Here is a 54,547-nt window from a genome sequence, read left to right as displayed (position 1 = left end):
ACACATATTCTCTTCCTCTCACACATTCTTATCATGTCTCTTCTCTATCTTCATCATGTGACCTATTTTTGCACATTCCGGGACATACTGTACAGTTTGGACTTCAACAACTCATGCACATACCCCTTAAATATGTCCACTTTCAAATTTGTACAGTGGATATGAAAAGTGTACACACCCCATTAAAATGATAGATTATTCTGATGTAAAAAAAAAAAATTAGACCACAATAAATAATTTCAAAACTTTTCCCACCTTTAATGTGACCTATTACCTGTACAATTCAATTGAAAAACAAACAAATCTGTTAGGGGGAAAAACATAAAAAATAAAAAAAACGTACAATAACCTGGTTGCATAAGTGTTCACACCCTTAAACTAATACTTTGTTGAAGCACCTTTTGATTTAATTACAGCATTCAGTCTTTTTGGGTTCACACCTGCCATCAATTAAAATGACTCTGATTAACCCCAAATAAAGTTCAGACATTTACTCAGTTGCATCCTCCAGCAAAAGCCATGGCTTGCAGAGAGCTTACAAAGCATTGAAGGGATCTCATTGTTGAAAGGTATCAGTCAGGAGAAGGGTATAAAAAAAATTCCATGGCATTAGATATACCATGGAGCACAGTGAAGAGAGTTATCAAGAAGTGGAGAAAATATGGGACAACAGTGACATTACTGAGAACTGGACGTTCCTCCAAAATTGACAACAAGATGAAAACTGGTCAGGGAGGCTGCCAAGAGGCCTACAGAAACACTGAAGGAGCTGCAGGAATTTCTGGCAAGTACTGGTTGTGTACTACATGTGAGAACAATCTCCCGTATTCTCCATATGTCTGGACTATGAGATAGGGTCAAAGAAAAACATCCAGGCCCGGCTAAATTTTGCAAAAAAAAATACATCAAGTCTCCCAAAAGCATGTGGGAAAATGTGTTATAGTCTGATAAAACCAAGGTTGAACTTTTTGGCCACAATTCCAAAAGGTATGTTTGGTGCAAAAACAGCACTGCACATCACCAAAAGAACACCATACCCACGGTGAAGCTTGGTGGTGGCAGCATCATGTTTAGGGGTTATTTTTCTTCAGCTGGAACAGGGGCTTTAGTCAAGGTGGTAGGAATTATGAACAGTTCTAAATACCAGTCAATTTTGGCCCAAAACCTTCAGGTGTCTGCTAGAAAGCTGAAGATAAAGAGGAATTTCATCTTTCAGCATGACAATGACCCCAAAAAAGTTTTGGAATGGCCCAGCCAGAGCCCAGATCTAAATCCAATTGAAAATCTGTGGGGTGACCTGAAGAGGGCTGTGTACAAGAGATGCCCTCGCAATCTGACAGATTTGGAGCGCTTTTGCAAGGAAAAGTGGGCAAATATTGCCAAGTCTAGATGTGGCAGGCTGATAGACTCCGACACAAAAAGACTGAATGCTGTAATTAAATCAAAAGGTGCTTCAACAAAGTATTACTAGTTTAAGGGTGTGCACACTTATGCAACCAGCTTATTGTACATTTTTTATTTTTTTTGTTTTTCCCCCCTAACAGATTTGTTTGTTTTTCAATTGAATTGTACAGGTTATAGGTCATGGCGACTTGTCTAGGGTGTACCCTGCCTCTCGCCCATAGTTAGCTGGGATAGGCTCCAGCTTGCCTGTGACCCTGTACAGGATAAGCGGCTACAGATAATGGATGTACAGTATGGATGGAGGTTATAGGTCACATTAAAGATGGCAAAAGTTTTGAAATTATTTGTCGTGGTCTCTTTTTTTTACATCAGAAAAATCTATCATTTTAATGGGGGGTGTGCACTTTTTATATCCACTGTATATTTCAGATTCTTATAATTTTTATTATATGTAGCTGCTTTTTGTCTTTGCTAAATTCTTCTATTTTAACTGTTCAAGCACCAACACCAAAGCAAATTCCTTGTAATACAAGAATCAGAATACAGAAACAAGTTGTATGTGAGAATGTACTTGGCAATAAACTTGATTCTGATTCTTTGTGACTTACTTAATTCTAGCAGCTGACTCTCACAATCCTACATAAGTTATATATTTATAGTATTTCAACAACATGACAGTTGTTAATCTTATTATAAATCTGTTGGATAGCCTATAAAGTAGCTCCTCCTTAGAGTTTGAGGAAGATGGTGCCTCCCTATTGTGATTTTTGGGCTTGGGTATATAATTGTGAGCCAACGGCTTTGTGCTTTCTTTCTCCCACTTTCCCTCTTTTTGTCGAAGTAACAGTAATAAGACATGGCTACTGCAGGAAAGGTATGTATTTTTCCCTGTTTCTGTTGTATCAATAGCTGCTCTTCCTTTGTATTTGAAAGCTTGGTATGAATTCACCACATTAAGCTCATTAGTTAAACTCTGCCATGTACAATTTGTTGAGTTTCTTATCAGTTTAGGAAACTGACAGTAATCAACATTCAGATTGATTCGACAAAAAATGCACTTTTATATAAAATGTATTTTATAGACTGCAACTATCAATCATGCACATTCTGTATTTAGATTAAATGTGATAGTGTTACTTAAAAGTATGAACCTACTTTTACTTACATATTTTACTTATATACAAGTGTGACATAAAAGCAAATATTCGAAAATATAAAGCGTGAGATGATGTAAAAACAGAGGCCCACAGAAGGATAACTGCAGAAGAACTTTTAACTCTTTGAGACTCTGATACAAATGTAACAGAGAAACAGTGTAAGAGCTGCTGTTCTACCATCAGTGCCTACAGTCACCTACCAAATACTAAAGCTGGAACTTCAGTAATCTATTTAACATTTGATAAGGTTGTGAAATTTCACTTACTGTGTAGACTCCACCAAAAACAAACATTGCTCAAGAGGCAAAAACAGATGGTTGGAAAGCTTCCAGTGTGTAGTCAGGGATCAGTGTATCTGCAGAGCACATAACCATATTGCACTATGCACATGAGGAACAAAATCTCTATTCACTACACCAGAGATCATGCATATGTGTGTTTCAGGTGATTAAATGTCTGGCTGCTGTAGCCTGGGAGCCCAATGCTCCCCTGGTGATAGAGGAGATTGAAGTAGCTCCACCCCAAAAGAATGAAATACGGATCAAGGTGGGACATTTCTTCTTCATGCTGTTGCTTTCATAAATAAATCCTATAAAATATATTCTTTTTTTTATGACAAAGTATGCTTTAAAAAACAAACAAACACACACACACACACACACACACACACACACACACACAAAAAAAAAAAAAAAAAAACCCCTAGGGCATGAGATATATATATATAATGACTCTGTTCTGTGCTGTAGGTGATTGCTACAGGTGTTTGTCACACCGATTTGTATCATCTGTTTGAGGGAAAGCATAAGGAGGGCTTTCCTGCTGTTCTTGGCCATGAGGGAGCTGGTATAGTGGAGAGTATTGGACCTGGAGTCACCGAGTTCAAACCAGGTCAGAACATTTACAACATTTACTATTCTTTATGGGTAGTGAACTGCTTGCTTGCCTGTAGTGTACTGACCTCTTCTGTGTGTGGCAATGCTTTTGCAGGTGATAAGGTCATTCCCCTCTTCATCTCTCAGTGTCGAGAGTGCAGGTTCTGTAAGAGTCCAAAGACTAACCTGTGTGAGCACAGCTGGTGAGAAATCTACACAAGTACATAATGCATACAAAACTAGAAGGGCACTCGATAGAGTGCATACCTCTGCCAAGCCACATATTATCAATATCAAAATCAAATCACTTCAACCTAAGATTCACAAAATTTTATCAAAATCCGTTCACTACTTTTTGAGTTACATTGGGAAAAGTCAGAAAAATCCTGGATTTACATACATATCTGGATTTGCATCAAAATCTAAATTGCTCCTTGACCCATGGGCCCACCTTTCTTCAAAATTTTATCAAAATCTGTTCACTACTTTTTGAATTACATTAGGAAAAGGCAAACAAATGGAGGCGAAAACATAACCTCCTCGAACAAAGCTGGTGGAGATAACGCCAACAAAGCAGAATGCTCATAGAGACAAGAAACATGTTCAACCATGCATGTAATATGTGCTTTAAACAGCAACCTGTAATAAATGGGTTTGTAAAGTTGATAAAAGCAGGACCCTTCACCAAAATGTGTCCTAATTTAAAGTTACTTTTAATAAAATCATGTGTTAAATAAATAAAGGTAAATATAAACAGGAGAGTGAATTTATTTTTTCTCAGGTCTAGTGATCGATATGCTCAGATGTCAGATACCATCACACGCTTCTCCTGTCGTGGTAAGCCTGTCCTACAGTTCATGGGCACCAGCACCTTCTCTGAATACACGGTCATGAACCAGATTGCTGTGACGAAGATCCATGATGATGCCTCTTTGGACCGTGTTTGCCTGCTTGGCTGTGGCATTTCCACTGGCTATGGAGCAGCCATCAACACCGCCAAAGTATGTGTAGCGCTGTGCTTTATGGTAAAATGTAGCGGCACTGGAGGCTTGTGTGTGTGTTATATACATACATACACACACACCAGTCAAACGTTTGGACACACCTTCTATTTCAATGTCTTAAAGTAATGATGGATGTTGTTTCTCTTTACCCAGTTGAGCGGTTCTTGACATAATATGGATTATTACAGTTGTGGAATAGGGCTATTTACTGTATTTTTATTATTTACTATTTATTGTTTGATCTCAAACTCATTAAGAAGGCAAGAAATTGCACTAATTAACTGTTGATGAGACACAGCTGTTAATTGAAAAGCATTCCAGGTGATGACCTCATGAAGCTGGTTAAGATAATGCCAATAGTGTGTAAAGCATCATCAAGGTAAATGGTGGCTACTTTGAAGAATCTAAAATATTAAACATTTTTAAACACTTTTTTGTTTCCCACATAACTCCATAGAAAATATTCAAAAAACAGAAAACCTATGAATGAGTAGGTGACTACTCAGTAACTTTTGTATTGTGTTTTCTGTGTGTGTGTGTATATATACGTGTATATATATATATATATATATATATATATATATATATATATATATATGGGTGGTGTAGTGGTTAGCGCTGTCGCCTCACAGCGAGAAGGTCCTTGGTTCGAGCCCAGCGGCCAACAAGAGCCTTTCTGTATGGAGTTTGCTTGTTCTCCCCATGTCTGCGTGGGTTTCCTCTGGGTTCCCCCAGAGTCCAAAGACATGCAGGTTAGGTTAATTGGTGGCTCTAAATTGACCATAGGTGTGAGTGTGAATGGTTGTTTGTGTCTATGTGTCAGTCCTGTGATGACCTGGCGACTTGTCCAGGGTGTACCCCGCCTCTCACCCATAGTCAGCTGGGATAGGCTCCAGCTTGCCTGCGAACCTGCACAGGATAAGCGGTTACAGATAATGGATGGATAGATGTACTGCATTATGGTCTTGCTGCAGTTCGATTGTATGTGGTTACAGGTAGAGCCAGGCTCAGTGTGTGCAGTGTTTGGACTTGGTGCCGTAGGCCTTGCTGCAGTCATGGGCTGTAAGAATGCTGGAGCATCCAGGATCATTGCTGTGGACATCAATGAGCAGAAGTTTGAAAAGGCGAAGGTATTTGGTGCCACTGAATTCGTGAACCCCAAAGCACACAAAAAGCCTGTCAGTGAGGTTCTGGCAGAAATGACCGATGGGGGTGTGGATTTCTCCCTGGAGTGTGTGGGCAACGTGGCTGTCATGGTAAGCTTTGGTAATACTTTTGTGTATTGGCCTTTTTCCCTGTGACTAAATTCTACACAAGTAAATTGTTCTTGGTTCTGTGAAGAGGAGTGCACTGGAGTCGTGTGCTAAAGGTTGGGGTGTGAGTGTGCTTGTTGGCTGGACAGACGTTAGTGATTTCTCTGCTCGACCAATTCAGCTAATTGCTGGAAAGACCTGGAAGGGATCACTGTTTGGAGGTAACCTGATATTTACTTACATAAAGCAAGGCCTAACGAATGGAAATAGGTTTAAATTTAGCCATTAAGTGGTTTTTCATTAACAACAAATGCGCTTCAGTTGATTTTTGCATATCTGTATATCTCAGGTTTTAAGAGTAAGGATTCGGTTCCAAAGCTCGTCCTAGACTACATGGCTGGCCGTATAAAGTTGGATGAATTTGTAACCCATACTATGAGTCTTGAGCAGGTCAATGATGCCATTGAGCTCATGAAGAAGGGAGAATGGTAAATAGTTTGTTATTATTCTACTGGTTTCAAATATTTTGATTTTTAAACAATTTATTTATGTAACAATGATTTCCTGTCTTATAGCATTCGAACCATCCTGAAGGTGTCCAAGTGAGAAGGGCACAAAGACCACAGTTGCTTGAGACCAAAGTCATTACTGCGTCTACCATGTCTTCAGCTAATCATTATTTCTTTTAATAAGCTTGCAGATTCTAAGGCATTTTATCTTGAAAAAGGGTTAATGTTTTAACACCCTGCAGTATTCAGACAAAGTGTTCATACTGAAGTATTCACATTACTCAGTTAATGTATACCATTATAAGCCTATAACCCAGATACTGGAATTAGATTTTCTAGTCCAGATATTATGCAATTTTATATATGTTAGTGTGTATATATCATACATAAAAATAATCAAACATACACTTGTGTTCAAAATAATAGCAGTCCAACACGACTAACCAGATCAATCACTGTTTTTGGTGGAAATTATATTACTACATGGCAAATAATTTACCAGTAGGTGTAGTAGAGTCATAGAAAACCAACAGACCCAACATTCATGATATGCATGCTCCTGAGTCTGTGTAATCGAATAATTAAGTGAAAGGGACGTGTTCAAAATAATAGCAGTGTGGAGTTTAATTAGTGAGATCATTCATTCTGTGAAAAAACAGATGTCAGTCAGGTGGCCCTAATTTAAGGATGAAGCCAGCACATGTTGTACATCCATTTCTCTCTGAAAACCTGAGAAACATGGGTCGTTCCAGACATTGTTCAGAAGAACAGCGTGCTTTGATTAAAACGTTGATTGGAGAGGTAAAACGTATACTGTAAAGAAGTGCAGAAAATGATGGGCTGCTCAGCTAAAATGATCTCCAGTGCTTTAAAATGGACAGCAAAGCCAGAGAGACATGAAAGAAAACAGAAGACTACCATTCGAATGGATCGAAGAATAGCCAGAATGGCAAAGACTCAGCCAATGATCAGCTCCAGGGTGATCAAAGACGGTCTGAAGTTACCTGTGAGTACTGTGACAATTAGAAGATGCCTGTGTGAAGCTAATCTATCGGCAAGAAGCCCCCGCAAAGTTCCACTGTTAAAAAAAAAAATGTGCTGAAGAGGATACAATTTGCCAAAGAACACATCGACTGGCCTAAAGAGAAATGGAAAAACATTTTGTGGACTGATGAAAGTAAAATTGTTCTTTTTGGGTCCAAGAGCCGCAGACAGTTTTTCAGACGACCCCCAAACACTGAATTCAAGCCACAGTACACTCTGAAGACAGTGAAGCATGGTGGTGCAAGCATCATGATATGGGAATGTTTCTCTTACTATGGTGTTGGGCCCATTTATCGCATACCAGGGATCATGGATCAGTTTGCATATATCAAAATACTTGAGGTCATGTTGCCTTATGCTGAAGATGAAATGCCCTTGAAATTGGTGTTTCAACAAGACAACAACCCCAAACACACCAGTAAGCGAGCAGCATCAGGGTTCAAGACCAACAAAATGAAAGTTATGGAGTGGCCAGCCCAATCCCCGGACCTTAATCCGATAGAAAACTTGTGGGGTGACATCAAAAATGCTGTTTCTGACGCAAAACCAAGAAATGCAGAGGAATTGTGGAATGTTGTCAAATCATCCTGGGCTGGAATACCTGTTCACAGGTGCCAGAAGTTCTCAGAAACCGTGGTTATACAACTAAATATTAGTTTAGTGATTCACAGGAATACTAAATCCTTAAGATTTTTTCAGTTTATACAGTAAATATTTGGAGTTTGTAATGAAAAATGCAGACACTGCTATTTTTTTGAACAGCCCAATGTTCATTTTTCTTCATTTTCTGTAAAGTAATTAAAATATTCATACATTTTTCTTCATGTTTTGATGTAGAATATAATGTGCAGTGTTCCCAATGCATGGAAATAAAAACTATTATAAGGATTTTGAGCTTTACTCACGTTTTTAAACACACTGCTATTATTTTGAACACAACTGTACATACAGTTAGTGGATGCCGTAAAATTCAAGATTCAAATGTATATAAATCTTGAATCATATATATATTTTAGATAAATAGTTGCATGTGCTAATAAAAATGCAAATACAACGATGCTTCTGTCTTACATCTTTATGAGCTCATGCTATTTACAGTACACTAAGACCTTTATAAGAATGGGAATCCTAGTTAAGTGATTAATAAAATGACCTTAGAGAATCTGCAAAATGCTAAACTGCAAAGAACCATCTGTTCCTTTTTAGGCCACATGATGTCCTTACACAACTTGAGGAAATTTTGAAATATAGACAATCATGCACATCTGTGAAAGACTGGAGCCAACTGACAAGCTACAAGCCAAACAATATTTTACATATACAAGCTGCAGACTAAACCACATTTCTGAGCATACTGAATTCTAATTGTTTTGATCTTTGCCAAGACAACTCCAAGACATGAACTGTACATTAACTATTTTTAATAATTCAACAAAGGAATAAGTACCTCTTCAGATACATCAATGGACTTGTTTGAACTCTAACCATCCACTGCATAATAAAATGGGCTCCAGCTGCCAAAAATCTCCCTGGATAAACATCTCAATTTGAACTACTGATTTAGCAAACAAACCATTTTGAGGAGGGTTTATAGTAAATAGTAAATGTTCTGAAAATGACCAGAGAGAGAAGGGGTCAGAGAAAAGGACGGTTGCCAAATAAATTACATTAAACTTTTTATTTATGTAGAATTTACTATGCTCTTGGAAGTTTGTATAAACAAATATCTCAACCTCCCCATACCAAAATCCAAAACTAGACCTTTGCAAATAGACACACAGTTTACTCACATTTGGGTAAGAAACAAAACCTAGAGACCATCCACAGGGAAAATCTGCTTTAATACAGTTTGAATGCAGATCACTGAAATGGGTTTGACTGGGTTTCAGACATACACAAAGCACCAATGACCAAAAACCTAGCAAGAGGTTAGACCTTAGATCAACCTGCAGAACAGTTCTGTACTGCATCAGCCAACAACAAATGAACTACATCTTTTTATTTATTTATTTATTTTTAATAAGTCACAACCGAAGGGTCTGATGCACTCTGGTAGAACTTCATCAAACATGGTTTGTCATGAGGCACTCTCTTTTGTAAACAGGAGGCTGTGGCCAGGGAGTACGTTTGGGATAAACCAGAAAAGAAAGGAAAAAAAAAATCCAGTAAGATTTTATTAATTAGTCTGTTTGGTATCATTTGGAAACACATGACATGCTTACCATTCATACTTGGACACATACACACAATCCTGAACTCAAACATTCAATAAAGTGTGTGTGCATATGTACACACACACACACACACAAGCAAAAGGTGGTGGCATTGCAAGGTCAAAGGTCAGTGCCTTCCAGTCTGATCAGATCCAAGCTGAATCCTCTGACTGTTCTGATGACAAATTCATAAATAAACAAATCTCCACTTCTTGCCCAATCAGACACTCCATTACCATGGTCACTTGGCCAATAATCTTCTGCCCAACAGAGAACCACAGTGTGACTGGCTGATCAGTGGTGGGGCGGCGCGGATGTGTCCTCCACTGGGGGAAGGGCCTGTGTTCTCACCCGAGCACTCTACATCTGTGACAAGAAGTGAGCACGGCCATTTTCATCGAGTCGACGAGTGAGAATCTCACAACCTGTTTCGGTCACCAGAAGCGTGTGCTCAAACTGGGCAGAACGTTTCCCATCTCGAGTAACAGCTGTCCAACCATCTGGCCACGTCTCATCCTGCCAACCACCTGCACAAAAGAGAGGGGCAAGTTTACAAATGTTCAAGCATTTTTGAAAGAAAAGACTATCTGATGTGTTCAGACATACTAGTGCATCTCAAAAAATTAGAATACCATGAAAAAAAGTTCCTTTTTTCATAATTGAATTCAAAAAGGTAAACTTTCATATATTCTATATTCATTACATGTAAAGTGAAATATTTAAAGCCTTTTTTGTTTTAATTTTGATGATTATGGCTTATAGCTCATGAAAATCAGAAATCCAGTATCTCAAATTATTAGAATATTCCCTAAGATCAATCAAAAAAAAGGATTTACAATACAGAAATGTCCAACTTCTGAAAAGTATATTCATTTATACACTCAATACTTGGTTGGGGCTCCTTTACCATGAATTACTGTATCAATGCGGTGTGGCATGATGGTGATCAGTCTGTGGCACTGCTGAGGTGTTATTGAAGCCCAGGTTGCTTTGATAGTGGCCTTCAGCGTATCTGTATTTTTGGGTCAGGTGTTTCTCATCTTCCTCTTGACAATACCCCATAGATTCTCTATGGGGTTCAGGTCAGGCGAGTTGGCTGGCCAATCAAACACAGTAATATCATGGTCAGCAAACCATTTGGTAGTAGTTTTGGCACTGTGGGTAGGTGCCAAGTCCTGCTGGAAAAGGAAATCAGCATCTCCAAAAAGCTCGTCAGCAGATGGAAGCATGAAGTGCTCTAAAATCTCCTGGTAGATGACTGTGTTGACTTTGGACTTGATAAAATACAGTGGACCAACACCAGCAGATGACATGGCACCCCAAATCATCACAGACTGTGGAAACTTCACACTGGGCTTCAAACACCTTGGATTCTGTGCCTCTCCACTCTTCCTCCAGACTCTAGAACCGTGATTTCCAAATTAAATGCAAAATGTACTTTCATCTGAAAAGAGGACTTTGGACCACTGAGCAACAGGCCATTTCTTTCTCTCCTTAGCCCAGATAAGACACTTCTGACATTGGCTCAGGAGTAGCTTGATATTAGGAATGCGAAAGTTGTATCCCCTTTCTTGAAGATGTCTGTTCGTGATGGGTCTTGATACACTGACACCAGCCTCAGTCCACTCCTTGTGAAGCTCTCCCAAGTTCTTGAATCAACTTTTCTTGACAATCCTCTCAAGACTGCGGCCATCCCTGTTGCTTGTGCACCTTTTCCAGCCACCCTTTTCAGCAATGACCTTTTGTGGCTTACCCTCCTTGTGGAGGGCATCAGTGATCATCTTCTGGACAACAGTCAAGTCAGCAGTCTTCCCCATGATTGTGGTTGTGTGTACTGAACTAGACCGAAAGATACACTGTGTTCAAACTGTTTTACTCAAACTCGAAATGAAATATTCTAATATTTTGAGATTTTTTTTTGTTTTTGTACTGTATGCCATACTGATGAAAATTAAAATAGAAAAATACTTGAAACATTTTAGTTTATGTGTAAGGAGTCTATAATATATAACTTTCACTTTCTTAAATAACTGATGGAAAATATTGAACTTTTTCACAATATTCTAATTTTTTGAGATGCACTAGTATGTTTACTTCAGTGTACAAAGCAAGCTGACTTCTCATAAACTGACATCAGCAGTGCATAGTCTGCTTTTAGCTATTTCCATTAATTATTGTTAAAAGGAACAATTACACTCATGCATTTCAACATCTCTATTACAGTGCCTTGAAAAAGAATTCATACCCCTTGAACTTTTTCACATTTTTCCACCTTACAACCACGAACTTAAAAGTTTTTTTTTATTGAGATTTTATGTGATAGACCAACACAAAGTAGCACATAATTGTGAAGTGAAACGAAAATGATAAATGGTCTTCAAAATTTTAAACAAATAAAAATCTGAAAAATGTGGTGTGCATTAGTATTCAGCCCCCTATACTCTGATACCTCTAAATACAATCCAGTGCAGTCAATTGCCTTCAGAAGTCATCTAATTAGTTAATAGAGTCCTACTGTGTGTAATTTACTCTCAGCATAAATACACTTGTTCTGTGAAGGCCTCAGTGGTTTGTTAGAGAACACTGAAGAACAAACAGCATCATGAAGACCAAAGAACTCACCAGACAGGTTAGGGATAAAGTTCTGGAGAAGTTTAAAGCAGGGTTAGGTTATAAAAAAATATCCCAAGCGCTGAACATCTCAAGAAGCACTGTTCAATCCATCATTCAAAAATGGAAAAAGCATGGCACAACTGTAAACCTACCAAGACATGGCCGTCCACCTAAACTGACAGAGCGAGCAAGGAGAGCACTGGTCAGAGAAGCAGCTAAGAGACCCATGATCACTCTGGAGGAGCTGCAGAAATCCACAGGTCAGGTGGGAGAATCTGTGCACAGGACAACTATAAGTCTTACACTCCACAAATCTGGCCTTTTTGGAAGAGTGGCAAGAAGAAAGCCATTGTTGAAAGACAGGCATAAGAAGTCCCGTTTGCAGTTTGCCAGAAGCCATGTAGGGGACACGGCAAACATGTGGAAGAAGGTGCTTTGGTCAGATGAGACCAAAGTTGAACTTTTTAGCCTAAATGCAAAGCGCTGTGTGTGGCGGAAAACTAACACTGCTCATCACCCTGCACACACCATCCTCACTGTGAAACATGGTAGTGGCAGCATCATGCTATGGGGATGTTTTTCTTCAGCAGGGACAGGGAAGCTGGTGAGAGTTGACGGGAAGATGGATGGAGCTAAATACAGGGCAATCCTGGAAGAAAACCTGTTGGAGGCTGCAAAAGACTTGAGACTGGGAAGGAGATTCACCTTCCAGCAAGACAATGACCCTAAACATACAGCCTGAGCTACAATGGAATGGTTTACATCAAAGAATATTTATGTGTTAGAATGGCCCAGTCAAAGTCCAGACCTAAATCCCATTGAGCATCTGTGGCAAGACTTGAAAATTGCTGTTCACAGACGCTCTCCATCCAATCTGGCTGAGCTTGAGCTATTTTGCCAAGAAGAATGGGCAAAAAATTTCAGTGTCTAGATGTGCAAAGCTGGTAGAGACATACCACAAAAGACTTGCAGCTGTAATTGCAGCAAAAGGTGGCTCTACAAAGTACTGATGCAGGGGGGCTGAATACTAATGCACACCACATTTTTCAGATTTTTATTTGTTTAAAATTTTGAAGACCATTTATCATTTTCGTTTCACTTCACAATTATGTGCTACTTTGTGTTGGTCTATCACATAAAATCTCAATAAAAAAACTTTTAAGTTCGTGGTTGTAAGGTGGAAAAATGTGAAAAAGTTCAAGGGGTATGAATAGCACTGTAGGTGATATTGTGGTTGTCGACATACAGTCAGGGCTACAGTGACAAAGTTATTGTTATTTTAACTGTCTAAATACAGAGGGTTTACCCCAAGATGTAAATCACTGGCAAGCCTCAAAAAGGAAGACCAGATTAGAGTTTATTTAAAACAAAAATAAATAAATTAAAAAACACTTCACCCTGGAAAAATATCCTATATACAGAGGAGACAAAAATTAACGGATACCAAAACGATGGTAAGAGTAGGAGTATGGAGAATGGACAAACTGCTCATGATTCAAAGCATACCACTTCACCGTATGGTGTGGACATGTATGGCTGTCAGTGGACCTGGTTCTTTTATATTTATTGATGTGATTGCTGACAAAAGCAGCAGGATGGATTCTGAAGTGGACGGGGTTATTACTACCTGCTCCTGTCAGCTGAACGCCTCAAAACCCACTAGACAGCATTTCACATTGGACATAGACAATTATCGGGAGCATACTTCAAAATCATCCCCTTAAAAAATAAATAAATAAATAAATAAAAAACAAGGGCGTGGGGGCACATATAAAAAGTACTGTAATTCCTATACCATTCACCTGGTTTGGATGTACAGTAAACAAATACCCTCAAATTAAAACTGAAAGTCTGCAGTTGAAGTAATTTCATTATTCATTGGTTTCATTATTGAATTTCAACTTCAATATACTGCAGTAGACAGAATAATAATGTCAATGTCCATATATTTATGGTCTTGACTGTATATGATAAACTTGTTTGCGAATGCCTCCCCTAATTTTGGGTGCGATTATACTGATGCCATGAGCATGATGTCTTAGGGTATGTGCATCATGAAAGCAAATTTAGCATACAAAATTCTGGAGTGAAAGCCTGACTTGCAGTGCGGCACACACAAAGCCAGACTACTTTCACATTTATCAAAATTTCAAGTGACATCCATGCTGCCCTGACCAAGTTACAACAAACGAGCGTTGCACAGAAAGTTCACCCTCTCGAAAATTCATTCCCCCGTGAGAAACATGGACAAATAAGGTAGAGTAATATCTTGGTTTTCTATACTACATGACCCTAAATGGGATGATTACAAAATATTTGTTTTAAAGGTTCATTTGCAAGCACCACATGCAAGTCAAGTGAAGCAGAGTTAAGGAGAGCAGCCGTGGGAATGGATCATAACACGGGCCCCTTTCTCACTAATGTACTCTTGATTGGTCAACCACAGCACTCATTCAATTCTTAGCGTGTACTCACACTAGCTGAGCTGTACTGTACCTGAGCATATTTGACCCCCCCAGTCTTGTTCGTTGCATGTGTACAGCATGTGAGAGGGCCATGTGTCACCATGCCCAGAATGACTCCAAAGAAGCTATAATGTAAAAACAGTCTCCATCGTGCAATGCGAGTGCGCTTGTCTTCAACACAAGTTGCATCATAATAATGTAAGTGCACACGGGCCTAGAAATACGGGCCAGCCAGGGAGTGTGAAAGGGGTACAATCATACTTGGGCATGGTACATGCCTAGTTCGATTAGTTCGCCCGTAGGGTTAGCATGAATGATTTATGGCAAATTTGGAATTCTGATCTAAATCTTCAAATTTTACTAGTCTCTTACCTTCACAGATCATGGGTTCAATCGTGAAGACATGACCAGGTTTCATCACTCCAACAGCTTTATTCTCTACACACAAATATAAAACCCAATATTCAGTCAGAAAAGGCTATGGATGTAATGTGTCCAGTACCAGTCAAAAGTTTGGACACACCTAATTCAATGGCTTTTCTTTATTTTTTATTAATAATAATAATAAAAAAAAAAGTCACTTCACGTATTAAAAAGTCATGATTGATGTCATTTCTATTTACCCAGTTGAGTTGTTCTTGACATAATATGGATTACTACAGTTGTGGAATAGGGCTGTTTATGGTGTTTTTATTTACTGTTTGATCTCAAATGCATTAAGGAAGCAAAAAATTGCACTAATTAACTTTTGACAAGACAAACCTGTTAATTGAAAAGCATTCCAGGTGACGACCTTATGAAGCTGGTTAAAATAGTGCCAATAGTGTATAAAGTGTAAAGCGTCATCAAGGTAAACGGTGGCTACTTTGAAGAATCTAAAATATGAAACTTTAAATACTTTTTTGTTTCACACATAATTCCATACATGTTCAATGTTATTTCAAAGTGTTGATGTCTTCAGTATTGTTCTACAATGTAGAAAATGGTCAAAATACAGAAGAACCTATAAATGAGTAGGGGTGTCCAAACTTTTTACAGGTACTGTGTGTGTATAAATGTCTAGAGCATTAACGACTGCATGCTTAAAGCTCAGTGGAACACAGCATGTGTTAACTCACTCTGTAAGCATGTTGGTATGTACATATAAATGCTTACTTGCATAATGTGGCACGTTGGGTGCTGTATGAAAGAGTTTGTGGATGCCATGACCACAATAACTTCGCACCACAGAAAATCCATTAGCCTGTGCATGTTTCTGAATGATGTTCCCCAGCTCCCGATAACGTACACCAGGCTTCACTATATGGACACGGCACAACACATCCCATCAGTGAGCTGCACAGAGCTGTAGTGCAGCCCTGACCTCTAGAGGCCACTAGGCATATACAATACAAAGCAGAATATTACACCCAATAGTACAAGATCCAAAAATATACGTAGTTGCTTATTCTAAAACCATCATAGAAGGCTAAAACAAAATGTATTTTTCTTACCAGCATCAATAGCTTGCATAAGGCATTCATATGTAGTCTGCACCAGCCTTTTTGCCCCTTCATCCACCTCACCCACAAAAAACGTCTCATTCAGATCTCCATGGTAACCGTTGTGGAAAACAGTAATATCCACTGAAATATGAGAACGCAGGTTATTAAAGAACAGTGGCTCTTTATCCAACAACACAACAATGCACAGTCCTCATTTTTTTTCCTGCTTTATGTACAAATAGAAAAGTAATTGCCATGAATTGAAGCGTGTGTGCGGACTCAGATCTAGCAAGAATTCAACAACGGTTCCATGAACTTATTAATAATCTTTTTCGATTTGAACCTTTTTGTGACGAGACAAACCTGGTAGATGACAACTATGACCACCTCAAAATATTCAGAGCAGCACCTTAAAGACAATATTTAAAAAAAAAAAAAAAAAAAGGCTTTTTTGTGCGTCTGCACCATTAAGTATGTCCCCCTCTTGTAGGGTGCGGCGGTCTGGTATTCCATGGCAGATGACCTCATTAACTGAAGTACAGCATGACTTTGGAAAGTTGTAGTAGTTGAGAGGTGATGGATAGCAGTTCCGTGCTGTGCATGCCTTTAATGAACAGAAGAAGAAAAAAAATCACTAACATTTTCATAGTTTATTAGTTATAATTTACATACCTCAAGAAAGAAAACAGATACCAGAGTACTGGAACAGACTAGTCAAAAATTAGCATAACCATCTGTATGAAATGAAATGTGTTTGCTCTAAAATAAATTAGCTTGCACAACAAATCTGGAGCCTTTTTTTTTTGCACAATACACAAATTCAGACCTGACCTAGCTATAATGTACATCTTAAGACCACTAAAATGTACATTTACCATTAAAAAAAGCGACATATATACTTTTACATAAGAAATAAGCTTAATTTGTCACATGTTTAAGGAGAAGGATAGCAGCTGAAGTTAGGTTTAGTGCATATAACACACAAACCATCTGTCCAGCTCAAAGGTAACAAAATTTCTGTTGCCTCTGTGCAATTAAGCATTTTTTTTTTAACTGGTGAAATCAGTGTTTTAATAAAGGAAACAAGACAGCTCAAACATCCTTCCCTACGTGTGTGTGTGTAAGTTAAACATAAATAAATATCATATGTCTTAGTGTGTATATGTGTTGTTTCATTTTCAGTGACAGGAATGCAGTAATTAATATTTAAGAGAACATGAAGCAATGGTCAAAGACAAGAGAATTACCAGATGCACAGCATGATCAATCTCCTCTGTTGTCACTCCAGGTTTCACCATCATGGCAGCAATGTCGAGAACCTCTCGTGCCAGCTGCAAAATAATCACTCAGATGAGTTAAAATAAGGAATGTGAGCATGCTACACAGCCTAAGGGCATTACAGATCAACATCTTGGCATGAACGTTTGTGTCCATAATCAGGAATGATTTTCTGCTTGTTTAAGGGAATGCATCATTAATATCAAAGGCTTGTTTTACACAAACTCCTTCTGAACCACAAATTGATGGCGCAATTTTATGTTACTTCTGCTACACAATTTACACAAACAAAGAATTAACAGGTAATCACATTATTTGATGGAGCCAGGAGTAGTTCACTTACATTGTAAGTTAACAGACCACCATTTTCAAACCAGATTAGTTCCCTGGACTGCCCCAACCAAGGGTATGAAATTGTATTCCTTCTCTTACCTTCTCATGGCAACATCTTAGGCTAATCATCAAAATTAAAAACAAAGTAATTCTGGATAATGATCATCTGATCAAACTTCAACTTAGAAAATTCACTTCCATGTAACACGGGATGAAGTACAACCAGTGACGTGCGGTGAGGTTTGTGGCTAGTGAGGCACTGACTTTTTCAAAATCAGATTTTCAAATATGCACCAAAATATTTGCCAAATACCGATTAGTTTCATATCTCATAGCAGCATTCTTTACATAAGGTACATTTGAAGGTACATATTTGGCCAAGGAAGAATGCAAAATGAATGGCGGTTCAGTAGCCTACCTCCAAAAAACACCACGGCGGACCACACAGGCCACACAGCGGGTACCATACACAGAACAAACCACACAGCACCACGGCGGCTGCCACAGACAGAACAGGCCACACAGCACCACGGCGGCTGCCACAGACAGAACAGGCCACACAGCACCACGGCGGCTGCCACAGACAGAACAGGCCACACAGCACCACGGCGGCTGCCACAGACAGAACAGGCCACACAGCACCACGGCGGCTGCCACAGACAGAACAGGCCACACAGCACCACGGCGGCTGCCACAGACAGAACAGGCCACACAGCACCACGGCGGCTGCCACAGACAGAACAGGCCACACAGCACCACGGCGGCTGCCACAGACAGAACAGGCCACACAGCACCACGGCGGATGCCACAGACAAAAAACACACGAACCACGGTGCTACAGACAGAACAGGCCACACAGCACCACGGCCGGTGCCACATACATCCATCGCAAGGCACAGCATCACGGCGGATGCTCTCTGACACACACACACACACACACAGGATTTGAACACTGGTCTTACCTTTACTTCCAAATGAAGTCTTCCGTTTTCCTTGAAAGTCCAACTTTGAGAAACCTTTCAGTTGAGCTATTACATCCTCCATTAATTTGTTGAAGTCAATCGGAACAAGCCAACAACAGTCCAAATTAAACTTTACGTGACGACGTAGAGAAGAAGCAACCACCAAACAAGAATAACTGAGCTCACGTATGCCCTCTGCACTGCGGCAGAGCTACTGCCTGCCTCACCTCATGTCTTTTCAGTGCGGCTTTATGTCAAATTGTTAACACTAAGTGATACACACGTAGAAAACATTACATATTATAAGGAAAGTGAGGACATATTATACACGTCTACAATGTATAAAAAACATTTTAATACAGCATTACGTTGGTAGCATACACAGAGTAAGCAAAAGGCACGCGCTCAACCCAGTTAACAAGGGATTGCGCAATCTGACGTGAGGCACAGCTTGGTGCTGCCTCACGTCGCTGCAATTGAATAGGAAATAGGCAAATACAGCGATTTTGATCGCAAAAATGATTGAAATTATTTGAATCATACAGAAATGGCATATATAGCACAGATGATTGGACAAATCTTTATTGTTATCATTATTTACATTCATTACATCTCATGATGGCTGGATGATGACCGGTGAGGCCCTGCCTCACCTGCCGCCCCTGACCGCACGTCACTGAGTACAACGCACTTTGCACCTTAAGCACGGCAAAGGAGCAATTACACAGAAGACTAAAATGCCTTCATTTCCATGTGGCAACACCAGTGGGTTAATAATTTTTACTCAGTTACACCAACAGGCATGATTTATTAAAATAATAAACAAACAAGATATAAAAGACACAGCTGGATTTACCTTACAGACGATTCTCATGCCCTCGGTCTCTTCAGGAGTAAGGATCTTAATTTGAGAAGTCCCTTTAAGCGTCTGCTCCGTCTCAGACATCCCTATCAACCAACAAAATCACCAGTCACTATGTGCCCAGTTGACAATATTCATATTCATTCTACAGACCAACCACACTTATTGTTCATTTGATCTGATATATGGAGGTCTCATATAAAACAGCTGCACAGAGGTATAATCATGGACAGTTTCAGCAGGGTTACAATACCAGCCAGGCAAAACACACACACACACAAACAACAATGTTTCAAAAACTCTTGTTTTGAGAGACACATATAGAACCTAAACACAAGGGCCTTATAGCTACTTTTATATCCCCTGTCAAAAAAATTGGCATGCAGGGATTGGCCAAGGATGGCTCATGTGACATAAAATAGTTCCACCATTGATTAATCAATGCATCTCATGATGTGAAAAAAAAAAGGAAGGATATGGTGTGTGTCAGTCATGGTATATCCTGAATGTACCATGACGTGACATCACAATTTGAAGCTATACAACATTTCTGTGTGTGTAGATCTATGCATCATAATCGTGCCTAGCGAGGCAGGAGATAGCATGGTACACTGCACATGTGCAGGTCGAAGGTCACTGTGACGTAAACAACAAACATGGCTGCCTCCAGTGAGTTTATGCCAAGATTTAATCTTAACACTTTTAGTTTGGAATTTTTTTTAATGAGGGATATAAATCAAATATACCATGCACTGAGAGGCACCAGCTGAAATTATGGATTCTCTGAGGTGATTGGCATAGTGATATTCTCCAGGGCTGCGCCTCTCAGAAAACAGTACTGTACCACTCACCTCAGAGAATCCATCATTTCAACCGACGCCTCTCAGTGCATGGTATATTAGATTACTATTGCTGAAGTGAGTGACACAAATGCAAAAAGAGAAAAGACAAACACACGCTACAGTAGCACTCACACAGGTACAAACTCAGAAATATCAGGACCATCTCAAATATACTCCTAACACAGAGGAGAGCAGGTTAGCACACATACACGCGCGTGCGCACACAATTAACAAACGTAAAAACTGGATACATAGGAAAGCAGGAACTGCCTACTCTGAATTTACTACTGCATATTAGAAAGCTCTTGCTGGTACTAAAATATACTCAATGATGAGCCAGATGCTAATTGTCCACTTCTGCATTACTTACAGGAAGATCCTGCAGCTTTGGTTTAAAGAGAAAATAAAATATAGTTCCATGCATTTATATATAGCACATAGATCTCTTATTACATGCTACTGATATATAGATCAAGATCTGGTTGGGAAATTACAGACTCCAAACTCTCTAAAACAGAACAGGGTATTTTGTGCATGAAGTTAAATACACTATTACTGTATAACTGGATTAATTGTATGAGCTGCCCAAGTAGGATCCTCGTTGCTAATCAACATGAATTAGGAATATAGAAAGCAGTGGAAAATGTTGATGGCTGCCAAGGCAACGTCCATGTTACAAGAGTATTTTAATTCAGCGAACAGGAGAAAGGGTTAAAATAAGAGATTTAAGGAAACACAAAACTAAAAGGAATCTGGTCGATGGGTCGCATTTCATTACACATGTTTGGCATTTGTACGATTCATTCAGTCTTACCCAGTGGATGATCAGCATAGTCTGGCCTCTGAATGTGCCCTGGAACAGGCCGCATGGGTGTCTGAAAAGGCAATCAAAGGACTTTTTTTTGTTTGTTTGTTTTTTTGGGAAAATTATATATTTTTTCTCAATCATTTTTAGTGGATGGTGTTTTATTTGTGCTCATACCAGAGGATAGTGAGGTCTCAGCTTGCCAGAGTACTTGTATCCAGGCCAGGGATCTGTGTTGACCTCCTTCTCCACACAGTTCTTCTCTTCATCCTTTTTGTCTTCCTCTGTTCCAACACCCAATAACGAGGTCTGTTATACACATCACCAACAAAACATCCAGGAGGTATAATGGAAGCGTGATACATACTTGCTTTCTTGTGGAGTAGTTTATGGGTACCCCAGCTGCCTTTGAAACATTCCTAAAAATACAAGAAAAATTTATAGCATGTATAATAAACATCTTATGCCTAAGAGTAACCATGAGATACAATGACACCACAGCACTACTGAATTCTCAAATATGACTGGCCAGAAGGTGGTGATTACTTTTCTAACTGCACAACTCTGAAAGTAAACAAGGCTGTAATTTAAGGTCTCGATTTATATTAATGCACTTGTTCTAAGACATTTATTTACAGTACTGTGAAAGTCTCAGGCACATGTAAAGAAATGCTGTAGACCAAAAATGGCTTAAAAATAATGAAGTGAAATGTTTCAACATCATTTTTTTTTTTTTTTTACTATAAACAGCTGTTAGCCATAATAAATGAAAGTCAGTATTTGGTGTGAGATGACCCTTTGCTTTAAATAAATAAAAAAAAATAAAAAGTCTCAGGTTTTACTGAGCATCTTACAGAAGCAGCCACAGTTCTTCTGGACACTTTGTCACACTTCTTAATTTTGCAGTAAAACCCAGTAGCCTTCATTATGTTTTCTTTTTTAATCTGAAAAGTGGTCTCTTATGAAATATGCTGCCCATATATAAACTTTTTTTTCTGTGTCACATTTAATTTTGTGCCGGAAAACAAATGTTTGGACTCTAAAATGTTTTTGTACTGACTCGATAACATAGAAGTCATAAAATAGAAATCTATAACAAAAGTTTGTATGGAAAAAAATAGGGTGCCTAAGACTATTGCACAGTACTGTGGATATGGAAGGAGTCCACTCCACAATGTGAGGGTTTTCAAGACAGGTAAGAGGAAGTAAGAGGCTGGTGAAGGAATGACTTTATAGCTGGAGATGAGAACAGAAACTAACTTGTTTCATGGATATTCCACAACATTACATTTTCATTAATTAATAAAATAATCCTGTTGTGGATTTTTTTTTCTCTAACATCCCGTTGTTTTATTCCTTACATGAAAAACCCAACAGTGGCACACTGTTGTGGATAATGGTGAAAAAAGCTCAGCAATATGACCATATCACATGACATTTTCTGAGATATCACTTTTAAAAAAAATTGTATCAATCACTGTCAGTACTTCTTTAATTTGTACGTGTCCATTACTCTCAGTATCAAACAACTGAGTAGACAATAAGACACTCTGTCCCGCCTGTTTCTTTGCTTTGTAAACAGTTTTGCAGATGTTTAAAAAAAAGCAGTTTTTAAGCAGTACTATTGTTTTTGCCAGCAATTTATGACCAAATATAAAATGATAGTGTTTTGAGAAAATAAGCTATAATTGTGAGATTTCTGCTAGACTGTACACCCTCAATGATGAGACCTCTCTAAATGCACATGACTAGTTACTTAGTTATTAAGGCAAAGGCTGTGCGTTAGAAATATATTAACCCAACACCAATATTTAATTTGGGATAGATCTTGCAGGAATAGGGTCCAGCACCTCTCAGAATTTAAACGCCTTTGTTTCAGAACCTAAACATGACCCAGGCACCTTTTTTTCCCCTATTTTTATTTTTTATTTTTTTAAAAAAAAGTGTCTCCTCCCTTCCATAAATAAATAAAATTGTCAACCAATTGGTGTTCTCACAGCTGACTTTTATGTTTTAAAGAAATAAGCAAAAGTGATGTGGCCAAATAAAAAAGATAAAACACAAGGGTGTTGTTTTGCACTCTGAAACTTGTTTGCCCATTGCTCATGGAACTCAACTCGTGCATTTTTGGACTTCTAAATGGCGCCAGACTGCCATAGATGGGCAGTGCAAATTAGTACACTGGGACGACACTGTAACTTTAATAATCAGCCAATCTAATAACTTTCTTTCAGTGTTATCTGTACTTGTTGTTATATTCATAATATGTGGTTTAAATGGCATAATGTATTTTTTCCAAGACCCAGTGTTCGATGCAAGACATTTGTTCAGAGGTTATAATAATAATAATAATAATAATAATAATACATTTTATTTGGGCTTGAAGATGGGGAAAGAGTCAGAGTTGCGGATATGAGGAGGCAGAGTTCCAGAGGTTGAGCACATATTATTCATAAGCTCAAAATATAACCGTGCAGTTGAAAACAGGGTAGGCAATGCTGGAGAAACCAGCAAGAGTAAGCGAGATTTTGAAAACACGCAAATGAAAAATCCCATCCCTTCCCTTCAGAACACATGCTGCCTGATTACTGGTGGAGGACGGGTCTACGAGAGCGTGCAGCACATCCGTTTCATATTCAACTACATCATGTCTCATTTGCGTGAAAGAAAACATCTAAGATTACCATACTGAAGGTAAACAATGAATATGGCTATTTGTTAGTAGTCACAGCTGTCAAGCCAGTATGTTAGTATTGGGAAATTCAAGCAATATGTCTGCCTCGACTTGTGGAAAACTCTGGTAACAGGCAAAGTGCACACAGGCAGACAAGTAGGTAAGCCATCCAATCATTTCATTCGAATGGGCTTTTTATAGCCCTGTGATTGTCACAGTTGATGGATTTTATTTCTTTTCATTACCAGATTTATTCATTGCTATCAGGATGTAAAGAGAATCTCAGGAAATATAACCAAAATACTTCGAAAAGAAAGAAACAGCCTACTTTAGGTTTAGCTTGCCTGGCCCTCCCTCAGCATCACTGAACTGTTGTGACTGCAATCTCTTCTTGTACAATAGTTATACAGCCCTAGGTCTATATAAACAACAACATTCAACATAAAGAAAATTACATCTTTATTGTTTTGTCTCTATATCCCGGGACCTTCCAGGGAGGAAAAAGGTCCTGGGACATAGAGACAAAACAGTTTAGTTTAGAACACATGAGTTAGACTAGAGGTGCACTGAGTTTTGGAGAGGTGATGGAGCCATCACCTCTCCAAAACTCAGTGCACCTCTAACTCATGTGTTATAAACTAAGCACTGGCCATCACTGTGACTAAACACAGTGTGAGTATTTTTGGATTAGTATTGCCATAGTATAGTTAAGTTCACACCCCATTTACAGACTTGCAACAGGTGGTTGACATGAGCACACACAGGCTACCGACACTACAGCCTACGTGTGACAGACTTGCCCTTAACTCGCAAAACTGTCTATTTTTTTCTAATTTCATTTAATTTGTGCTTTATGATTAAATTAAACCGATCATCTAAGTGAAACAAAGTGACCCTCAATACACCGGACTGTACCAGGGGTTGAATCGAGTCTATTATTGGTCTGTAACCCTGTATGACTGCAACACAGACAGTTTCTGAAAGTAAAGCAGTTTATCGTGGTTGCTTGACATGCTGAAGCAGACCCAGTTTCATACTCTGCCGCTGTGCTAACAGTGATAAACTATCAAGCTCCTGGTCCCAAACTAAGCCACAAACCCCTATACATCTAGTATGATGTGTTTATTATATTTATTGTGTGAGAAATGTCCGTCAAAATGTGTAAATATGCGGCAGTAAAGTAGGAAATCACGCCGGTTGTTCTGGCCCGCAGGGCTTGTTGTGTTAGCTACATGCTAAAACCGGGTGAGCCTAGTTTTAGCAACGTGCTAGCTAGCTAGTTTGTTGACTGGCTAAGTACCACGTACAGTAAATGGCAAAACTCAAGTGGAACCCGGGCACTACCTGAGAGCAGAAATAGGATCCTTGTATCCCGAGTTTAATACAGGTGGGACACTGCAGTTTGGCTTCTTTACTGCAGCCCTCGGTTTCACACGCCCGTGTCGCCACCACAGCCGCCATGCTTTGAGAGAGAGAGAGAGAGAGAGACAAGCCCTCGAAAGGGAGGACCCTCAGTAGTGCACTACATGACAGTAGATTCTGTGCTCAATGTCGTCGCCTATACTGTAGGGAGTAGTGAAGTATTCAGCGTCTACAAAAAAATCATTATAACTTCCTAGTATTTATTCTTACCTACCTCTATGTTCATGTTTGCCATGTTGTCACTGTTTACTGTATTACTAGTGCATCTCAGAAAATTTGAATATTGTGAAAAAGTTCATTCAGTTATGTACAACCCCGATTACAAAAAAGTTGGGACAAAGTACAAATTGTAAATAAAAACGGAATGCAATAATTTCCAAATCTAAAAAACTGATATTGTATTCACAATAGAACATAAACGAAAGTGAGACATTTTGAAATTTCATGACAGCAACACATCTCAAAAAAGTTGGGACAGGGGCAATAAGAGGCTGGAAAAGTTAAAGGTACAAAAAAGGAACAGCTGGAGGACCAAATTAGGTCAATTGGCAATAGGTCATTAACATGACTGGGTATAAAAAGAGCATCTTGGAGTGGCAGCAGCTCTCAGAAGTAAAGATGGGAAGAGGATCACCAATCCCCCTAATTCTGCGCCGACAAATAGTGGAGCAATATCAGAAAGGAGTTTGACAGTGTAAAATTGCAAAGAGTTTGAACATAATCATCTGCAGTGCATAATATCATCAAAAGATTCAGAGAATCTGGAAGAATCTCTGTGCGTAAGGGTCAAGGCCGGAAAACCATACTGGGTGCCCGTGATTTTCGGGCCCTTAGACGGCACTGTATCACATACAGGCGTGCTTCTGTATTGGAAATCACAAAATGGGCTCAGGAATATTTCCAGAGAACATTATCTGTGAACACAATTCACCGTGCCATCCGCCGTTGCCAGCTAAAACTCTATAGTTCAAAGAAGAAGCCGTATCTAAGCATGATCCAGAAGTGCAGACGTCTTCTCTGGGCCAAGGCTCATTTAAAATGGACTGTGGCAAAGTGGAAAACTGTTCTGTGGTCAGACGAATCAAAATTTGAAGTTCTTTATGGAAACCAGGGACGCCGTGTCATTCGGACTAAAGAGGAGAAGGACGATCCAAGTTGTTATCAGCGCTCAGTTCAGAAGCCTGCATCTCTGATGGTATGGGGTTGCATTAGTGCATGTGGCATGGGCAGCTTACACATCTGGAAAGACACCATCAATGCTGAAAGGTATATCCAGGTTCTAGAGCAACATATGCTCCCATCCAGACGACGTCTCTTTCAGGGAAGCCCTTGCATTTTCCAACATGACAATGCCAAACCACATACTGCATCAATTACAGCATCATGGCTGCGTAGAAGAAGGGTCCGGGTACTGAACTGGCCAGCCTGCAGTCCAGATCTTTCACCCATAGAAAACATCTGGCGCATCATAAAACAGAAGATACGACAAAAAAGACCTAAGACAGTTGAGCAACTAGAATCCTACATTAGACAAGAATGGGTTAACATTCCTATCCCTAAACTTGAGCAACTTGTCTCCTCAGTCCCCAGACGTTTACAGACTGTTATAAAGAGAAAAGGGGATGTCTCACAGTGGTAAACATGGCCTTGTCCCAACTTTTTTGAAATGTGTTGTTGTCATGAAATTTAAAATCACCTAATTTTTCTCTTTAAATGATACATTTTCTCAGTTTAGACATTTGATATGTCATCTATGTTCTATTCTGAATAAAATATGGAATTTTGAAACTTCCACATCATTGCATTCTGTTTTTATTTACAATTTGTACTTTGTCCCAACTTTTTTGGAATTGGGGTTGTAAAGTGAAATTTTAATATATTCTAGACTCATTACACGTGACCTAAAATGTTTCAAGCATTTTTCTATTTTAGTTTGGATAATTATGGCCTAAAAACATCCCAAAATATTTCACTTCGAGTTTGAGTAAAACAGTATAAATACCGTCTATCTCTCCGTCTAGTTCAGTGCACGCAACCACAATCATGGAGAAGACTGCTGACTTGACCTTTGTCCAGAAGACAATCATCGACACCCTCCACAAGGAGGATAAGCCACAGAAGATCATTGCTAATAAGGCTGGCTGGAAAAGGTGCACAAGCAACAGGGATGACAGTAGTGTTGAGAGGATTGTCAAGAAAAGTCAATTCAAAAACTTGGAAGAGCTTCACAAGGAGTGGACTGGGGTTGGTGTCAGTGCATAAGAGCCACCACACATGGACGTTTTCAGGAAAGAGGCTACAAGTGTCGCATTCCTAATATCAAGCCACTCCTGAATCAGAGACAACGTCAGAAGCAACTTACCTGGACTAAGGAGAGAAAGGACTGGACTGTTGCTCAGTGGTCCAAAGTCCTCTTTTCAGGTGAAAGTAAATTTTGCATTTCATTTGGAAATCAAGGTCCTAGAGTCTGGAGGAAGAGTGGAGAGGCACAGAATCCAAGGTGTTTGAAGTCTGCTGTGAAGTTTTCGCAGTCTGTGATGATCTGGGGTGCTATGTCATCTGCTGGTGTTGGTCCACTGTGTTTTATCAAGTCCAAAGTCAACGTGGTCATCTACCAGGAGAGTTTAGAGCACTTCATGCTTCCATCTGCTGGTGAGCTTTATGGAGATGCCGATTTCCTTTTCCAGCAGGACTTAGCACCTGCCCACAGTGCCAAAACTATGACTAAATGGTTTGCTGACCATGATATGATTGTGCTTGATTGGCCCCATAGGCCAATCAATGGTTTTGTTTTTGTTTTTTTGTGAGTTCAGGATAGGTCTGCTCAAAAAATTATAATTATAACATTTTCATAGCAAAACAATTTCAGTAGTAAACACTAAAGTGTGTCTCCACAGGGGTTAGCAAGAAACAGATAAATTACAAATCCATGCGACAGGTCATATAATTTTTCTTAATTATTGACACTAACAACTGGACCATCATTTACATGTGAATTCATAGTGAAGACAACATAAAAGTCAAGGCAAAACCTTTTGTAAAATAGTCTTAGACTACAATTATGAATTACTAAAATTACTACAGCAATCCACTCCTGTAGCTTACAGTACATTAGATGTGTACATTATACAGTGGTGCTTAAAAGTTTGTGAACCCTTTAGAATTTTCTATATTTCTGCATAAATATGCCCTTAAACATCATCAGATTTTCACACAAGTCCTAAAAGTAGATAAAGAGAACCCAGTTAAACAAATAAGACAAAAATATTATACTTGGTCATTTATTTATTGAGGAAAATTGTATCTCTGCAAAACAAACAAACAAACAAACAAACAAACAAACAACAACAACAAAAGGAAAAATACCATGCAGTCTTTAGGGTGGTGAATATAAGGTAATATTTGAACTATATTACTACCTCTGCTCCTTCAGAGTATGCAAGAACATTGAGCTACTCTTGCCAGCATATTCCTAGCTAATTCCTGTAGCCATTCTTGTGTGTGTTTATGATATCCTTTCATTAAGGTGAGTGGGACTGCTTTCCAACAACCCTTGATGACATGTATGAACAATGCAGATGAACCTCTGTATTACCTCTTGTGTGTTTTGTCTATGCACACACTGTCTCTATCTGCCTGCACCATCCATGGACACCACAATGAGAAATGGCAGAGGTATAGACTTGATGCATTTTTCAAATTGTAGCTTCTTATGTATTCTTTTTCTTAGCCACCTCTCTTTCTCTCAGTAATCTCATCATTTCTTTTCTTTCTTTTCTTTTACTGTCTTCTCTCCTTTTGAGAGGCTCCTTTATTCTTAATACATTTGTGGAAAAAAGAATATATCCTCGTTTAAGATTCTTAGAGAGAACATTTTGTGTGACATGTTTTGCCACCTGTGGACATAAGCTGTCAAAGATTTCTTTCTTTTTACAGAGGTGGTACTAACAGGTAATTGGTGACTATACATACATTTATTTTTGTGTCCCATGCTTATGGGAAACTGGTTTGGGGGCTTGATGAGATTGAAAAAATGGCACCAAAGAACATACTGAAATAACATTACAAATGTAACTGCACTAGAATATTAATTAAAAGGCTTTAATATGTAATGTAATGTCATGTAAGACAGCAATAGTACAAATTAAAATGACATTCACTGTGAATATATTCCATAATTTTTCACCCAGATTTCAAACAGTCAGGATTTTCTTTATACACTCACCGTCCACTTTAATAGGAATACCTACTCATTTATGCAGTTATCTAAGGAGTCAATCATGTGGCAGCAACTCAACACAAAAAAACTCATGCAGATACAGGTCAAGATTGAGTTAATGTTCACATCAAGCATCATGGGGAGAATCTGATATCTTTGACTTTAACCATGGAATGGCTGTTTGTGCCAAATGGACTGGTTTGAGTATTTCAGAAACTGATGCTCTCCTGGGATTTTGACACACAACAGTCTATCTTACTTATTGTATTGTACTGCCTATTTTGCTAGATATCAGTAATACCACATATACCAATTTAGTTGTTCTGGATTTGTCCTTGACATATACTTGTATACCATGAGCTGGTCTAGGGGTTAGCGTGTCCACCTTTCAACCAGGAGATCATGAGTTCTACTCGCGATTGGGTCATACCAAAGATCATCATAAAAATGGTACCTACTGCCATCTGGCAAGGCATGCTGCAATACAGATGTGAGTGGGGAAGTCAAACTCTGGCGGTTACCAGAGGACTAGCCCCCCACTGTAACCCTAGCTGTATAGGCGAGAAGCCGAGGGCTATGGAAACGGAGATTGGCACCGCACCCATGCGCCTCAAAAAGCTGGTTAGTACTGGGACAGGAGACTGCCTGGGAAGACCAGATCCTGGCATGGAAGGGACTTTTACTTTTTTTGACTTTAGACTTGCATATCTGAATAGAGTGAGCTACACTGATGATAGTCCTTCATGATGGCCTCTGCCACACAAATAACAACCCCACTGGGTGGTTATGTACTGCTGTGCTGTGATGCCAGAGGATACCATAACCCCACTCTCATCTGGTTCATATCAGCTGCATAACCTCTATAACAGAATTCTCTACTGACACTCATGCATTATAATTATAATTATAATATTTTATTACCCACTAATGCAATGTGTTTTATTTTGCAGGTAGAGTGACTCAAAATTAAAGTTTTTAAGGGTAATTAGGTAATTAAGGGTATCTCACTTCTTGTGTGTTTTTAACACTATTTGCTGACTTGTTTTATTAAATTGACAACTAGAGGGCTACTCTTACCTAATCATATGGATGAAATGCTAATTACTGCATTGATTCTTCAAAACTGGTTCAGGAACACAGGTTTTCATACAGTTAACAGTTAACTGTGCTTAAACTGATCAGCTATACTGACAGTCACCAAGTTTCAGATTGCTCCTTTTTACATGTGTACACCCAAGGTATATGCATTTATGCAGATATACTTCTGAACCTTGTACTTTTTAAACCGTCTGGGTTTAAAAGTTTCAACCCCACCTTCAGATGTGACACATGAGAGTTGCCATATTGAGTTGCCATAATTCAAATATGATTGCTCAGTGTGCTGCCTATATTATTATTATCCCATATTATTATTATTATTATTATTATTATAAAGAGAGCACTGTTTACTGCGCACATAAAAGGTAATAATTAAATAGTCGAAATAACTGAACAATCATTTATCCCAGAATAACTCTCTTGCAGGGCGGCACGGTGGTGTAGTGGTTAGCGCTGTCGCCTCACAGCAAGAAGGTCCTGGGTTCGAGCCCCGGGGCCGGCGAGGGCCTTTCTGTGTGGAGTTTGCATGTTCTCCCCGTGTCCGCGTGGGTTTCCTCCGGGTGCTCCGGTTTCCCCCACAGTCCAAAGACATGCAGGTTAGGTTAACTGGTGACTCTAAATTGACCGTAGGTGTGAATGTGAGTGTGAATGGTTGTCTGTGTCTATGTGTCAGCCCTGTGATGACCTGGCGACTTGTCCAGGGTGTACCCTGCCTTTCGCCCGTAGTCAGCTGGGATAGGCTCCAGCTTGCCTGCGACCCTGTAGAAGGATAAAGCGGCTAGAGATAATGAGATGAGATGAGAACTCTCTTGCACCCATAAAAAGAAACAAAATTGGAAAGAATTTCTTCACTTGTGGAATTTACTGATATTATAGCGTGTATTTAATTTATATTATTTATATTTACATGACATAATGAATTATTATTATACCTGATAAGCTTAAAATTTACAAGTGAAAGCTTTATGGAGTCAGAATCAGGAGGCACAGATGATTAAGGACATTGTTTGTACCTTCCTCCCCATTTTTTCCATTTTAATTTTAGGATTGACTATAAATTCTTCTTCAAATGCCACCTGTAAGACTGTGATAATCCCAGTGGTCACATTCTAAACAAGTGTAAGGCTCAAGAGAGTACAGCTGTTTTTTGCCCCTCCCATGTCTTAAGCCCCCTCCTCTTACTCACTTTCTTCTCCGTTTTCTCATTCTTTGTCCTCCTCTCTCTTTCCTTCTATTTTCCAAACCTACTTCCCTTTCTCCCTCTCCCTCTTATTCAGAGTTTGTGATCATTCCTTTCAATTATTCATTAACCTGCATAGATTGATGGCTAACTTCAGTGTATAAACTACAGGGCATCTAGCTGTGTATGTCAATGCTGTTAAGCTGTTCAGCAGTTAACATCAGTCACAGAATCCCCTTATTTGGACATTTGGACCAAAGCAAATGCTTGTGGTCTCACAAACATTTAAATTATCGTCTTTGGGAAAACCTACTGTTTTTGTAATCTCTGTCTTGTATCTACATGTCCTGTAGTTATATGCACATTCTGTAGTCAGATTCTGATGAATGAGTGTGAGTGCATTCTTTACACATCTGGAAAACTCTGATATACCCAGTCGCAGCTGCTTTCTCTTCTGGGAGGGATAAGGAAGTAAGTGTGGATATCTGTGGAGTGTGTGGCCATATAACTGAGGGAGTCTGCGTTAAGGTGAGTAACTGTTTCTGACTGCTCACCATGGAACGGCTTGATCTGGAGCCGAAACAGAAACGCTACTGCATTCAAGGGAAGCATGTGCTTCTCATATGCTTGGCTATGATAGTGACAGGCATTGCAGTGGGTCTTGGAGTGGGCCTGAGCCAGAAGACATCCTCCACTGATGAGAGCATCAAACCAACAGCACCCCCAACCACAACCAGCCCAGTGACGGACAGGGGCCCCTGCAAACGCTCCAACAATACCAGTGGGGCCTGGACCAATTTTCGGCTACCTGACTACATCATACCAATCCACTATGACCTGCACCTAGAACCCAACCTAAATACAGATATTTATACTGGCAGTGTAGCCATCCATCTGAATCTGACCAAGGCCAGCACACACCTATGGCTGCACATACGAGAGACGTTTGTATCAAAAATGCCCACTCTGCAGCTCAAGAGCTCAACTGGTACCACCTCCATTGGGCTGAAGGGGTGCTTTGAGTACACTCCACAGGAGTATGTAGTCGTGGAGGCCATCGAGGAGCTGAGAGTCACGGGCACAGATGAGTATTACATCCTCACGCTGCAGTTCCAGGGCTGGCTGAACGGCTCTCTCGTCGGCTTCTACAGGACAACCTACCTTGAGAATGGAGTAATCAAGTTAGTGCTATTTCTTTTCGTCTCTGCTATGGGAATGTAGGATGACACTGTATTAAATTGTGTTGCTTCCACCAAACAATTATGTCAACAGAGCTGGTATTTCATGGTGTGAGTGGAAATCTAATAGCACAAAAATTCCATTGGTATGCTTTATCTCATAGATTCAATGATTAATAATCTCTAGTCATTGACCTACCTTACAGTTTGTACTAAAATTGTATACATCTTAAATAATTTCTCTTAAAATAGTATGTTTTGAGTGTGTTTTTGTCATATAATCTTGTGCAACAATATATCTGTTTTTTTTTGTGATGTGGAAACAAACGTTTGTGCAACTGCTTAAGGATAGCACGTTTGTGCAACTGCTTAAGGATAGCATTTGCATTCCTTACAAGACCGTTAGCATATAAGTGCAAAAATCAGAGCACAGATCACAGCAAAGACCACACATGAAAGACAGCAGAATGAGTTATAGGCTCCAGTGGGAACACCACAGGCAGTCAAGGGTCCCAGTGGATTGTTCCACAATAGTGTGCTTAGCCCTAGATCATCAAAATCTTTTGTACATTTCATACAGTGGAAATGGCTGTGGTGAACTTATAATTCACCACAAGTAGCATTAAACATGTGTGAAGTATGCAAAATCTCATTAGATTGTGAAGGCACATGATTATAAATTGTTTCTTGGTGTGGGATTAAAGCCTTATGCAGCAGTAGCTCTTTATTATCCTATTTGAGCATTGGTAGGAAATTTCACAAATTTCACAGCACAGGCAAATGCAGTAATTAGAGCAGAAAACCAGATATTTAATTACACTGTTTAAAACGGTATTAATTGTGGGATGTAAAACTATATATCTTTACATACAAATTTGTCATATGGGTTGCCATTTTGCTGCATAATGTGTGACAGCATGAAAAGAAGGATTGTTTCTAGAATGCCATTAGCCCGTTTGTATTATATTGAATTACACTTGCCCATGTACCATGGTTGGTGGGGTCAATAGGTTTAAAACTTGATAGTAGTGCATGACTCATGAACAGTAATAATGACTATATAGCACTATACAACACTATATCCTTGAGTATCACTTGTGTGTCTAATACCTAAAAGCACCAAAAATGAGTTCTGCTGCACTTTTGAACAAGAGTTTAATCAAATCTTCATTCATCCTCATGAGATTTTAATCTGAAAGTGTCACTATGATGGAGTGTTCTCCACTTTGTGAACTGTAGAAGAAAATGTAAGCAAAGTGTTGGGTTTAATAAGTATAATGCACTGGGTGGTCAACACCTTCCATTGGTCACGGTCCTCCTTCGCCTCACAGAGGACCATGACCAGCTGAAGGTGTTGACCACATAGTCTAGCATGGCACCCCTACAGCCTCAGCAGTCAAGGGAAAACTGAACTGACTGAATTCTCTCTTACAGGAAAATTGCAGCCACAGACCATGAACCCACCGATGCTCGTAAATCATTCCCCTGTTTTGATGAGCCTAACAAAAAAGCCACATTCAAAATTTCCATCACCCATGACAAGCTTTATAAAGCCTTGTCCAACATGCCAGAGGAGGTATGCTAATATTGTACACTCAAATGCACACAACTTTTGGAAATGCAAATTTCGAGATTTATATTGTGCTGTATATGTGCAAATATGTCTCCCATGGCCCCATTCACGTTCCCTTACCTTCCACTATTCCAGAAGCCTGACTTTTACTTTTATATGTTTCTTTAACAGAAAATAGACGATATTGATGACCAAAAGAAAAAGACCTCTTTTGACAAGTCAGTTAAGATGAGCACCTACTTGGTGTGTTTTGCAGTGCACCAGTTCACTTATGTGGAAAGGATGTCTAAAAGCAACATTCCAGTAAGTACACTCTGCTCCAAGCATCAGTGTTTTCAGTGTTTATGTTTCTGTCAAAGACAAGAACGAAAGTCTGCTCATAAGAGTTGTACTTTTATGAAGGTCTTGTTTAGTTTGTCTTCTTACCTTTCAGCTTAGGATCTACACCCAGCCTTTACAGAACCACACAGCTGAATATGCTGCAAATGTCACTAAGATCATCTTTGACTATTTTGAAGAATACTTTGACATGAAATACTCCATTAAAAAGCTTGGTAAATATGTTGAATAGATTTACACATATATTTATTATACAGTTTTTATATATATATATATATATATATATATATATATATATATATATATATATATATATATATATATATGTATATGTGTGTGTGTGTGTGTGTGTGTGTGTGTGTGTGTGTGTGTGTGTGTTTCCTTCAGTTTAACTACAGATAGTACAACTCACTTTCATTTGTATACATTACATTAAATATACTGAACAAATGTAATCATGTTGGGATTTTTTTTGGAACTAAAGGACATCCTATAAAAGAAAATGTCCTTTCTTTGACATGCCATGACAGTTACAAATGAAACCAATGCAATTTTCTATTGCAGATAAGATAGCAATCCCAGACTTTGGGACAGGTGCGATGGAGAACTGGGGCTTGATCACATACAGAGAGACCAACCTGCTGTATGATGAGAATGAGTCTTCCTCTTACAATAAGCAGCGTGTGGCCAGTGTCATCTCCCATGAACTTGTGCACCAGGTATCATATAACAACCTTTAAAAGAATGCTTTAAAAGGTAAGGTTGCATGCTCGTCACAATTATGTAGTAGTTTTTAAAAATGAATCTGGTTCATAAAAGCCAAGGATCTTTCATCTATCCCCAACATTGCACTTTGTAACTAGCATTAAGCAGTACTTACAGAGTGCTGTATTTGTATGTTGTTCTCTGAATCAATTGTCAGAATTTGCTATATGCTGAAGGAATCATTACAATACTGATATTGTGTCATATTTGCTGGGTGGGGCGGCACAGTGGTGTAGTGGTTAGCGCTGTCGCCTCACAGCAAGAAGGTCCTGGGTTCGAGCCCCGGGGCCGGCGAGGGCCTTTCTGTGTGGAGTTTGCATGTTCTCCCCGTGTCCGCGTGGGTTTCCTCCGGGTGCTCCGGTTTCCCCCACAGTCCAAAGACATGCAGGTTAGGTTAACTGGTGGCTCTAAATTGACCGTAGGTGTGAATGTGAGTGTGAATGGTTGTCTGTGTCTATGTGTCAGCCCTGTGATGACCTGGCGACTTGTCCAGGGTGTACCCCGCCTTTCGCCCGTAGTCAGCTGGGATAGGCTCCAGCTTGCCTGCGACCCTGTAGAAGGATAAAGCGGCTAGAGATAATGAGATGAGATGAGATGAGATTTGCTGGGTGCGATTTGCTGGGGGGGATGGTGGGGATCATCCCCCCCTCTGGTTTTTATCTCTGCTGAAAAAAAATCCTCGGGGACAACCCCGTCAATAAAACAAACAAACCAAAAAAAAAAAGTTGACATGACACGCATGTTGTGACACAGTTTTCTATGGTCTACATTGCACTCACTTTCAAAATGACCCGAAGTGGCAGCTTTGATGTTCACGAACGTCTCCAGCAAATAGATACATTGTAGATAATAACAATATCCAGATTGTGAACGTGGATTTAGCGCCATGAATCACATCCTTATTGATGAGCGCAAGAGAATGAATGTATCCACACTGACAGCCTTCTTTTCCTCGCTGTCAATGGGCCAGAGATGCGTTCCTTCCCTGCTGAGAAATTCGCAGAAATGTGGATTAAAGAAGGGCGAAACGTGGCGGATAGCGCACCGACGGGAAAGCAGAAAAGGCCACATGAACTGCGCCATCAGAGCAAACTGTTCATTTAGTATTCATGTATTTTAGTGATTTTCGAGTCACTGTCCATTTAATCCGGAGGGAGAGAAACATCACAGCAACGCGACAAGCAATGCGAACTTTGTTGTGTGTTAGTGTTCGTGTATTTAGTCAGAGAGATAGGAAGATGTGTTCGTTTTCGTTTAGTGTTATTCATTTGATATGATCGGATGTTATTGAGCTGTTAGCCTATTGTTACCTTAATTTTGTGACGTTTCATGATTAAAAAAAAAAACATCCCCCCTTCTGGTTTTTTGACAAATCTCACCCTGCATATTTGTATATAATATATTACAGTTATGGAGTGGCACAGTGGTGCAGTGGTTAGCACTGTCAATTCACAGTAAGAAGGTTCTGGGTATGAACCTCATGCCCAACTGGGGCCTTTCTGTGCAGAGTTAGCATGTTCTCTCTGTGCTTGTGTGGGTACCTCTGGGTGCACCGGTTTCCTTCCACAGTCCAAAGACATGTGGATTAGGTCATCTGGCTACACTTAATTGTGAATGTATTTGTGAATGGTTGTTTGTCTGTGTGTTAGACCTGCGATAGATTGGCGACCTGTCCAGGGTGTACCCTGCCTCTTGCCCAAAGTCAGCTGGGATTGGTTCCAGCTTCCCCCATGACTCTGACAGATAAGCAGAATAGATAAAGGATGGATGGAAGGATTTCAGTTACCTGTTCCTTTGTCTCTTTCATATATTTATTACATTTAATAATCAAATCAGTGATTACCCATATAAAAATAACTATCACAGTGTACTTATCAAACCCTTTTATGACAAAAGCCTAATTTGTCCCCTTTGATGAACACAGCCACCTCTGGTATCATACCAGAACATTGATAAGCAGATTTTATGTATAGGTTCAAGGTTGGTGGACATAATCTGCATCCATAAAACAATATAATTTTTTTGATCATTTTTGATGCACTTGGATGAAACGCAAGTCATTTCCAAAACATAGAGCCTCATTTTTTCTTAATCTCTTTCATAAGTGTTTCCACCTCCCTTTAATGGCACAATCAAAAGGGGTATCTGATATGGTGTATTATTTTTGGATAAAGATAATTGTCCATGATCACTAGTCAAGTCAAGTCAATTTTATTTGCACAGCACTTTTAACAATAGACATTGTTGCAAAGCAGCTTTACGGAAAAATATACATTTTAAACATGAATTTATCGCTAATGAGCAAGCCTGAGATGACGGTAGCAAGGAAAACCTCCCTGAGATGACATGAAGAAGAAACCCTGAAGGGAACCAGACTCAGAAGGGAACCCATCCTCATGTGTGTGATAATAGACAGTGTACTAATAAGTAACTCACTTCTATAACTGTGTCCTGTCTGGTCAAAAAGTGCAACTGTGTAGCCAGGAAATTAATTATAGTTTTAGGAAGAAGTCTATTTTGTTGAAATTATCAACTGTTCATTGATGGAGACTTGAATGCAAAACTGTTCATGACAACTGCAGTCCTGAAGTTATCATGGTAATTGTAGTCCTGAGTAATTGTATCAAAACCGTGTTTATTGTCCAAAGCCATCTTCTAAGCATGCTTTTATCTAAGTGTCTCTTTAGTCCAAGATTACTATATGAATATTATATGATTGTCTGCATTCTATCTGCAGTGGTTTGGCAATATTGTCACGATGGACTGGTGGGATGACTTGTGGCTGAATGAAGGATTTGCCAGCTTTTTTGAATATGTGGGAGTGGAGCAGGCTGAGCCCAGCTGGGGAATGGTGAGCCTGAACACTTACAATACCTACAACTAAACTTTATAAGTTTGGTAAATATTTATTTAAAAAAAGAATTGCTTTAAAATATTCTTTTCTCTGGCCAGCGTGACATCATGCTCATTGAAGATGTATTTCCTGTGATGGTTGATGATGCACTCCTCACTTCTCACCCCATCATTGTTAATGTGTCCACCCCTTCAGAAATCACGTCTGTGTTTGATGCCATTTCATACAGCAAGGTGTGCTTATATCATGACCTCACAGCTGTTGCTGGTTAAAACCATTTTTTGGGATGCAATTTTGAGCTTTTTATATTGTCATTAGATGAGAAATTGTAATAGATTTAGAGGCTATTTATTACTTTCTTGAAGACATGAGTGAAAAATTCCATGTGTCCCCGTGTTAACCTGCTACCTCTGATTTTTAGGGAGCATCTATTTTGAGAATGTTGGAGGGCTGGATTGGTCGAGACAAATTTAGAGATGGCTGTCGGGTAAGCTTTAAAAAAAAGTCCTCTATTTGTTATGTCATTTCTATTACTGTACATCTACTGTATCTGTGTATCATCAACGTATTGTGTATCAACAACTCAAACTCTTATTACTTTCAACAGAAATATTTGAAAAAATTCTCATTTCATAATGCCAAGACTTCAGATTTTTGGAACGCCCAGTCTGAGGTAGTCATGTTATTGAAGAGAATATAAAAATGAAATATCAGTTTGTTTGGAGCAAGTTCTGCATTTTTACAATAAATGTTAGTGTCTTTCTAATAGCATGTATATGGCTCATATTAGGTAAGTGGGCTTCCGGTAGTAGCGGTCATGGATACATGGACTAAACAGATGGGTTACCCAGTGCTGAGTCTTGACACAAATACAGGGACTAAACTCACCCAGAAGAGATTCCTTCTGGATCCTCATGCTGACCCCACTCAACCCAGCTCTCCTCTGGGGTGAGTCCACTTACAGTACATCACTGTGTCTTTATTATCTCTAGTTCTATACAGTTACCAAATATTGTAATAGATACATTGCTTTATCAAATTCTCCTCAAGCTACATCATTTGAGTGTTACAAAATGCCTTCAGTTCAGAGCAATGACTCGCCTCAGAGATTTTTATTGACTAATCCCTCTCACAGCTACAAATGGACTATTCCTGTGCAGTGGAATTCATTCAACACCAGCAAGAATGACACTTTGCTGTTTGATAAAGGACTAGCAGGTACTGGTATTTAATCATGCTTCCTGATACAAGTTCATTTCATTAATATCGTTATATAATTCCTAAACGTCCTAACTGAAGATTAAACACCTTTTAGAGAAAAAAAAAAGAACTGTGTAATTTTTCTTTCAGAGGTAACTATTGGAAACTACTCCCCTGCTACTGATGGGCTCATCAAAGTTAACAATGACCACTTGGGCTTTTACCGCGTCAGTTATTCTGATGACATATGGACGTCCATCAGCCAGCAGCTGTTAAAAGACCACCTGGTACTGCCTCCTGTGTTTACACCTCATTGAATGCTTGTGGCTTTGATAATGTGCATCCATAAGGTTTCTGAATTGTAAGTGCCTGTTTTTTATGACTTTATTGCAGGTCTTTGGTGCAGCAGACAGAAGTGGTTATATTGATGATGTATTTGCTTTAGCAAGGTACATTTATTGATCAAAAACAGGGCCAGTGGTGGCTGGTGGTGATACAGGGCTGAAATCGAATACATATAAATAGCTTGAAAATCAAAATATTAAGGTTGATCAATACATTAAATATGAAGTTCTAATGAATAATAATAATAATAATAATAATAATAATAATAATAATAATAATAATAATAATAATATGTAAGTTGCTCTGGATAGTGGTATTTGTTAAATTCTGTAAATGTAAATAATATTCTCTCTCTCTCTCACTTAATTGGCGCATTGATATATATTTTTTGAACTACTGTTTTTGTCATGAGTGCTTTCACACAGAATGTGAATATTACACAGCCAAAAAGCGACATATATTTTTTTCGCACCGAGGTACATTTTTCTGAGCACTGAATAAAGGCATCAACCAATCACATTGAGCATGACAGATGTCATGTAGCAACGTAGGAGACAGCCAGCAAAACAACCTCGAAAGCAGCAGCGCCACTCACATCTGGGAGCTGAATAGCTATATTTCTGTGGAGTTTTATTCCCCTGTCTTTAATCAAAAGGGTGGTCTTCCGATCTGAGAGCAGTATTTATTCATTTCATTTTCAGATCTTGTAATGTTCCCCCCTCTCAAATAGATAATAGATATAGATTTATTAAATATTTTTAATATATATTTTTTTACTTGTGTGGCTTGATATGTCCTCTTCTGCTGCTATCCACTGTGCTGCTGCAAACAGGAAATTTTCCCATTGTGGGATAATAAAAGTCTTATCTTATCTTATCTTATCTTATCTTATCTTATCTTATCTTATCTTATCTTATCTTATCTTATCTTATCTTATAGCCCCTGCTCGCACTTAGACTGCTTTGTGCACTCGCGAGTCTTCTGCTCACAGATTTCTGCGCTCTCTTTAATTTAATTTAACCCATGAACACACAACACTGTGAGCATTGCTTTCTTTCTTGTTGTCCAACATCCCGTCTCTTAGCTTCAATTCTTTAATGAAACTATGAAACTCCCTGTCCCCAAAATTTTCTCTTTCTTGAGAGTATATCTATAATTATTGTCTTTATTACTGCCTGACGACTCCCTCAGGACACTACTGACAGTCGCAGCATGAAACCAGTGTGAAATGAGCATGAAATAGAACACGGCATGTTAAAAAATTTGCATCAGAAATTGCATCGCAATTTCGTGTCATATCCAGTGTATAAAAGCCCTTATAGTTCAACAAGATAGGGAACTACATTAGTGATTTAGAATTTTTGTTTAGTACTTCAATGCCCATTGATACAAGGCACCCATGTGCAGGGAAATAGCTTATTAATCATGTCTTTAATGGGAAAGCATAATGAAAAGGTCTACAAATTTGACCCATCTTACCATATATTTATAATTGTATATTTGATTTTATTATATATGTATACTTGAATGTTTAAATGCATCTTCTTGAATTTCCTTTAACAATGTAAATTGTTTGGAATTGTTGTCCCCCACAGGGCAAACATAATTAGCTATAATAACACTTTTGAATTACTCAAGTACCTGGCCAATGAGACAGAGTATATTGTGTGGTCACGGGTTTCCTCATCAATAGCCTATGTGAGGGACATGTTGTCAAGTGACTCTGCAATCTATCCCAAATTTCAGGTGAGTCTCTCTTGGCTGAGACCACAATGCCTTTTTGTTGAAGTGAACAGTCCCCTCTGAAAGTACCGGGATACCAAAGCCAATTCTTTTGTTTTTGCTATATACTCAAGACATTTGTGTTTGAGAACAAAAGATAAATAGACAATAGATCAGAATTTCAGGTTTCATTTCCTGATATTTACATCTAGAGGTGTTAAAGAACGTTTTAGCACAATTGTTAGGCAAACAAAAGTATAGGAACAGATAGTCTTAAAGTAAACGAAAGTAAATAACACTAATATTTTGTTGCACATCCCTCGCTTGCAATAACTGCATCAAGCCGGCGACCCACTTACATCACCAAACTGTTGGCTTCTTTGTTTGTAATGCTCTTCCAGCCTTGTACTGCAGATTCTTTCCACGGGTGTGTGTTCTGGGGTTTTCATCCTTCAGTCTCCTCTTCAGGAGGTGAACTGCATGCTCACTGGGGTTAAGGTCTGGTGATTGACTTGGCCAGTCTAAAACCTTCCACCTTGTGTTGGCAGTGTGTTTTGAGTCATTGTCTTGCTGCATGATGATGTCCCTCCCAATTAGCTTGGATGCATTTCTCTGTAAATTGCCAGACTCTATGGCCTCTGTATTTCTGCTTTTGAAGTCTCCTTTAAATGGTGGATTGTAATACCTTCAACCCTGCCCTGTGGAGGTTGTTGGTGATGTCACTGTTTTGGGGTTTTATTCACGGCTCTCACAATGCCTTCATGTTGGTTTATCTTTCTTTTAACAACAAATGCAGTCTTTACAGGTAAAACCCAGGGCTCAAACCAAGAGAAGACATTCAGAGCTATTAATTGATTAAATTATCAATCTAACAAGGCACACCTGGGCAACAAGAAGTACCTGTCAGTAGCATGTTCCAGCATTTCTGATCACTTGAGAAATGGGTAGGCTCAAACAAAAAGTGCCAAATTGTTCAAAACATTTAGATGTAAATATTAGGAAATGAGGGTGGCATGGTGGTGTAGTGGTTAGCACTGTTGCCTCACAGCAAGAAGGTTCTGGGTTTGAGCCCAGTGGCCAACAAGGCCTTTCTGTGTGGAATTTGCATGTTCTCCCTGTGTCTGCATGGGTTTTCTCCAGGTGCTCCGGTTTCCCCCACAGTCCAAAGACATGCAGGTTAGATTAATTGGTGGCTCTAAATTGACCGTAGGTGTGAGTGTGAATGGTTGTCTCTATGGCTACGTTTACATTACGTCGAATCAGCGGATCATCAGATTAATGTTCTTAAAACGATTCGCGTTTACACTAAAACCGTTAGCCGTGCACATAGCAACGCCAATACGCGGATACGCTCGGCTCCGCAGGCATCCTGCGCTCCAAATCACTCCGCCCTGAACAGCGAGTGCCCTCTGGAGGGTGCGCACTCCGGCCCTGCGCAGCTCACAGAGCGCGCGAGTGAAGTGCACAAGCCACGATTCGGGACTGAGCCGCTGTGTGTGTGATCCCAGCGCATATCACTTACTACTTGCAAGTGGAAGGATGGCAAGCCTAAAGACAATCATAACTACACAATGGGCAGTATTTGCATAAGTATTTGCAGTATTTTCATACTTTTATACTCTTTAATGAAAGGTGATACAAGGCGGAAGTCCGCGCCGTTTTTCAGCAGTCGCGTCACATGACCAACGCCAGCGAATCAGGAAGGTGGATGTCACAGTGACGTTGTCCAATGAGACGCCAGCTAGAGCTCAGCACAGCGTATCCGCGTATTTTGAATGTTTACACAGCACCGGAGCTGACACGATCTGGATTGAATACGTGGACGCTGGCGGATTCCCGTTTCCAGGCATTTCCAGGCGGTTTAATGTAAACGGACAGTGCATCCGCGAAGAAAACGAGACAGATACGGTCTAGTGTAAACGTAGCCTATGTGTCAGCTCTGTGATGACCTGGTGACTTGTCCAGGGTGTACCCCACCTCTTGCCCATAGTCAGCTGGGATAGGCTCCAGCTTGCCTGTGACCCTGCACAGGATAAGTGGTTATGGGTAATGGCTGGATGGATTAGGAAATGAAAGCTGAAATTCTGGTCTCATGTTCATCTTTTGATCTCAAACCCAAATGTTTTCAGCATGTAGAAAAAAAGAATTGGCCTTGCCATTCCAATACATTTCGTATTACATTTCATATCATGATTCTTAACAAAATTACCACAGTGTAAGTACGTTATCTTGTTTTAATGAAACGTTTCACTTCTCCATGATCAGAAACTTTTTCGCCAACATGTACAGAAGATCTCTAGAGAGATGGGCTGGGAAGATGTGGGCAATCAAACTGAGCGGTATGTATGACTTGGCAGGCCCTTCCTGCCAATCCTGTAAATAAAAAAAAGAAAAGAAAAGAAATGGAACAAATAAATATGTATAAATATTGTGTATATGAAATCTACCTGTATAGCAAATATATTGTAATTGTGATGTATTGTCTTGCATAGGCTACTGAGGGAGGATGTTCTCAGCCTTGCCTGTGAGATGAATGATACAGAGATTCTCTCTGAGGCTTCTATCATTTTTGAAAAGTGGATTAATGGAGAAATCAGGTACAGTCAATGATGATACGAAAATACAATCAACTCATACGTAAGTAAAATACTTCTAAATAAAACTTAGCTTAAAATAAAGCTAATTAAATAAAGTGAACAAGAGTTTTTGTTATTGTGAGTGCAGCAGTGTACCAGTGAATCTCAGGCTACTTGTGTACCGATACGGAATGAAAAGCAAAGGAACAGAGACAAACTGGAAGATTATGTTTGAGAGGTACCGCAATGCCACACTCGCTCAAGAAAAAGACAAGCTGCTCTATGGCCTGGCTTCTGTAGAAAATATTTCACTCCTCAGCAGGTAAAACATTCAATAAAATTACATAAGAGGGCATTATAAAAAGTTACTGAAAATAAAATTATTGAGGACAACATAGGGGTAGTTTTATGACATGAATGTAGATGATCACCTGTATGGCCAGAGGTTATAATAACAATTAGTCATTTACTTTGCAAATGTTGCAAGCATCAGGAAACTTTAGCCTTGATAAATGATCTACAGAACCCTACAATTTTTTATGACAGGCTGCTTGAGGCATGTAAGGACGAGACCATTGTGAGAAGTCAAGACTTATTCACCGTGGTACGATATGTGTCCCTAAACAAGTATGGAGAGAGCATGGCTTGGGACTGGACCACTCTTAACTGGGACTACCTAGTGAAAAGGTGAGTGTGTCAGAACAAGAACAAGACAGTGAGAAAGGCTTGATTTTTATTTAAAATAACAGCTAATAAATTGTTTATAAGGGCGGCACGGTGGTAGTGGTTAGCGCTGTCGTCTCACAGCAAGAAGGTCCGGGTTTGAGCCCCGTGGCCGGCGAGGGCCTTTCTGTGCAGAGTTTGCATGTTCTCTCCGTGTCCGCGTGGGTTTCCTCCGGGTGCTCCGGTTTCCCCCACAGTCTAAAGACATGCAGGTTAGGTTAACTGGTGACTCTAAATTGAGCGTAGGTGTGAATGTGAGTGTGAATGGTTGTCTGTGTCTATGTGTCAGCCCTGTGATGACCTGGCGACTTGTCCAGGGTGTACCCCGCCTTTCGCCCGTAGTCAGCTGGGATAGGCTCCAGCTTGCCTGCGACCCTGTAGAACAAGATAAAGCGGCTATAGATAATGAGATGAGATGAGATGAAATTGTTTATAGACATTGTAAATCATGTGTGTGCTGTGTCATTAAACACAGCTATCAAACAGCAGATAAAGTAGATAAAGCTTGTCTTTATCAGTGTTTTACTATCTGATCTAGATACACGATTACGGACAGGAACCTAGGACGTCTACTTGGTAGAATCAGTACATCATACAACACAGAGCTGAAGCTGTGGAAGGTAACTCACCCACATATAAGGGTGTATAGTGTATAGTCACAATCACAATCAGGTGGATATGTGGTAAAAAAAAATCTTATTGTTTGTACACAAGTTATTGTCTGAATGTCCTATATAACTTAAATTGAATACTATGTGTAAAAATAAAAGTGAGAATTGCACTCCCTGAAAGCATGCAGAGTGTGACTGACTACTGATGGTTTGTTTGGTTTTTTTTGGTTGACCTTTGTTTTGCCGTGATGATTTCAACTAATAAATGCACTCTTTTTCATTCATTCCTTCATTCATTCATTCTGTTTTCAGATGGAACACTTTTTTGCCCTACATCCAAATGCTGGAGCAGGAGAGACACCCAGAAAGCAGGCTTTGGAGAGAGTTAAGAGCAATATTGACTGGGTGAAGCACAACCAAGAGGAGATCAAGTCCTGGCTGGATCACAATGTGTTTTAAACATATCACACACTTAAGCACACAGTTAATCAAAACACTCCCCCATCCTTCTCAGAATTTTCTTCTTTGCCCTGAAACTAACCTTAAAATGAGAAGACTGAGAGAAACTTATGAACCTACAGACATAATTAATCAAGTGCTAATGCACAAGAGCATAGAAAGCTGTAATGATAAAACTCCAGCTGTGTTTTTTCTAGATTCAATATTAATCACTCTGACCTGAACACTCATTTGAGAAAAATGGACTGTATATTTGTTGTTTTGTATTTAAGTGCTGGTTGACTGAACTAAAATTGCTCTAAAAATGCTGTGTTATGTGATTATATGTTACATGTTATGAAGATTTTCATCATAATTCTACTAATGTAATCATTACACTATATTGGATACAGAGTAATAGCCTGCCAATGATTTACAAAGTTGTAAACAATCCTACAATACCTTTACAGCCACAGAATGCAGAGTATAGTGTAAAAACAACAATGGGGTTATAGATTTGATCACAAATAATTTTATTTATTTTGTGTCAAGACCTTATTGGAATTTATATGGTGATGAGGCAAAGTTAATTTCCACCCTGAAACTCAGTTAAAAAAAAAAGGTTTCTTTACATAATGCAATGTTTAAATTACATCTAGTAGCAAACAACCTACTTCAAAACCTATGGTGCTCTAACACTGCATGGAAGTATCAGCACCCAGCGCTGAACAGAGGACATGATGGGCTCTGTTAATATTATCATAGGTCACTGGTTAAGAGGCAGTTGGGAGATTGTCATAGGAACTTGGTTGTTGATAGTGACGTGTCGTCGGGTCTGGCATCGCAGCATCCCCACAATGGCTCTTCTGAACCTTAAGCAAATAAAACAAACCCAAATGATTAGGTAAATGTTGGCATGACCTGATCACAATCATTTCTTTAGCAAGAATTCATGTTCCAGACCATCTGGACAAATAGATTGACATTACTTCCTGTTGGCGATAACGTAGATACATGGGTTGTAGAAAGTGGAAGACTTTGCAAAGAGTGGGGCAATGATGGCCATGGGTGCAGGAATCTCTCTAGGATCACCAAATGATGCCCAAAGACACACAATAGAGTATGGAGACCAGGCCACCAAGAACATCACAATCATCACAATAGACATCTGTGAAACACAGTTAAATACAGTATCAAGCTAACACCAACAACAGAATGAACACATATTCATTCCACTGTAATACAAAAAAAATGCTTGCCTTAGTTACATCTATCTGGTCTGACCAATCAATGTTAATGCTATCCAGGCAGTTGCTTGCATTGTACCTCTTCATGGTGACCGAAACATTGTAATAGCAATAAAACATGACAGACAGTGGTATGATGAAGTTAACGGAAATCACAGCCAGTGTGTAGGAGATAAAGGACCTGAGGGGAGAGAGCAAAAACAATCATTAACACAAAATTGTTGAGGTCCTAAGTAAGGTGGATTTGAATTATGCTGAGTGAGCACATTTACAGCACAATAGTCCATTATCATGTTTCCCAGGATCATAATGAGACATTACAGCAATGAAATAGAGTTGAGCACAGAAAACATGAAAAGTGATATTTTAAAACCAATGGTGTTAGCCGAATCACTAGCTAAGTGACCGTCTGTAAGGGACGAGATTAGCTGATGCCTCTATGAGGGGAACCCACGCATCATTGTTCCTCCAGTTGATGGTACATGTGGCTCCAGTTGGATCAGGAGCATATCCAGCCCAACCCACGATTGGCATGGCAGACCAGAACACTGCATTGAGCCATGCAGCCATAATCAACAGTGTATATGAGTATGCCGTCATCTTCTGGCCTGCAAGCACACCAGCATGCAAAAAATACAATTTAGTCAGGTCAATATATTAAAAAAAAAAAAAAAAAGCTTTTTCAACAATTCATGAATTTGTAGTTGCCCTATTGGAACACAAGTATGTTCATACCTATATCAGGTCTGCAGATGCTAACATATCTGTCAATGGCTATCACAGTAAGCAGCCCAATGCTGGCCATCCCAAAGAATATATTCAGGGCAGCATAGATCTACAAGAGAGATGTCAACAGATTTCATTTGCAACATGCATGAATGGATGCACAAAAATAGATTAGCTCAGTGAACAATGTATGTCTAAAAAAGGCACACTCTTATAGCTCCTGCTAATGATAATGTATAATAATTAGCGGTGTAATTATTCACTCCAGTCATGATTCTATTCGACTCATGACACTGGCTTCACAATTCGATTCAGTTCAGTTCTCAAAATATTTTGAACAAAATTTTAATGAAAAATTATGACTGAAAAGACATCTTTTTTATTGCTGAATAATAAACAATTCAAAACGTATTTTTATCTGTATAAAACTTAATAAATCAAAAATAGTTATTTATAGAGGTTTAATATTGAAACAAACAAAGAAACAAACAACAGTAACTGACAACAAGTAACAGTAACTGCACAGGCTCTCCACGAAACAAAGTGTTCATGTCACCAGCGTGCTCTCTATATATTTTGACTCTATGGATTGTGCAGATTGGGATCTCTAGTGTTCAAATAGTGCAACTGTACTAGCTGCATAATTAATAGAATACTGATTTCCAAGATGTGAACTACACATTTCCACAATTCACATCGTCACATTTTTTCACAATGCAATGACATAATGCATCCTTACACCACTAATGATAATATAGCATATTACTGGATGAGCATTCTTTGGCAGTAGGACCTTCCTATTAAAGAACAAGCTAATGTGTCAGATTAGCATCAAATGCTATTCCATGTTACACACACACACACACACACACACACACACACACACACACACACACACACACACACCCATCCATCCATCCATCCATCCATCCATCCATCCAAGTAACACATCCAAGATGATAAAAAATTTGGGGTCTAAAAGCTTCATTTGGATAATAACCATCAGTTCTTTGATTTCAGCATATACAGTACTACGCAAAATCTTGGGCACACACAAAGAAATGCTGTAGAGCAAACATGAAATTAAATAATAAAATAATGAAATTACAAGTTTATCCTTTAAATGTACTACAAAGAGCAGCAAACAGTAATAAATGAACAAAATCAATGTTTGGTGTGAGGAGCCTTTGTTTCAAAAGAAAATAATCTCAAGTACAATTTGTGCAGTTTAATAAGGAAATGAGCGGCAACACAGTGGTGCAGTGGTTAGCACTGTTGCAAGAAGGCTCTGGGTTTGAACCTCACTGCTGATGGGGGCCTTTCTGTGTGGCTCATGCCTGCATCGGTTTCCCCCGGATGCTCCGGTTTCCCCCACAGTCCAAAGACATGCAGTTACTGTAGGTTAACTGGCTACTCTAAATTGCCAATAGATGTGAATGGTTGAGAGGAGAACACTTCTATAATAATCCAGTAGAAGGCAACAGGAAACCACTACTGTAATCCTTCCCTAGAAACGCTGATGGCTGGAATCGTCAGAGCGGCCACGTCACTGCAGTGATATGCCAAAGAAATGAGCTGGTAAGTTTTACTGAACATTTCTTCTGGAGACTTTGCCTGTTGCACTTGCTTCTTAGATTTGCAACAAAACCCAGCAGCCTTCATTATTATTATTATTATTATTATTATTATTCATTCATTCATTCATTATCTCTAGCAGCTTTATCCTTCTACAGGGTCGCAGGCAAGCTGGAGCCTATCCCAGCTGACTACGGGCGAAAGGCGGGGTACACCCTGGACAAGTCGCCAGGTCATCACAGGGCTGACACACAGACACAGACAACCATTCACACTCACATTCACACCTACGGTCAATTTAGAGTCACCAGTTAACCTAACCTGCATGTCTTTGGACTGTGGGGGAAACCGGAGCACCCGGAGGAAACCCACGCGGACACGGGGAGAACATGCAAACTCCGCACAGAAAGGCCCTCGCCGGCCCCGGGGCTCGAACCCAGGACCTTCTTGCTGTGAGGCGACAGCACTAACCACTACATCACTGTGCCGCACATTATTATTATTATTATTAATAGTAGTAGTAGTAGTCCAAAAAGTGGTCTCTTACATAATATCCTGCTTTCTTTACTGACATACAAACATTTCTTCTGTAATATTTAATTTTGTGCTGGAAAACTAATGTGTAGAAATTTAAATAAAATTTCTAATGTGGAAGACATTAGAAGACATCAGTATGTCATCAGAAAATAAAAATTGTACAAACCTGGCAACCAGTGTACCCAAATCTCCAGCTGCCATGCAGGTCAGAAGCAGCAGACATGGGATAACCAATGCTTGCTACTCCAACATCAGTGAAAGCCAGATTAATGATGATGGCATTAGTGGAATTACGTAGTTCTTTAAACTTTACAAACATAATCAGCACCACAAGGTTACTGGACAAACTGATCACACCTGCACACAAAAGAAAGAAAGAAAGAAAGAAAGAAAGAAAATCAGGTTCATGCAAGCACATAACAGTATGAATTTAGTTTAATGGCTCAGTGAACACGGGGACAAGACATCAGATATTTATCATAAATATCTATTCAAACCCCACAACCATATAATAACTAAATCTAATGTGATGTGATTGCTCTACATTCTGTATACAGCTTTGCTATTTCTTTAACATAAGCACTACAAAAAAGTACAAACATGTAACCATAGGCCTATGCTATACTTTACAACACACTGTCACATCCATATAACCACACAGATACGTAAATACTCTTTACATGCAGCAATGAGATATCCAGCGACAATGTTGTGTTCCATTTGTGAAAAGGCACTCTTTCCACCAACGCGAACAGCTTCATTTGAGGAATTTAGGATTTCGGGTCCCATGTCTCAAAAACACACCAAAAACACTGGTCAGATGTCGTTACTGTCTAGCCCAGTTCACATGGATGAATGGAACATTCTCCCGCGTATCCAGCAAGCAGTGAGGAGCAAAAGAGAGAGGAGAGAGGGAAAGGTTTGGAGATGAGGGTTGGGGGTTTAGGCCCTGTGAATGTTGCCAGGGTGACTGTGTGACTGAGGTGAATTTGACAGGAGGATTAAGCTCTTTCTTCGGTTTGCAAATACTGAGGAGCTTATTGTTTTTGTTCTAATCCTCACATGAAGGATTTTCATTCTTGCATGAGACTAACATTGTAGAAAAGACAGAAAAACAGCACATTCTCAGCTAAAACCAAGAAATGATCAGTGCAGCCAAGCAACATGACAACCCCAAAAACTACTGAAAGAAAAAAAAAAACATACACAAGCAAATTTGGTCATCAGCATACACACAAGCAATCAGCAAATCTATATTTGTTCCACCAGCAAGAGCAAATTTACCAGCACATTTCTGCTCATCACAAACACTAAACCAGCACAAACAAGCATAACATCTTAGACCACCATGGAAATTCATACTGGTCTAAACTTATTTTTCAGCAGGGTTTAACATAAAAGAAATAATCAACACCGGTAGAATTTAGACTAGAGAAATTCAAGTCAAGTCAAGTTTATTTTTATAGTGCAACAGACATTGTCGCAAAGCAGCTTTACAGAAATTTAAAGACTTTAAACATGAGCTAATTTTATCCCTAATTTATCCCCAATGAGCAAGCCTGTGGTGACGGTGGCAAGGAAAAACTACCTCAGACGACATGAGGAAGAAACCTCGAAAGGAGCCAGACTCAAAAGAGTCCTCATTTGGGTGATAACAGATAGTGTGATTATAAATAACTCGTTTCAATAACTGTGTCCTATGGAGTCACAAAGTGAAAACAGGAAAATCATTAAAGTTTTAACATGAAGTCTCTTTTGTTGAAGTTATAAACTGTTCATTGATGGAAACTTGAGTGCAAAACAGTTTATGACAACCACAGTCCTAAAGTTAGCAAGTCAACTGTAGTCCTCAGACATAATACTGTAAGTGTCTAGATCATCTTCCAAGTGTGACTTTCGACTGTCCATATGGGGCCGTCCTCCACAGGAGCGATGTGATGAGACTCCAGCCAGACATAGGATTTAAAACATCCATGACGCACACACATCAGCATAAGCATTAAAATTAAATTTGAAGTGTTTTACAAGTATAATCAGGATTACACCTTCATTCACATGAATTAAAACTGAGAGTGTGTTAAACTTGAGATGGTTTCTATTTGCTGAGGTGACCATAGAAAACTCGGCTAATTGCAGCACTGCTGTATACTTTCAGTTCTTTCGACTTGTTCAAAGGAAATTATTGGACATTTTGCACCACAGTAACTTCTACATATTTTCCATATAATCATTTCTGTCATCATTTATAATCTTCTACACTCTTAGAAAAATAAAGTACCTTATTGTACCTTTAGGGGTACAATTACTTGTCACTGGGGCAGTACCCTCTAAGGTACTGATTTGTACCCTTTATATACTGCTTGGAAACACATACGGTACATGTATGTACCCTTTTGGCCCTAAAAAGGTACAATTAGTTATCTTGAGGTCCAACAATGAGCCCTGTGGGGTACATTCATGTAGGCTGTACCATAGGGGACAGAAATGGACTCCTACTCTACCCCTATTTCTGACAGTGTATTCTTTGGGGTGGCTTGTCTATAGGGGCAACTGGCAGGTAGACAGCATCCCTGATTTACAGTAACTACCAGGTGCTTGGTGAAGCTGCTACTTGCCTACTTTGGTTAAGATGTTAAATAAAGATTAAAGAACTACAACTCGTCTGTTTTGGTTAAGATGTAGACAATACTTGCACACTGTTATTAATTATAGCAGGTAACTAACTAACTAACTAACTAACTAACTAACTAACTAACTAACTAACTAACTAACTAACTAACTAACTAACTAACTAACTAACTTATTGCATTAGTTTGTAAAACAGTATTCTGTTTTACTTCATTGTTCATCATCCATCCATCATCCATAACCACTTATCCTGTGCAGGGTCGCGGGCAAGCTGGAGCCTATCCCAGCTGACTATGGGCGAGAGGCGGGGTACACCCTGGACAAGTCGCCAGGTCATCACAGGGCTGACACACAGAGATGAACAACCATTCACACTCACATTCACACCTACAGTCAATTTAGAGCCACCAATTAGCCTGTCCTGCATATCTGTGGACTGTGGGGGAAACCGGAGCACCTGGAGGAAACCCACACAGACATGGGGAGAACATGCAAACTCCACACAGAAAGGCCCTCGTCGGCCTTAACTTTAACTTCACTACATTTGAAAGACAAATATCGTACTTTTCACTCCACTACATTTCTATCAAGGTCCTCCTTACTCATTACTATGAAACAGCTTAGAAAGTGGATGTTTTTTCTTTTCCTTTCTCATGATTGTTTTTTCGCAGTTGACATTGAGATAGTCTATCAGTAATCACTAAGGTCATGTCACATTCATAGACTGTATAAAATCAATGATTTCTCTGCAGCATTATTTAAACATGATCAGTTGATGGCAGAATGGAAGGAGGTGGTTCTTTTGGGGAATGCACGCACTCATGGCCATACTGAGAACCCATGTTTCAGTTTTCTGTATGGATTAAAGATTCATTTTAAATGTTTGCTTTGGTTGCTTAAAACGAACCACATCACGACTTACAAAGACTCGCCATCCAACCTGCGGAAGCATATTGAGGTATGTAAATGGTTTATTCCAAGAGAAAGCTTGCAATGAAGTTGTCTGTGCTTTTAGCACGCAAGCTGCTTCTCCACAACAAAGACATGATTCTGCTTCACGGATCATCTCCTTGTTGTGGAGAAGCAGCTTGCGTGCCTCAATGACCCATAGAGCTACACCAGCGGGAGCTTCTGTTCTTGTTAGGGTTTCCCATGCCAGATTGGTTGAAGGGTAGAGGCCAGACAAAGAATGATTCAACCCAATCCCAGAGGTAGCCATGGCGACGCACCTTCTGTAGACTCCCTAGCCACCGAAAAGATGAATCGTACAACAAGTAACTGCACCAAGGTTTCAGCCCTTGCTAACCCTGATCCTGCTCCGAATCATACCTCACGTACCCCAAGGTTGAATGACGGAAATTCCCTAAAGCCTTCTGGACGGGCCTTTCCCGATGGAGGAAGAACGGGATCATCAACCTCCCGACTACTAAAATGTAAAAGCCCTATCAGCATCAGTACGTTTAACGTGCAGACCATCGCAAAGCTGGGAAGACTTGAAGAGCTCATCTCCTGCGCCTCAAAATACCATATAGACATCATCTGCATACAAGAACACAGGTTCTATCACCCTGACTTAGATCTTGAATACAGGACACTGGAGAACTACCAGCTGATCTCATCTTCAGTGTACAAGAACCAGCAGGGCTCCCCCAGAGCCATAACCAACATGTGACATGTTGAAAAGATCAGTGATTGAGTGTTAGTGGTTGAGTTTAAGAGCAATCCAAAGCTGTCAATCATCTGCTGCTATAGCCCTACCAACATGAGTGAAATGACTACAGTAAACCAATTCTATACTGACTTGAAGAGCGTGT

At 39.4% G+C, this 54,547-nt stretch overlaps 4 protein-coding genes across 4 annotated transcripts; 2 read left to right on the top strand and 2 right to left on the bottom strand.

Annotated features, from left to right (window-relative positions):
* Positions 1 to 2,189: 2,189 nt before the first annotated feature.
* LOC132889319 (alcohol dehydrogenase 1-like) lies at positions 2,190 to 8,235 on the top strand. Its single transcript, XM_060925685.1, has 9 exons — positions 2,190 to 2,278; positions 3,006 to 3,107; positions 3,311 to 3,452; positions 3,552 to 3,639; positions 4,218 to 4,437; positions 5,436 to 5,696; positions 5,782 to 5,914; positions 6,043 to 6,181; positions 6,269 to 8,235. Exons 1-9 carry the CDS (start codon positions 2,261 to 2,263, stop codon positions 6,297 to 6,299), a joined length of 1,134 nt encoding a protein of 377 aa, XP_060781668.1. The 5' UTR covers positions 2,190 to 2,260; the 3' UTR covers positions 6,300 to 8,235.
* An 833-nt stretch (positions 8,236 to 9,068) lies between these two features.
* On the bottom strand, positions 9,069 to 25,265 carry metap1 (methionyl aminopeptidase 1). Its single transcript, XM_060925684.1, has 11 exons — positions 25,122 to 25,265; positions 21,471 to 21,522; positions 21,281 to 21,387; positions 21,113 to 21,173; positions 19,451 to 19,542; positions 17,269 to 17,352; positions 16,487 to 16,625; positions 16,031 to 16,162; positions 15,693 to 15,836; positions 14,910 to 14,975; positions 9,069 to 9,986 (listed from the first exon to the last, which is right to left on the bottom strand). The coding sequence occupies exons 1-11, from the start codon at positions 25,236 to 25,238 to the stop codon at positions 9,820 to 9,822; spliced, it is 1,161 nt and encodes a 386-aa protein (XP_060781667.1). The 5' UTR covers positions 25,239 to 25,265; the 3' UTR covers positions 9,069 to 9,819.
* A 6,955-nt stretch (positions 25,266 to 32,220) lies between these two features.
* On the top strand, positions 32,221 to 46,313 carry enpep (glutamyl aminopeptidase). The gene is made up of 20 exons (XM_060924675.1): positions 32,221 to 32,877; positions 34,309 to 34,450; positions 34,619 to 34,750; positions 34,881 to 35,001; positions 35,351 to 35,505; positions 38,289 to 38,402; positions 38,504 to 38,638; positions 38,827 to 38,892; positions 39,013 to 39,078; positions 39,196 to 39,353; positions 39,541 to 39,623; positions 39,756 to 39,892; positions 39,999 to 40,054; positions 41,546 to 41,696; positions 43,938 to 44,011; positions 44,165 to 44,269; positions 44,397 to 44,570; positions 44,795 to 44,935; positions 45,510 to 45,591; positions 45,895 to 46,313. The coding sequence occupies exons 1-20, from the start codon at positions 32,252 to 32,254 to the stop codon at positions 46,039 to 46,041; spliced, it is 2,865 nt and encodes a 954-aa protein (XP_060780658.1). The 5' UTR covers positions 32,221 to 32,251; the 3' UTR covers positions 46,042 to 46,313.
* Positions 46,314 to 46,786: 473 nt separating this feature from the next.
* rrh (retinal pigment epithelium-derived rhodopsin homolog) lies at positions 46,787 to 53,668 on the bottom strand. The gene is given in 8 exon segments (XM_060924946.1): positions 46,787 to 46,892; positions 47,010 to 47,188; positions 47,280 to 47,448; positions 47,722 to 47,875; positions 48,003 to 48,102; positions 50,272 to 50,462; positions 50,786 to 50,917; positions 53,656 to 53,668. Coding segments are annotated over 8 exon segments (1,044 nt in total).
* Positions 53,669 to 54,547: the final 879 nt, after the last annotated feature.

This window comes from Neoarius graeffei, chromosome 7, assembly GCF_027579695.1.
Source record: "Neoarius graeffei isolate fNeoGra1 chromosome 7, fNeoGra1.pri, whole genome shotgun sequence".
Classification (NCBI taxonomy): Eukaryota; Metazoa; Chordata; class Actinopteri; order Siluriformes; family Ariidae; genus Neoarius; species Neoarius graeffei.
The sequence above is the reverse complement of the archived record's forward strand: the minus strand, read 5'-3'. Positions and strand labels throughout refer to the sequence as shown.

Coding starts and splice junctions, on each gene's coding strand:
- metap1 (XM_060925684.1), bottom strand. CDS start 25,238: ATGGCGGCTGTGGTGGCGACACGGGCGTGTGAAACCGAGGGCTGCAGT. Junction 21,523..25,121: donor GATCCTATTTCTGCTCTCAG/GTAGTGCCCGGG, acceptor TTGTATTTTTAG/GAATGTTTCAAAGGCAGCTG. Junction 16,626..17,268: donor TTGATCATGCTGTGCATCTG/GTAATTCTCTTG, acceptor TGTTCATTAAAG/GCATGCACAGCACGGAACTG.
- LOC132889319 (XM_060925685.1), top strand. Junction 4,438..5,435: donor CAGCCATCAACACCGCCAAA/GTATGTGTAGCG, acceptor ATGTGGTTACAG/GTAGAGCCAGGCTCAGTGTG. Junction 5,697..5,781: donor TGGGCAACGTGGCTGTCATG/GTAAGCTTTGGT, acceptor GGTTCTGTGAAG/AGGAGTGCACTGGAGTCGTG.
- enpep (XM_060924675.1), top strand. CDS start 32,252: ATGGAACGGCTTGATCTGGAGCCGAAACAGAAACGCTACTGCATTCAA. Junction 39,079..39,195: donor TTTGGAACGCCCAGTCTGAG/GTAGTCATGTTA, acceptor GGCTCATATTAG/GTAAGTGGGCTTCCGGTAGT. Junction 44,936..45,509: donor TGGGACTACCTAGTGAAAAG/GTGAGTGTGTCA, acceptor TATCTGATCTAG/ATACACGATTACGGACAGGA.